Source organism: Pteropus vampyrus, unplaced genomic scaffold, assembly GCF_000151845.1.
Source record: "Pteropus vampyrus isolate Shadow unplaced genomic scaffold, Pvam_2.0 Scaffold1395, whole genome shotgun sequence".
Taxonomy (NCBI): Eukaryota; Metazoa; Chordata; class Mammalia; order Chiroptera; family Pteropodidae; genus Pteropus; species Pteropus vampyrus.
In genome coordinates, this window is record NW_011890176.1 from 7,279 (window position 1) to 78,849 (window position 71,571).

General features: G+C 37.5%; 4 protein-coding genes and 1 non-coding gene across 7 annotated transcripts in view; 4 read left to right on the forward strand and 1 right to left on the reverse strand.

Annotated features, from left to right (window-relative positions):
* The window catches only part of CD3D (CD3d molecule), a 5,021-nt gene extending 4,170 nt beyond the window's left edge, over window positions 1-851 (reverse strand). The window contains exon 1 of the mRNA XM_011386392.1: window positions 657-851. Coding sequence (XP_011384694.1) covers window positions 657-711 — 55 coding nt within the window. The 5' untranslated portion in view covers window positions 712-851. The remainder of the gene's footprint in view (window positions 1-656) is intronic.
* Window positions 852-3,928: 3,077 nt separating this feature from the next.
* Window positions 3,929-10,979, forward strand: CD3G (CD3g molecule). 2 transcript variants are annotated; one of them, XM_011386393.2, is made up of 7 exons: window positions 3,929-4,026; window positions 7,531-7,554; window positions 7,984-8,208; window positions 8,810-8,941; window positions 9,602-9,645; window positions 10,041-10,124; window positions 10,730-10,979. In XM_011386393.2, exons 1-6 carry the CDS (start codon window positions 3,972-3,974, stop codon window positions 10,104-10,106), a joined length of 546 nt encoding a protein of 181 aa, XP_011384695.1. In that variant the 5' UTR covers window positions 3,929-3,971; the 3' UTR covers window positions 10,107-10,124; window positions 10,730-10,979. The 2 variants fall into 2 exon arrangements, with proteins under 2 accessions (XP_011384695.1, XP_011384696.1); XM_011386394.2 differs by having other exon boundaries at window positions 10,041-10,120.
* Window positions 10,980-20,116: 9,137 nt separating this feature from the next.
* Window positions 20,117-51,104, forward strand: UBE4A (ubiquitination factor E4A). 2 transcript variants are annotated; one of them, XM_011386395.2, is made up of 20 exons: window positions 20,117-20,248; window positions 24,721-24,883; window positions 28,672-28,845; window positions 29,621-29,733; window positions 30,507-30,659; window positions 31,448-31,607; window positions 31,842-32,044; window positions 32,247-32,438; window positions 33,348-33,681; window positions 34,827-34,947; window positions 36,518-36,822; window positions 37,856-37,988; window positions 39,025-39,212; window positions 40,657-40,757; window positions 40,872-40,985; window positions 42,366-42,540; window positions 44,553-44,733; window positions 45,168-45,315; window positions 46,871-47,028; window positions 48,244-51,104. In XM_011386395.2, the coding sequence occupies exons 2-20, from the start codon at window positions 24,763-24,765 to the stop codon at window positions 48,368-48,370; spliced, it is 3,201 nt and encodes a 1,066-aa protein (XP_011384697.1). In that variant the 5' UTR covers window positions 20,117-20,248; window positions 24,721-24,762; the 3' UTR covers window positions 48,371-51,104. The 2 variants fall into 2 exon arrangements, with proteins under 2 accessions (XP_011384697.1, XP_023382386.1); XM_023526618.1 differs by lacking the exon at window positions 48,244-51,104 and adding an exon at window positions 47,926-48,137.
* TRNAE-UUC lies at window positions 45,767-45,839 on the forward strand. Its single transcript has one exon. It is a non-coding gene; the product is annotated as a tRNA-Glu (tRNA).
* A 1,674-nt stretch (window positions 51,105-52,778) lies between the features above and the next one.
* On the forward strand, window positions 52,779-59,118 carry ATP5MG (ATP synthase membrane subunit g). Its single transcript, XM_011386396.2, has 3 exons — window positions 52,779-53,050; window positions 56,846-57,006; window positions 58,287-59,118. Exons 1-3 carry the CDS (start codon window positions 52,999-53,001, stop codon window positions 58,383-58,385), a joined length of 312 nt encoding a protein of 103 aa, XP_011384698.1. The 5' UTR covers window positions 52,779-52,998; the 3' UTR covers window positions 58,386-59,118.
* The last annotated feature ends 12,453 nt before the right edge of the window (window positions 59,119-71,571 follow it).

Genomic DNA, 71,571 nt, shown 5'->3' on the forward strand with positions numbered 1-71,571 from the left:
ACAGCACCTTTCTAAATCTACTGAATTGCTTTGACTGAGAACACCACCAAAACCCAGAGGAAAAGTGGAATCTACATTCTCCCTGAGCTTTACACTCTGTTACCAATTTGGATATAAGAACATCCTCTAGAAAATCCCAATGCCTCTGAAGCAGGTCAGGAATATATGTGTGTGTACTCTGGGAGAAACATGTACATCGGATACTTCACATCCTACACTCATATCTTATTTGGAATCTGTTTCCAGTGAAAATGCTGGATGTCCCAAAACAGCTGATTCCTAGGATAACCATTCATCCCAGTCTGCCTGAGATCAAGGAGGTTCCTGGACTATCAGTTTTAAAACCAGGCAAACAGGGATGAGTTGGTCATTCTCCTACCCCAAATCTGCCTTCCCTCATGCTCAACCTAAAGTTAGCCCTTCTCTTAAAGCAGCAAGACACCCAAGGCCAAGATGCACCTCTAACTAGAGCTGGTCAAGCCAAAAGCCTGTTTCTCAGACACTGCCCTACATTCCATCCTGCCCTCCTTGACAACCCTGCCTAGTGAATTAAAGCTAGCACTGAGAAGAACTTTCAAGTTGTCCTCGCTGCAGGTGGTAATGTCCCTCTCAGGTCCCTTCTCCTAGATGCTCCCGCCCACCTGGAGAAGCCTTACCTTGGGAGAGAAGGGCAGCCAATATCAGGCCAGCCAGAAATCTGCTGTGTTCCATCTTCCAACAGAATTCATTCAGTAGATAGACCCAGGTCACAGATCTATCAGCTAGGATGAGAGCTGCCCTCCGCCAGCAGACTCACTGGTACCGGAAAAAGTAGAGGGTGGGGGAGGAACTAGAATAAGCCTATTTCTCTGTTCTCTGCTATTGATGATAGGAGACTGTCAGAGTAAGGGTTAGCTGGGGGTGGGGTAGGAAGGAAGCAGGTGCAAATTTCTCTCTCTGAGCTGAAAGCTTAGGGGTGGAGTGAAAGGGAAAGCAGAGACTATAGAAAAGATTGCCTGGACTCCTAAGAAGTAAAAGGAGATTTAGGATGACCTTTCCTGAGTCACTGATGAAAAATATGAACTTCAGAGTTCCTATGAACAACATAAGTACATTTACTTGCCACCTAAAACTGCCACCTGTCAAAACTTAAGAAAAACTGTGACCCTCATCCCATACCAGCTAAGTTCCTCCCACTCCTGATCTTTCTTGGGATCTTGGCCAAGGTCTTTCTTTGGGGAACCTGGGACAACAAACTAAGGAGTTTCTTACCAGTGGAAAGGTTGCGCTTTGGAACGCACCCCACCCCCCCGGCCCAACACCGCCAGAGATTTGAATTCTGGCTCCAATACTGCTCCTCTGGGCCTGCACACTCATGTAATTTTTTAGAGTCTTATTTCCTCAGTATCAGGATAAGATGTTTTGTTTTGTTTTTTAATTTTTTCCATTACTTTTGACATTCAATGTTATTTTAGTTTCAAGTGTACAAAAAAGCGGTTAGACAGTCATATAACTTACAAAGTTATCCCTCTGATAAGTCCTGCACCCACCTGACACCATATATAGCTATTACAATATTGTCAACCATATTCCCTATGCTGTACTTTACATCCCCATGACTATTTTGTAACTACCAATTTGTACTTCTTAATCCCTTCACCTCTTTCACCCATTCTCTCAATTCTCCTCCCATCTGACAACTATCAAAATGTTCTTTATATCTAGGAGTTTGTTTCTGTTTTGTTGTGTTTATTTATTCTGCTTTTTAGACTCTACATATAAATGAAATCATGTAGCATTTGTCCTTTTCTGTCTGACTCATTTCACCCAGCACAATACCCTCTAGGCTCATCCATGTTGTAAATTTTAAGATTTTATTATTTATGGTATATAGTTAATGCCATTTTATTTAGTTTTTTCTGATTGTTTTTCTTCCATTCCTTTCTTATTCTCTTGCTCTCTTCTCTTGTATATTTATGACTTTCTGTAGTGTTGTGTTTAGATTTCTTTTCTTTATTTCTAGCATATCTTTTACAGATTTTTGGTTTATGGTTTTCATGTGCTTCATATATACCAAACTATGTTTATAGCAGTCTATTTTCAGTTGATGGTTGTTTAAGTTTGAACACATTCTATAATCACTACCGTTTTTACTCACTCCTCCACATTTATGTTTTCATCATTATGTTTTCTTCAGTTATGTGTTTGTGTGTATCCCTTAATTTATTGTTGTAATCACACATGATCTTACTAATTTTGCCTTTTAACATTCTTACTAGCTTTAGAATTGGTCGATCCACTGTTTTTACTATGTGTTTATCTTTGTCAGTGAGATTTTTTTCTCTTGAAATATTTTTTATTCATATTTTTTATTTATTTTTTCTTCTTCTTAAAGAAGTCCCTTTAACATTTCTTATTATACTAGTTTGGTGGTGATGAACCCCTTCAGCTTTTTATTTGGGAAGCTCTCGATCCCTCCTTCAATTCTATATGATAGCCTTGCTGGGGAGAGTAATCTTGGTTGTAGATCCTTGCTTTTCATCACTTTGAGTATCTCATGCCAATCCCTTTGGCCTGAAAAGTTTCTGTTGAGAAATCTGCTGACAATCTTATGGTAGCTCCCTTTTTGGTAAGTAACTGCTTTTCTCTTCCTGCTTTTAAGATTCTCTCTTTGTCTTTAACTTTTGGCATTTTAATTATGATGTGTCTTGGTGTGGGCCTCTTTGGGTTTCTCTTGTTTGGAACTCTCTGAGCTTCCTGGACTTGAATGTCTATTTCCTTCACCAGGTTAGGAACGTTTTCCACCATTATCTCTTCAAACAGGCTTTCAATTCTTTGCTTTTTCTCTCTACTCTCTCTTTTCTTCTGGTACCCCTATGATGTGAATGTTGTTACATTTTATGTTGTCTCAGAGGATCCTTCGACTACCCTCATTTTTTAAAATTCTTTTTTCTTTTTGCTGTTCCACTTGGGTGTTTTTTATTACCTTTTCTTCAAAGTTGCTGATTCTATCCTCTGCTTCATCTAATTTACTGTTGATTCCATGTATTCTTCATTCATGATAAGGATTTGAACAAAATGTTTACATAGTGCCTGAGATATTATATATGCTCAATAAAAAATAGTTATTAATAACAATATGATTGACTCGCAGGCAGAATTGAGCCTTTCAGGAGACAAATGGATTTTTTCCTCTATAGCCTGTGGGGATTGAAACTCTTGATACTGCCATAGCTGAGCTGTAATTTACCTGAGGGCAGAGATCATATATGTCTCACCTACTTCTGTATCTCCAATACCTAGATTGTGTCTGGCACATAACAATAGTTCTGTGCATGTTTGTTGACTCGCTGACTGAGGGAGACAGGGTACCAAGATCCTGGAAACTCAGGTCAGGCCTTGGGCCTTGAAAATGTATGCCCTGTCTTGTTGGAATTGTCCTACCTATCCTCATAGACAGACACCCCTTTGATTATCTCATCTTAAAAGGACGATGAAAAATTCCTAAGTGAGGACCTGGATTGAAATGGCTTTCTTGTCAGAGCTCCAGCCCTGGGAACCTGAGAGTTCCTGCCTGAATTCATTAGTTCTAGTGACAACTAGCAACAAGCAGCAACTGGCTAAAATAACAGCAGCAAGTGGTGGCAGAGATGTTTACCTCCCTCGCTAAGAAAGCGGCCCAGGCTACCTCCTCCTACCCAGCACCCAAGGCAGTTCTCTGTGCAAGCCAGCGTCTTTAAGATGGAAATTCAATACTCTCTCCTCTCCCATCACCTTCTACCCTTCACTTCCTAACGGAAAAGCAAGAGACATCTATCTGCACCTGCAGCCCTGCTGAGACTCCAGCTGCCAACACTGAAGCCAAGGGGGAGGCCTGGGTTCCTGTCTTCTCGCAGGGGCCCCAGCCTGAATAATGGTAGGCGGAGCCAAGCTAGCTGCTGCTGCTGGGGCTACTCAGTGCTTTTGTAAGGAAAGGACAGAGACTGACTGACATGGAGCAGGGGAAGCATCTGGCTGGCCTCATCCTGGCTATCTCTCTTCTTCAAGGTAAGAGCCCACTAACGGGTCTGGCAGTCTGAAGAAATACTCAAGGGAAGAGGCCATCACCAGGGGTACAAAAATATTTGGATCCCTAACCTTAGCCTACCTCAGCTGTTACGTAAGAATTCAGAGAAGGAAGAGCAAAAATGAAGCCTCTTACTGTTTTCTGCTAGAGAGAAGTAGTGTCCCATGACAGAATTAGGGTCATTGCCTCTTGAGGAATCAAAACATAGGAATTAAGTGCCTGGAGAGGGGACCTAGATGTCTCCATCTTAGGTCTGAATGTAGCCCAAAAGGGCACAGGCCAGGAACATGAAAAGAAAAAGTATATGATTTTTTAACTCAGAGCTGGGGTTAGGTGTAGACCTGTGAAGCATTCGCTCACTCAGTTGGTCAGTTCATGAACTGCTCAACAAGTATAAGTGATAGGCTAGGAATATATAATGATAAATAAAAAACCTTCTGTCTTAAAGAACTCATAAAGTAATTGAAGAGATAAGTTTCAGTGTTTCCAGATTGAATGTAAGGTACAGTATAAGATGCCTGTATGAATATTCAGTTGTAAATATCCAACAGGAAGTGGATGAACTGGGCCAGTGCCTACAGTCTGGACTAGAGATCGTTCTCCACAGAATGGAGGAAGCTAACACCATGAAAATTGTTGAAATCACAATAAGTACCACATGAGATGTGAGGAAGGGAGAGCTGAGGAAGAAACTGTGAGGATACCAACTTTTAAGGGGCAATTAGAGAAAAACTATTTGAAGAAAGAGATAAAGGAATGATTAAAAAGCCGGAATAATCAGATAAGTCCAATACCAAGGAAACCAAGGAAGTAGAGAGCTTCCAGAAGGAGAAATTCACTGAGAGTATGAGATATTAAAGAGCAATCCACTTATATAAGAATATATTTAAAAGTTTAAGTTTGTGGAATTTGGTAAAATAAAGGTCATGGATCATTTATAATAACTTCATTGGGGTTGTGTGAGTAGAAGCGAAATGGAAAGGAGTAGAAAGTGAAGGCAGGCAATGAAGAGATGCAAGTGTAGACTATTCTTTTAAAAAGTTTGGATGAGAAAGGAGGAGAGTTTGAACGGTAAGTAGAGAGGGAAATAGAGTCTAAAAAGAAATTGTTTTGAGTGTGAGAGGAAGTTGAGCATATTTCTAGGCTAAAGGAGAAGATAGTGAGTAAATTGAGATCCTGGAGTTGATGTTGAAAGAACTGAGTCAAGAGTGGTGTCAAGAGCACAGAGAAGAAGGCAGCCTTACCCTCTGAGACTAGAAGAAAGTACAGATGACTTCAGCCATAGATAAGCTTGTAGATGGAAAGGAAGACGAAGGGGAAAGGATCATTATAGTATCTATGTTCTCAGTGAACTAAGAGGGAGGCAATGCCACCTGCTGAAACTGAGCTGGATGATGGTTGAGTGGGGAACTTGGAGAGGACAGTGAGAGCTCAAAATTATTTCTGAGGGGACTGGAGGAAGACGACACAGGTTGAGGGGCAGTGCTAAAAGCCTGTGTGGGGCAGAGAGCACAGAGCTGAGCAATGGAAACTTGAGCTCAGCCACCAATGAGCTGTGTGAACTTAGGCAATGTCTGCTTCCTCTGAGCTCAGTTCTCTTAGCAGTCAACCTAGGAAATTATACGAGCTCTCAAGTCCTAAAACAAAATAAGACTCAGATAAGCAAAATTAAAAGATGTCAGCAATCAGTTGGATCCTCTTTCCCATGGAATCTGAGTTAGAATGAGGGTCTTCTTTGTCCTTCTCATGGCAACCAGGTAGTCAAGAGAAGAGCTAGTTTGAAATCTGCTTAACTGCTTTTCTTGCCTTTTTTATTCATTCATTTATTTGTTCATGCATTCATTCAACAAACATAAAACTCCTATCATGTTCCAGGCACTGTGCTAAGTACTATTCATAAATAGTTCAGCCCTGTGTGAAGTTTTAAGACAGTTGATTCCTTCCAACTATTTTCATTATGCTTTGATTTGGATCCATTTTTTCCCTCCAGCCACACTACCTACCTCTGTTGTCCTTTTCCAAGTCTATATCTTCACTCAATAATTCTCTCTCCATCTGGTGAATTCCTAGTCATTCTTCAAAGCCCAGCCGATAGTCACCTTATCTGTTAAAGCTTTCCCTGTCACTCACCCTTGGGCAAAATCAATAGTTTCTATTCCCTTTCACATGTATTCATATAAGTACTAAATAATTATTTATGTTTTATTATGTTAATTACATTATTTTTCCACTTCATTGTAAACTCTTTGGCAGCAACAACTAGTTCTTCATATCACCACCCTTTTCTTTCACACTGCATAATCATATCAAGAACATAATAGTTCTCAGTAAATGTCTGAATTAAACTTAATCAAACTGAATTCCAGTGCTAGTTCTCTGTTGTACATCTACCATGCAATTCTACTACCCTGAGTTTTGAGACAGATTTGAGGTCAATTGAATAGCTGCTTCTCATAAAACATCCAAGGTTTCTATAAGAAATGGATCACCTAGGCTGAAGATTTTAGAAGTAACTCAGCTCTAAAAGGCTTTAGCTAGTGCACATCCTCTCACTGCTAGGCCTTTAGCTGTTAAAGGGGCAGAACATTCCAGACTGTCCAGGCAATACCCATATATGTACTGCAATACAGTTCTGATGCTAACTCTAGTAGCATCAGACCCCAGAGGTTAAGGGCACAGTCACCAACAAAACTGCCCTCACTTTAAATGCCAGGCACAACTTCAGGGTCTCCAGAATATCTACACTTCTGACAAACTGGCTACCAATCTGGAGGGTTCTCACAACCACCTCAGGTCTGATAATTTGCTAGAACAACTCACAGAAGTCAGGAAAGCGCTATGCTTACAATTACAGTTTTGTTATAAAAATAAAATCAGGTCTAGCCAATGAAGAGACAGATGGGGTGGAGTCTGGGAGGTTCCTGAACACAGAACTTCTATGCCTTTCCCTGTCAAATCAGAATACATCATCTTCCTGGCACGTTGATGTGTTCACCAAGCAGGAAGCTCCACTGAGTTTGGATTGGGATTTCGTTACAAGAGCGTGATTGATTGAATCAATGGTCATGTGACTGAACTTGATTTCCAGTGCCCATGCCCTCCCAGAGCTTTAAGTACCAATTTGGTGGTCACATAGTTGGTCTTGACCAGTACTGTCCTGAGTCATGTCATTAGCATAAACTCACATTTGGTCTAAAGGCCAACAAGAATAACAAAGGCAATTCTAGCACTCATGAAATTCCAAAGGTTTAGAAACTCCCTCCCAGGAACCCAGGACAAAGACTAGACAAATTATTTATCATACAACACGCTGAATTCACTTTGGTGATTTAGGCTACAATCCGGGAACATAGATATAGATACAGCTACTCCTGTGGATTAGGATCTCTCTCCATCTTGGCCTCAAATGGCCATATAAATGATATCTCAAGGCATCTGAATGATTCCATTCCAGCTGATCCTCTGTCTCTCTTTTGTCTCTACAGGTATTATCGCCCAATCAGAACAAGGTAGGGAAATGGCTTCTTCCTATGCTCAAACTCTGAGGAAGTTGATGAAAATATGGCTTCCTACAATAGTACTTCTGGAATAATGAGTGATAAATAGTGAATGTCTCTATTTTCAACCAAATCAGTGGCCAGTCATGACCAGCAATTAATTGTCTGGTTCTTGGAGAAGAAACAGGACCCTAGCAGCTAGGCACTACTCAAAATGTTATCCATGAACCAACAGCATTGACATCACCTGGAAGCATGTTAGAAATGCAAAATCTTAGCCCCTCCCCAGAACTATCAAATAGAACCTGAAATTCTAACTAAATTCCCATGCAATTCACGTGCATATTAAAGTTCGAGAAGCACTGTTGTAATGGTCTTCTTCTGATATCCTGATATTTCAGAGGAAAGATCCTTAACGGATCATGGATTTTCCTTTTTCAGGAAAACTTTCAATAACAGTGGATGAGAATCAAGAAGATGGTTCAGTACTTCTGATTTGTAAATTGGAAGATAAAAATATCAAATGGTATAAAGATAGAAAGGAAATAATTTCACTTCAAAATAAAAATACATGGAATCTGGGAAGTCGTTTGAAGAACCCTCGAGGAACATATTGGTGTTCAACAGCAAACAACAGTTCAGAAACACTCCAAGTGTATTATAGAAGTACGTAAGCCCCTTTGGTTTGCTTGTTGTGAAAATTAAGCAGTACTTGGTGCTAGGGATTTCCCGTCCAGAATGAGTGTGAAAATAGAGGCTAAACAGCGATTTAAGAGCCAGTTCTCTTCATCTTAGCTTGCCTCTTTTTGAATATAACAAGACAGTTCCCCCAGCTTCTTGGAAAAGTATAGCCAGTCCTGAAAGTCTGGTTTACTTTTGGGTAGGCCCTATGGGTTGGAGCAGTCAGCAATTTATATAAACTGAGTTAGGGTGGATAGGGGGGACAGGGGAGCTTACAAGGTGAGCAGCAGTGAGATGTAGAAGGTAACTGAACATGGAGAAAGGGATCTGATCTTCCTTCTCGTTCACATAGTTCCTGGTAATAAGACCACATGGGCTTCCTCATGACTCCTGGGAGACAGAGAAACATCGAGAAGTATTGCATTCTTAGTCCAATTCACTGGCAATTCCCTTGCCATACAACCTGCAGAAGGATAGCCTGCTGCCCTAGCTAGACAAGGGTATTACTGCTGGTAGGCAGGAGAAAAAGATCCAGAAGAATAACTTTCACACCCTGAAGAATGCTTGTCCCTTCCTTTTCCCACAGTGTGTCAGAGTTGCATTGAGCTGAGTGCAGCCACTGTGTCTGGCTTTGTCTTCGCTGAAATCATCAGCATTTTTCTTCTTGCTGTTGGGGTCTACCTCATTGCTGGACAGGATGGAGTTCGCCAATCAAGAGGTAAAAGAATGTTCTTAGATGAGATGAGACCCTCAGCTTTCTTCCTACCAAAATAGACCCAAAAGAAGAGACTAAGCTGGCATGTGTTGCTAATGTGCACAGCTGGGTGAGGCTCTCTGTAGTCAGGAGAAAAGGATACTCTGTTTTCACACAATATTTACTTGTCTCAAGACTCAAGTTCCTCTGATTTGCCTTCTGTGTTTTTTAAAACTCTATTGAAGTAAAACCTACATACAGAAAAGTGCATGAATCATAAGCATACAGCTTTAAAAACAAACAAACAAACAAACAAAGCAAACACACCTGTGAATCCAGCGCCCGGTTTAAAAAAGAGAATATTACCAACAACCTAGAAATTCCCCTTGTGGTCACTTCCAGACTCTATCTATCCCAAAAGTGAGCACTATCCTGACTTCTAACAATATCGATTAATTATACCTGGTTTTTTTCCATTTGTAAATGGACTCATACAGTAAGTACTCTTGTGTGTGGCTTCTTTACTCAACAATATGGTTGTAAGATCCACCCATGTTGTTATATGCAGGAGTATTTCACTAATTCTTATTGCTATTTAGTACTCTATTGTGTGATTATAACTCAACTTATTGTCCCTTCTACCTTATGTATGTTATGTATGTGTGTGTTTTATTTTTTGTGCAGCTTCAGACAAGCAGACTCTGTTGTCCAATGACCAGCTCTATCAGGTATGAGGAATAAAAGGGACATTGCTACAATTAGTAGTGATTTAAAATTTTGAAATTGAAGGTGGAGCAGGTTATTTGGAAGATACTACATGGATAAGGAACTGCTTAGGATGTACCAGATGATGGCATAGTTATCCCTTTGGGTAGAATGAATGAAATAAAGAGGGGGATTGAGAGAGAAGAGGTCAGGATCTAGTGAGAAAAACTGAAGAACGCACCAAGAGAGACCCACAAACTATCCACAGAGCCTCCATCTTTTTCTCCTCTTTCTGCCCCCAGGAGCACAAAATACTCACTCTAAGGCCTTCCACATAAAAGGCACTCAGTAAATATGCATCAGATTAATTCATTAAGGATGGGAGAAAATGAGTTTATGACTGTGCTGTCTTTTTTAGCCCCTCAAGGATCGGGAAGATGACCAATACAGCCACCTTCAAGGAAACAAACTGAGGAAGAACTGAGCTCAGGACTCAGAGTAGGTGTGTCCTTCCACACCATATCTAAGACGGAGCTTTTGCATTACCTGCCCTACTAACTGCTGCCAAGTCTATCTCTTTTCTCCAAACAGTTATAAAGATCATGTTGGGGCGGGGTAGGGGTTGACTGTGGAGGCCCATATCAAAAAACACGGCCAGCGATAATTTTCTCGGCCTAAGAAAATATGAAAGCTGTGTGTATCTTTAAATCCTCTCAGAATAGAGTTACTCAGTATTAATCTTAATTCTATATAAGGGCTTCTCATTATACACAGTATTAATATTTTGGACTAGATAATTCTTTGTGGTGAGGGGACTCTCCTGGGCATTGCAAGGTTTTTAGCAGCCTCCCTGGCCTCTAGCCACCAGATGCCAGCAGTACCCCTGTTTTGACAACCAAAAATATCTCCAAATATTGTGTCCCCTCAGGGGTAAAATATCCCCTAGTTAAGAACCACTGACGTATATTAACCTTTCAATCAAGCAATCAATCAATCAATCAGAAGTTCTGATTTAATTAACCTGAAGTTTCAGTCAGGGCCCAAGCCTTATTTGGTTTTCTGAAACAATTGTAACTTTTTTTTTCTTCTTCTTCTTTTTTAATGCAGGTGTTCTTTCTACTTAGTTTTCAGAAACAAAGTGATACATTTTGGAGCACTCCTAGCAGAGAAACTTTCAGGCCTAAATCTAGACTCAAAGTTCCCAGAGGTGACAAATGGAGAAGAAAGTCCACCAGAGCAAATTTGGGGTTTTCTCAAAATAGAATAAAAGTAAAAAATATGTATGGTGTTTCAGGAGTGCCACCTATTGGGAGGTAATATTTCTGTAAAAGAAAAATGAAAAGATCAATAACTCCATTTGAATATTTTTTTTTACATTTTACTTTTTATTTACTTTTTGCATGTCATAATTCACATGGGTCAAATATGCACTAAAAGATCTCCCTCCACCTACATTCCCAGTTGCCCTTTCCAGAGGCAAACAATATGCTGTTTTTTATATATCTTCCTAAGATATATAACCTATTATATATCAGAGGTATTCTAGGCATACATAAGCAAATTCTTAAGTATACATTTTTCTTCCTTCCCCTTTCTCACACAAGTGGTATCATACTATATATCTTGTACTTTTCACCTAATGAAACTTGAATATGTTATTTTATACCAGTATATAAATTGGTTCCAATCTGTTGCTCTTAACAATGCTGCAATGACTAACATTGTATAAATGTCATTTTTTAAAATAATTGTACTGAGGTATAATTTATATGCTATAAAATGCATTCATTTTAAGTGATTTCACCTGTCCTCGGTAATTTTTAGCAAATTTACCCATTTTACAACCATCACCATAACTCACTTTTAGAACATTCCCATAACTCTCTTAAGATCCCTAATGCCGTTAGCTCCCTGTTCCCACCCTCAGCCCCAGGCAACCACTAATCTCTTCTGCCTCTTTAGATTTGCCTTTTCTGAACAGTCATGTAAATGCAATCATACAGTATGCTGCTCTACACATTATCATGCAAGTCTTCCTGTGGACACATTTTGTCATTTCTCTAGGGTTGATACCTAGGAGTATCAACAGTATTGCTGAATTGTATGGTAAATTTATAATTAACTTTTTAAGAAACTGACTGTTTTTCAAAACATCTGTACCATTTTATATTCCTACCAGTAATGGGCGAGACTTCCTGTTTCTCTACATTCTCACTGATATTTGTTACTATTGTTATTTTATTTTAGTATAGCCATTCCAGTAGGTATAAAATGATATCTTATTATGACTTTCATTTGCATTTCCCTACTGACTAATGATATTGAACATCTTTTCACATGCTTGTGAGCCATTTTCATATCTTTAGTGAAATGTCTATACAAATCTTTTTTTTAATTGAGTTGTCTTATTACTTTTTGTTGTTTGTTGAATTGTAGAAGTTCTTACCTATTTTGAATACAAGTCCTCTAGCAAATATATGATTTACAAATATATCTACCGATCTGTGGCTTGTCTCTTCATTTTTTTAGTGGTATCTTTTGAACTGTAAAAGTTTTTTATTTTGATGAAGTTCATTTTATCCATTTTTTCTTTCATGGATTGTGCTTTTGGTGTCATACCTAAAATATCTTTGCCAAACTCAAAGTCACAAAGATGTTGCCTGTGCCTTCTTTTTATACTTTTTAAAGTTTTATAGTTTTAGTTCTAACAATAAATGAGATTGTGAATATGCTTAAGACTATTTGTAACAAATACAAATAAACGAAATTACTGGGCCATAATGTATTTTTAAATTGATTTTTTAAATTTATTTATTTAAATGTTTCAAGTATACAGTACATTGGTTAGATATTTATATAGTTTATTAAATCATTCCTTTAATTGCTCTTCCTCTCCTCTGGCTCTCCACCTAGCCATCATATTAATACTAACTGCATTCCCTCTTCCGTGCTCCCCAACCCCGTGACCAACTATCAATTACTAATTTGTACTTTTTTAACCCTTCACCCCATTCTACCAGCCCCCCTCCCCTCTGTCCATCACCAAATTGTCCACTATATTTATGAGTCTGTTTTTGATTCATTTGTTCTTTTTGTTCCTTAGATTCCACATCTAAGTGAAATCATATGGTATTTATCTTTGACTTATTTCACTTAGCATAATAACTTCTAGGTCCATCTATGTCATTGCAAATGGTAGAATTTCATTTTTTTAATGGCTGAGTAATATTCCATTGTATATATGAATCATAATTTCTTTATCCAATCGTCTGTTGATGGGCATTTAGATTGCTTCCTTATCTTGGCTATTGTAAATTGTGCTGCCATGAATATTGGAGTGCATAGATCTTTACAAATTATTGTTTTGGTTTTCTTTGGATAAATACCAAGAAGTACAATTGCTAGGTCAAAAAGTATATCCATTTTTAATTTTTCGAGAAACCTCCAGACTGTTTTCCATAGCGGCTGTACCAATTTGCAACCCCACCAACAATGTAAGAGGGTTCCCTTTTCTCCACATCCTCACCAACACTTGTTGTTTTTTGATTTATTGATGATAGCTATTCTGACAGGTGTGAAGTGATGTATCACTGTGGCTTTAATTTGCATTTCTCTGATGGTCAGCAGCCTTGAGCATCTTTTCATATATCTGTTAGCCATCTGTATTTCCTCTTTGAAGAAGTATCTGTTCAGGTCTTCCGCCCATTTTTTTAATTGGTTCGTTTGTTTTTTTGTTGTTGAGTTGTATAAGTTCTTTATATTTTTTGGATATTAACCCCTTATCAGATGTATCATTAGTGAATATTTCCTCCCAAACAGTCAGTTGTCTTTTTGTTTTGTTGATGGTTTCCTTTGCTGAACGAAACTTTTTAGTTTGATGTAGTCCTATTTCTTTATTTTTTCTTTTGTTTCCCTTGCCTGAGGAGATATGTCTGAAAAGAGATTCTGTTAGTAATATCAGAGAGTTTACTGCCTATGTTTTCTTCTGAAGTTTTTTATGGTTTTGGGTCTTACATTTAAGTCTTTAATCCATTTTGAGTCTATTCTTGTATATGGTATAAGAAGGTGGTCCAGCTGCTTCTTTTTTGCATGTATCTGTTCAATTTTCCCAACACCATTTATTGAAGAGACTGTCTTTACCCCATTGTATATTCTTACCTCCTTTGTCATATATTAAGTGAGTGTATAGGCGTGGATTTATTTCTGGCCCCTCTATTCTGTTCCATTGATCGATGTATCTGTTTTTATGCAAGTACCATGCTGTTTTGATTACTATAGGTTTGTAGTATAGTTTGATATCAGGTAGTGTGATACCTCCAACTTTGTTCTTTCTCAAGATTGCCATGGCTATTTGGGTTTTTTTATGGCTCCATATAAATTTTAAGATTATTTGTTCTAGCTCTCTGAAAAATGCCATTGGTATTTTGATAGAGATTATATTGAATCTATAGATTGCTTTGGGTAATAATGTATTTGTACTTGCAATTTTATTAAAATTGCCAAATTGTACTTTATAGAGGTAAAACCAATACATATTCCCCAAACAAAAAATAAGAGTGCCCGATACTCCATACATATTCCAACAGTGTATTATTAAACTTTTTGAACTTTGTCAATCTGTAAAAAATGGCAACTTAGCATAGTTTTAATTTGCATTTTTCTTCTTAAAAATAGGATTGAATCATTTGTTTTCCCTTCTCATGAAATATAGGTTCATATTCTTTGATCTTTTTCTTACTGAATTGCAAAATCCTTTACATATTTGGGAAACTGGATTCTTTGTGATATTAGTTGCAAATATTTTTCCTTTTCTTTTTTTTTTTTTTACTTATAGTTGATTTGTTTATGCACATTTTACGAACATTTGAATATAATAGAATTCACTGGTCTTTTATGGCTTCTAGGTTATTCCATATTTAGAAAAGTCTTTTTCTATTTTAAGATTATTCTTTTTAAAACGTTCTCCCAGGAATTCCTCTAGCATTTTTATAGTTTTGTATTACATATTTAAATCTTTGATCCATCTTGAATTAATTTTAGTGTAAAGGCCTAACACATTTACTAACTTTTAAACTGCATAGCTACCCAGTTATTCCAGAACTATTTTTTGAATGATCCATCTTGTGCTCATTGACTTTAAATAATATATTACCACTCAACTGTCACCAGATTATAAACTCCAGGAAAAAAAAGACTTGTGATTTTTTATTACTGTATTTTCAGGAACTAGAAGAATGCTTGAATAAGATAGGCACTCAAAGATTGCAAAGCACTGTGTGTGTGTGTGTGTGTGTGTGTGTGTGTGTGTGTGTGTGTATGTGTGTGTTTTAAAATATAGATAATAAATGGAGCCAAGATGGCGTAGAAGGTAGAGGCTGTGCATGCCTCGTATAGCAACCACACCAAAATTATAACTACAGAGCAACTGGCACACAGAGTCACCTGAGGTCTAGCTGAACAGAAACCCTACAACTGGAAACAAAAAATTGTTAACAGGTCATCTCAAAATGGTAGAGATGCTAAATGGCCTGGTCCCACAACTGTGTGAGGATCAAGAATCGGGAGGGTTATCTTGGCTGCAGAGCCACCTCCCTCACTTGAGGAGCTGCACACTGGGCACCCCAGCCCAGGCTTCCCATGCTGGGAAGAGAAGTCCCCACAACCTCTGGCTATGAACCAGCCAAGGCTGTTACTGAGTGAGATGAAGGGCTGCGATAGTTGGAGATCGTTCCTCTTAAAGGGCCTATGCCTGGCCTTACTCACTGATGGACTTGCTCACTCTGAGCTCCAGTGCTGGGGCAGCTGCTCAAGGGGCACCAGGACATACAGGAAGGTGAGGAGGTGTTGAGTTGTCAGGCTTCAGGGTGAGGGCTGGAGGGGGTGGCTTTCTCCTGGACAAAGGTACAGGCAGAAGCCATTGTTCCTTTGTTGAGCCCTCCCCCATCCCAGCCTGTAAATGCAGACACCACTGTACCAGAGTCACCTTCCACTTGGATAACACAGATCACTCTGCCCAGGGGATTCCCTGAGACTCCAAATCTCCCAACTTGTGGGCCCACCTAAGTTGCTTCCAGTGATTTATTCCATACAAATGGGCTGTCTTGGCTCCTGCCATGAACTTTCATAAAATCTCTCAAGGTTTACAAAACCCAAAGAAGCAGCTTCTGGCCTCAGCATGCCTTGTACTTCTTGCTGAGCAACCCCAAACTCCACACCAATGGCAGACAGCCTTGGTTTCAGACTTGGCCCCTCAAAGCACCTGTAAGCCTAATACAGGTGGCAGCCATATATGGATTGCTTGGTGACTCTTACCAGGAGGTTCAGGAGGTGCACAAACTGTGGCTGAACTTGACCTGCAGCTGAACCTCTCCCAGGACTGTGCCACTGGGCCCCACAACAAGCCCACTACATAAAGCCACTCTATTAAGACTGGGAAACTTAGGACCCCTACCTAATACATAGAAACAGATACAGGGAGACAGGAAAAATGGGAATACAAAGAAGCATGCTCCCACACGAAAGAGCAAAACAAAGCTTCAGAAAAAAAAAAAATTACTAAAATGGAGGCAAGCAATATACCAGATGCAGAGTCCAAAACACTGGTTATAAGGATGCCCAGGAAACATAGAGGAAGAATAGATGAACTCAGTGAGAACTTTAACAAAGAGATGAAACATTAAAAATGGAAATAGAAAACATAATAGGGAGCCAGGCAGAAATGAAGAATGCAATATCTAAGATGAAGAGTACATTAGAAGGAATCAACAGAGTGGATGAGCCAAGGATCGAATCAGCAATCTAGATAATGGGGTAGCAGAAGACATCCAATCAGAACAGCAACAACAACAACAAAAAATCCAAAATAATGAAGGTAGTTTAAGAAGCCTCTGTGACAACATCAAGGGTAACAATATTCACATCATAGGGGTACCGGAAGGAGAAGACAGAATGCAAGGAATTGAAAACCTATTTGAAGAAATAATGATGGAAATCTTCCTTAATCTGGTAAAGGAAGTAACCCCAGGAAGTTCAGAGAGTCCCAATCAGTTGAATCCAAAGAGGCCCACACCAAGACACATCATAATTTAAATGCAAAAGCTTAAATTCAAAGAGAGAATCTTAAAAACAGCAAGAGAAAAGCACTTAGTTACCTACAAGGGAGCTCCCATTAGACTGGCGCAGATTTCTCAGAAGAAACTTTACAGGCCAGTAGGGTTTGGCACAAAATATTCAAAGTGTTGAAAACCCAGGGCCTACAAGCAAGATTACTTTACTAGCAAAGCTATCATTTAGAATTTAAGGACAGATAGACCTTCCCTGACAAGAAAAAGCTAAAAGTGTTCATCACCACCAAGCCAGTATTACAGGAAATGTTGGAGGGACTTCTTTAAGAAGAAAAAATATGTACCAAAAATCTAAAGAATGGTAATAACTATATATCTATCAATAAGTACTTCAAATGAAAAAGAATTAAATGTTCCAATCAAAAGATAGAGTGGCTGAATGAATAAGAAAACGAGACTTCTATATATGCTTACTACAAGAGACTCATTTCGGATTAAAAGACACACAAAGACTAAAAGTAATGAGATGGAAAAAGGTATTTCATGGTAGACCTACAGGATATTGCGCTGAGTGGAGTAAGTCATATAGAGGAAGACAAATGCCATATGATTGCATTAAAAAAAAAAAACAAATATAGAAACAAACTCATATATACAGAGAACATTTTGAGGGTTACCAGATGGGATGGAGTTGGGGAGTTGGTGAAAAAGGGGTAAGGGGGAAGTGATTAAGAAGTACAAATGGATAGTTACAAAATAGTCATGGAGATAGAAGATATAACACAAGGAATATAGCCAATAATATTGTAACAACATGTATGGAGTCAGAGGGGCACTAGATTTATTGGGATGATCACTTCATGAGTTACACAGATGTCTAAATACTATGTTGTACACCTGAAACTAATGTATTGTATGCCAACTATAATCGAAAAATTAAAAAATATTTAAAAATATATAGATAACATGGAATTTACCATTTTAGCCATTTTTAAGTGTACTCTTCAGTGGCGTTAAGTACATTCACAATGTAGTATAACCATCACCACTACCCATTTCCAGAACTTTTTCTTCATCCTAAACAATAACTCCCCATTTCTCCCTTCTCCCAGCCCCTGTTAACCTCTATTCTACTTTTCTGTCACTATGATTTGCTTATGCTAGGTGCCACATGTAAGTGGAATAATACAATATTTGTTCTTTTTGTCTTGGCATCTTTTACTTAGCATGTTTTCAAGGTTCATCTATGTTGTAGCATGTATTAGAATTTCAGCACTTTTATTGCTGAATAATAGTCAATTTTATGTATATACCACATGTTACTTACCCACTCATCTGTCAGACATTTTGGTTTTTTTCCACCTTTCGGCTATTATGAATAATGTTACTATGAAGATTGGTGTACAAATATCTGTTTGAGTCCCTGCTTTAAATTCTTTGGGGTATATATCTAGAAGTAGAATTACTGCATGATGTGTTACTTCTATGTTTGACTTTTTGTGGAATCTCCAAAGTTTTTCCAAAGTTCTACACTATTTTACATATCCATCATCCATGCACAAAGATTCCTATTTCTCCAAATCCTTACAAACACTTATGTTCCAGTTTTCATAATGTTTGGTTTTTTGTTGTTGAGTTGTAGGATTTCTTTGTATAGTCTGGATATTAATCCTTTATCAGATACAGCAGTTCCCCTTTTCTGTGGTTTTCTGCAGTTTCAGTTAACTGCGGTCAACCATGGTTTGAAAATATTAAATGGAAACTTCAAGAAATCAACAATTCATAAGTTTTAAATTGTATCCTGTTCTGAATACTTTATAAAATTTCACATCATCCTTCTGCATCCTGCACCCTCTTGATCCATCCTGCCCAGATGTGAGTCATCTTCATCTCCTTGTCCAGCGAATACATACTATAGAAGCACCCCACCCATTAGTCACTTAGTATCTGTCTGTTATCAAATCAACTGTTGGTATCACCATACTTATGTTCAAGTAAGCCTTATTTTACTTAATTATGTCCTCAAAACACAAGAGTAGTGATGCTGGCAATTTGAATATGCCAAAGAGAAGCCATAAAGCGCTTCTTTTAGTGAAAAGGTGAGTATAGTACAATATATTTTGGGAGAGAGACACCACATTCACATAACTTTAATTACAGTTTATTATAATTATTCCATTTTATTATTAGTTATTATTGTTAATTTCTTACTGTGCCTAATTTATAAATTAAATATTACCATAGGTATGTATTTTAAAAAACGGTATATACAGGGTTCGGTACTAATCATTAGGAGTCTTGGCAGAGATACTTTATATCAGGAGTCCTGAATCTCAAGGCCAAAGACCAGTACCGGTTTATGGCCTGTTAGGAGCCAGGCTACACAGCAAGAAGTAAGCAGTGTGCACGCGAGCAAAGCTTCATTTGTATTTGCAGCCGCTCCCCAGCACTAGGATCACCTCCTCAGCTCTCATAAGAACACCAGTCCTTGGTACCAAAAAGGTTGGGGACCACTGCTGTATATGATTTACAAATATTTTCTCTCATTCTTAGAATTATCTTTTCATTTGCATAGTACTTTTAACTCTTGAAAAAGTATGCCACTGTCGATCCCTTTGTGTGCCTCTATGTAACCTTGTAGGATGTATGTCTCCACTTTACAGATAAGAAAACTAAAATCTAATCAAACATAGCATATTTTATAAATGATCAAACAAAACGGAAGCAAACTCAGATTCAAAGAACAAATTGAAGGTTGCCAAATGGGAGGGGATTTGGGGGATGAGCAACAAAGGTGAAGGGATTAAGAACTACAAATTGATCATTATAAATACAACCATTGAGTTATAAAGTACAACACAAGGAATATAGTCAATAATATTGTAATAATAATGCATGATGTCCTAGAGGTACTAGACTTATCAAAGTGATCACTTCATAAGATACATAAATGTCATCACTGTGTTGTACACCTAAAATTAATGTAACATTGTATGTCAACTATAATTGAAAATTCGAAAAATCATTTTTTAAAATTTTAAATAGCATATTTTAGTGCACTGCCTAGCAACTACTAAGAGCTCAAATTTTTCAATTATTGCTGTTAATGCTAGTGCTGTTCCTTCATGGTTAACCATCTATGAAATCACTTCAAAAGGACATAAGACCAGTAAGGAAAATAGAAAGACGCCCACAGCGGTTGTGGCAGTGCCGGGGTTCACTAAGTCATATTTGCCCGCCATACACCGGTTTCCAAGGCATGCTCATATTTTACTAAGCCCCAAACAGCACATTCCCGCCTCCCCCGTTCTGCCCCACCCTCCCAACTCATCGCAAGGCCACTTCCGCCTCCCGCCAGCCAGGTAGCGCCTGCGCCCTGGGCGTGTTTGCGCGCCAGTTTTCCGCGTCGAGGGATACACCCTGTTTCCGGCGCGCAAATGAGCTTCCACAAGGCCGGCGCGTAATCATGACGTAAACTCCGGTTGCCCTGCTGAGTCGGAAGTGGGAGCCCTTCGGCCACTGAGACTGTCGTGTGTCGTCGCTGCTGGCCCTTCAGGCTCTGGTAAGAGAGGAAATAGCCCGGGGGAAGGAGAGACGATCATTAAGTCTGCAGTGTTTTGTTTTGTTTTATTTTGTTTCTCCTGGTCGAATGCGGGTCCAGGCCTCTGTACTTTAATCCCCTCCAAATTCCTTGTCCTGTACTTTCCTGACTACTGACTCTCTCCTTCGTGAATTTCAACCCTGTCAGATTTGGGAACCCCTTACGTGCCGCATCTTTCCCCTCCTTGCCATTCCCCTCCGGGAAAAGGCCTAAATACTGGCCTTGCATTAGCTCTGACTGCCTTGCTGTGGAACTTGCGTCGAGAGGGTATGTCTCTCTCCTTGCCCGGATGCCCTCATGGGAACCTAGAGGGAGAAATTATAAAGCGTAGACAATAGATAGCCGGATGCCAGAGGAGATTAAGCAGGTGGGCGTGTTTAAACATATGGCAAAGCGTTGACATTTCTTAAGGAAAGTGATCAGTTCACCACTGAAAACTCCTGGCTTTCAGCTTCATGGTCCCTCAGCAATTAGATATGGAACACTTCTAAAACTGATCACGGCGCAGGAGCTTATATTTGATTGGTATTTTCAGTTGTTTACTCTCAGACCAAGAACGTGTTTAGTCTCGCTGCCATGAACTGTTTTGGCTTCACATGGGAGCCCTCTTGAGATAAAATGAGACCCAGGAAGAAATGCCATCTGCTTTTCGACTTAATAGCCCTGTCGCTTGCTGTTGTGTTGGAAGAATCTGTTGCCACATTAGAGGAGCCTGAGAGGATCATTGGGTGGAACATACAGCAATGAAAACATTTTTAAAATTTTTTGCTTGTTTGTTTGTTTGATGTATGTATTACCAGGACAGACCTTATGGAGTATGATTTAATAGAGCCTGATTTTGACGATCTCAGTTTTACAAAGTACACCAGATATTTCTGTTTAAAAGCAATGACAAGTCTGAAGTTAAGTATTTGTGTGCTCACTTCTTTAAGAGCTGACAATGACCCTTAAGGGTTAAGGGATTGGCAGTACAGATTATAAACAAGATTGAATCAGGGGAGAGTGAGAGGATTTTGTAGGACTGGAAGTAGACAGCTATCACAGATGTAGAGTCTTGCAGCAAGTATATCAAAGTGAAACTTATTTTTAAGGAGAACTTTAAAAAATAATCCAATTCAAAAGCTTTAAAGATTGGTAGTTGTACCATCCCAAAGGTTAACAATAGGATAGTGCTGTATCTCCCTATGGCAGTTGAAAATAGCAGACTATAAATTCCCAGTGACAAAATATCAAGGTTCCATTTCATAAGACCTTTCTTTTGGAGTGGGTGTTATCTAGATAATCTTTTTACATTTGTGAGACCATTGAACAAATCTAAACTGACATCTCCACAGAGGTTCTCATCAAATGATATAGTCCTCCCTTTTCCTGTAAAACTTTTCTATAAGTGGTTACATGGTGTTAGCCCTTTTTCTATGAAAAACAGATTTGAAGTACAAATGAAAAATATGGGGTTAGTGAGGTATGCAAAAAGCGTTTTTTTCAAAAAGACAGAAAGCAGAGATGACAACAGATTTATGTCCACTCTCTATTGTACACATACTGAAATACCATCAAGCCACGTGTCTGACACAGCTTGACCTTCCACCTCAATCCAAAACACATAGTAAAGTTCTTACATTAAAGTAGCCTCATGGTGCTGCTATTGATTACAAGGTCAGGAGTAATTATATGTAAGATTGAATCATTCAATAAATATTTATTTGGGATTTTGTGTTTGTGATATATAATGCCGGACACAGAAGAAAAAAATAATCAGATATGAACCTGTACTCCAATTGCTTACAGTCTAGCAAGGTAGAAGATCTGCATTAGGAATACAATGCAGAAAGTTACAAATCTTATTTAAAACATAGATAAAATGTAGTGAGACGTCAGCTTCTTTATAAAATGTGACAGTGAAAAAGGAAATAATGCCATTTATGATGATAAATCCTCTTTATCTCTCTTGATAGTTGTAAGAGCCTATTATATGTTCTATATTCCTTTCAACTTACAGTTAACCCTTGAACAACATGGGTTTGAATTGTGCCAGCCCATTTACAGATGGAATTCTTTCCAATAACTATGTACAGTACTGTAAATGTATTTTCTCTTTCTTATGACTTTCTTAACATTTTATTTTCTCTAGCTTATTTTATCGTGGGAATTCAGTATATAATATAACAAAAATATATATTAAGCAGCTGTTTATATTATTGATAAGGGGCAGTCAACATTAGGCTATTATTAGTTAAGTTTTGGGAGAGTCAAAAGTTATAAGTGGTTTTTCCACTGCATGGGGAGTTGGCTCCCTAACTCCCATGTTCTTCAGAGGTCTACTGTACTTCCTTTCTGCATAGATGGTGCAAGTGATGCATCTCATTGGTTCTAATCTGAACTCTTTTCAGTTGTGTTTTTTTAAACCCATTTAAACTTGCTACACGATATAGGGAAATCTGTTTTGGCTTTTATAACTGAAAATATTCTTTCCAGCCTTTGTTTCTGTTTTCCTATATGTTGACTTAGGCTGGGCCTTTTCTAGATGGTGGAAAGATGGCCACTCCACATTTATATCTTAACCAGCCTAGCAACTTAATCAGGAAAAAAAGAATCCCTTTTCTGTAGATTCAGCAGAAGGCCTTGAAGCTGGTGTTTACTAAATCTGATAGGCCTTGCTAGGGTCTTGTACCCACTCCGGAGTCAGTCACTTTGGCCGTAGAATGTGGTATTTTTTTTAGGCAAGGCCAATTCATATGCCCATTCCTGGAGCTTTTGGGTGAGGTCGTCTCTTTCTAAACATGTGGACTGGGAATGAGATGGATCCCCAAGGAAAAAATGTGGGTGCCATGTTGAAAAAAAGGGTGATATTTTGATGGCAGTGGCAATATAACAAAAGCTACTACACTTTTTTGCATTCCTCTGGACTTCAGAGTACTTTAGGATAGAGGTGGTGGTCAAGTAACAATGAGGTAATTCTTGGTACCTCTATATGAATTAGGGGCAATAATTAAGTTTTAAGCTGTGGTTAAATGGGGAGAAAGTCCTCTTCAGGATTGATGTTAATTTCAACATGAAATATGTTATCTTTTTTGCATTATTAAGCTCAACTAAACTATACATAGCAAAAAATAAAATACGTAGAGCCACATCTAACAGTTCAATTCCTTGAAGCAGTAAATCCCAGTACCATGCTGAGAGATTAGATTGTCTGCCTAAGTCATTACAGCTAATTAGCCAGTAGCTCTTAAGCAGAAAACACAACAGAGGAACATGAAGCAGACTGGTGGAGATGCCTAAGAATTGTCAAAAAGTGTTACAGTCTCTCTTCCTCCCAAAAAATAAGAGTAACTTTTATGACTTGCATTAGCTTTTGTTAATATGATTCAGTAAGGAGTCTTACATCAGTAAATTAAAAGTTGACTGAATGATCTTTTGTCTCCTTCCCTCATATCCCTTCTAAGGCCTCTGTTCTTAGAGCAGTTCAACATCCTTGTAAGCAGAATATTCATACCCTTTGTCTCTTCACATGCTTTTCAGGGTTGTGTTTCTATGCTGTGGCCTTAAAATTTCAGACGGGAGAAAGCCTTTCAGGGAGCTCTGCTCATCTTGTTGTGCCACTGAGTCCCCTTGGCTCTTGAATGAGGAAATATAACCAGAAGAGTGCAAATGCAGGCTCAGTTAGCTCCACTAATACCTTTAAGATATATATTTGTTTCATATTACACATTAGGAATTTGTGTAAAAAATCAGATAAACAGTGAAAGTTAAATACAAAATTGAGCAAAGATCATTTCATTTTTAGTGGAGGAAATATCAGTAATTGTAACAGCCTAGGAGTAGAGGTAGATTGCTTTATATATATATATATAAAACCCACATACCGCTAATCTGGTTCCTATCCTGATTTGTCATTCCATGTGTTAGATAAAGGCTTACATTTAGTTTATATGTAGCTGAGGAATTCCCAGCTTCAATAAATAAAGTAACAGAAGCCTGAGCAAGTGCCACCTATGCTCAGGGTAAATGAGACCTAGCTAGCCAGCATAGAGATTTGTGGGAAATCATAGTTCTTTTGGTATCATTTTAAAGTGTCACATTGTTGTTACTATTAATAGGTTAAGTTCCCCCTTTGACTTCATTGATTCTTTCTGCTTAACCTATTTTTTAACAGTATAGCAAGTAGAAACATGTCAACAGATAAATGCATTCCAGCAGAATGTTTTGCAAGCTTTTTGGTTTTAGCTACCTCCAAATCAGGCCAACTTGTCCATTTGGTAGGTTTGTAATCATTTTTCCACAGTGTCTTGAATCTTGGAACAGGAATTATGAAGTCTTACCCAAAGCCTTTTAAAATGTGTTGTATTTGAGAAATGTGAAAAGAAACGACTATGGGTATATTACAATTATTTTGTTATCTGACCTTCTGTGTCTAATACCTGTCCTTTCTATAGCCCCTCCCCCCTAGGTCTGGATGGAGGACACTTTGAAGTGAAATGACAGACCAGGAGAATAACAACAACATCTCAAGTAACCCCTTTGCTGCTCTTTTTGGTTCCCTGGCTGACGCCAAGCAGTTTGCTGCAATCCAAAAAGAGCAGCTGAAGCAGCAATCTGGTAAGTGAAGGAGCCAGTAGCAGCAGATGAGATGACCTAGAATTGTCTTCCCAAATTAAGTATTCTTTGAGTCCTGCATTGCAATTGGAATTTAAGTTTGGGACAGAAGTTATTTTTTGTTTGTTTATTTAGGGCATAAGTCGGGAGAAGGGCTTTTGTTCATTTTTGTTTGTTTTGTTTTGGGGTCCTCTCCTCCCTGTCCTCTCTCTTGCATAAAAAGAGACCAGATAACAGGTGGTTCCTTAGTAACAGATGCCAGTCGTGATCCCAGACTGTCAAGCTGTTTTGGTTTAAAAATCACCTAATAAAAGATATTTAAATAAATCTTTTTAACATAGGAAACTGAGGTTGTAGGCAGAGGTATGGAAAACAAGTCACATGCAGCTATAGAAAGCATATGTGTGAAAGGAAGAATTATAAAAGCTTTTTGGCCTATAGACAAATGAGACTTGTTCTTAAGCCTAGTGATTCCATCTATCTCAAGTGAAATGCTTCTCCCACCCCATGGAATGGCCACTATCGTAGCTTACTGCTATTAGAACAGACTTCTAAGAAAATCTGATCCTTAGTCTTAATGTGAAAAAAATCTGAATCATATCTCACTGATCAAAAAAATAGTTTTCCTCATCTGGGACCAAAATCGAGATCAAGCTTAGCTTCTGCCTTATAAGGTGACACATAGACTAGAAGAATTAGGATGATGTTTCTCAAATTTGTTAGTCTTCTGAGGGTATTCAGAATCTTTGAAGCCAGAAATTGCTCCCCTTCTCCTACTTCCAAAAAGAATAATAGCATTTTTTTCTTTTTAGGAAAGAAGAAGTGTTTATATTTTCCCTTTATTTTGTTTGTTTTAAAAGTGTTCAGATGTATAGCTGAGTTGTAGCCTTGCTCTCTGATTAGGATTGAATAAAAAGGAGGTAAGGGCAAGACAGATGAATAGTAGACAGAGCAGTGGACAAAGCAAGGGAGTAATAAATATTATGCTGACTTTTTTTTTTTATATATTTATAATCACTTGGCAGAGAGGCCGGGAGACAAACTGGCAGTGTATCTTAATGCTGACTTTTTAACATGATAAAGGAGTCATGTCTGGATCTCAGTCTCTGAAATCTCCCCTGATTTCTAAGATATAGGCACAGAATGAGAAACCTTAGGAGATCGTAGGAGAGAAAGGAGAGTGAGGAATAGCAAAAATAGGAAATGGGGAAAATAAAATTTGTGAGTATGCAATTCAGGGAAATTTTGCTAAATAGGTTCTTAGCTCCCATCACTCGTAGAGTTCAGAGGAAAACTTAATAGTATATGAGTGACAAAATGCTTGTCCTTCTGGCTATAAACAGACATAAGGCTGGCTAGAATTGGAAGCATCGTAGGCACCAGGCTGTGGGAACAAATCAGATACATGCCCTTCTGTTGCTATTTTGGTGCCTTACCATCTTAGTTTGTTTATACTGAATTTATTGTGCCACCAGGTCTAACCTGTTTTCCACTAGCAGTTAATACTCTGCCAAAACCTTTGGCCTCCTATATTGAACTTCACTTTTACTAAACTCACCACACTGAAGCAACTCTTCCAAGAGTTTTCCCTGGACTTTCAGAATAACCATTTTGTCTGTAGCAAAAAAAAAAAACAATACAAACTCAGGTGGGGCTTTTAGTGAACAGCACTACTTTTATACTCATAAAAGTGTGAATGCCATTCTGAGAGGCAGTCTTTCAGGTTGCTTTATAAAAGAGTAAAGGGATTTAACCAATAGGAAAAGAGTAACAAAAGATGTGAACAAGCAATTTGTATACGATAATTAAATGATTAAAGAATCTGGTCTCAATAATAAGAAAAATGCCCGTTAAAACAATTAGATAGTTTTTTACCTATGAAATTTGTGAAGATTTAAACAGGCACTTTCTCATATACTGTTGGTGGGCATTAAATTAGCGCAGTATTTCTGAGGTAATTTGTTAGTATATGTTAACTTTTAAATGTTCAAGCTCCTTAACCCAGCAGTTCTACTTCTGTGAATTTAGCCTATAGAAATACTCATGCAAGTGTACAAAAAGAGTAGGTTACTTTCAGTGCATTATTGTTTGAAATCATGAAAAATTGTTAATCCAAATGTTAGCAGTTGAGAAGTAGCTACATAAATCACAGTGTGTATTATAATGCAATACAATGCAGCTGTTGAAAAGAATGAGGTGGCCTATAAATGACCTAACAGAAAGATATTGGTGCTGATTACGTTTGAAAAGCAAGCTGAAAAGAAGTAGATACAGAATGATCCTATTTTTTTAAAAAAACTAAAAATCATGGTAATAAACATTAGCACCAAGATAGGAAAAAAATCTGAAACACTTTGCTAAGTTAAGGGGTTGTCCATAGGGAACTGATTCAGAGGAGACTTTTTACATGATATTTTCCTGTACAATTTGGAATTATTAAAATAACTATTCTCTTAAAATCAAGAAAAAGACATTTAAAATAATTGAAGTCATATTGATTTATTAGGTAATTCTTTGTTCCTACAATTCTATAGGAGAAATGATGTTGCTTATTTTTGCAATGTGGAGTATAATTAATTATGAATAGAAAGAATAAAACTCTTGATTTGTAAAATGTGGTAGGATATTTAGCCAGAGATTTTAGAATCCTGTACTTAAGATGTTGCCTGATACAGCTCAATATCAATAATAATAATAATCCACTTAAAAAGTGGGCAGATCTGAATAGACAGTTTTCCAGAGAAGACACACAGATGGCCAACAGGTGCATGAAAAGGCAGTCAGTTATCATTAATCATCAGAGAACTGCAAATTAAAACCATGGTGAAATAGTACCTTGCACCTGCTAGAATGGCTATTATCAAAAAAGTAAGAAATAACAAGCGTCGGCAAGGATGTAGGGAAAAGGGAAACCTTGTGCACTGTTGGTGGGAATGTAAATTGGTGCAGCCACTATGGAAAATAGTATATTCTTCAAAAAATTAAAAATAAAACTACCATTTGACCCAGTAATTTCACTTCTGAGTATTCATCCAAAGAAAACAAAAACACTAACTCAGAAAGATACATGCACCCCGCCATGTTCATTGCAGTGTTATTTTCAAATGCAGAGATATGGAAACAACCTAAATGTGCATCAGCAGATGAATGGATAAAGAAAATGTGATATATACATACACTGGAATATTATTCAGTCATAAAAATAAAATCTTGTCATTTGTGACAACATAGATGGACCTAGAAGGAATTATGCTAGATAAAATAAGTCAGAGGAAAATAAATACCATATTATCTCACTTTATATGTGAAATCTAAAAAATTTTTATAGATACAAAGAACAGGCAGGGGTTAGGATGAGTAAAATGGATGAAAGGGCATCAAAAGGTACAAATTTTCAGTTATAAAATAAGTCATGAAGATGTAATGTGTAGCATGGTGACTACATAGTTAATAATACTGTAATGCATATTTTAAAGTTGATAAGAGTAGATCTTAAAAGTTCTCAGCACAAGAAAAAAAGTGTAACTATGTATGATGACAGATGTTAACTAGACATTTTGATGATCACTGCATAATATATACAAACATCAAATCTTATGTTGTACACCTGAAACTAAGTAATGTTATGTACATCAGGTAAAAAAGATGTTACCTGACTTGAGATGTTCACTAATCAGCTGATTAACTGGTTTCACATCCAAAATTATCCTCCTTTTGATTACATTTATCATTGCTTGGTTCTGTCTTAAAAGAGAGGAGTGTAACTGTTAATGGCTTACCTTTTTTGACAGATGAACTCCCAGCTAGCCTGGATGACTCAGATAATAGTGTGTCAGAGAGTCTGGATGAATTTGATTACTCGGTGGCTGAGATTAGCCGCTCATTCCGTTCACAGCAGGAATTATGTGAGCAACTCAACATCAATCACATGATCCAAAGGATCTTCCTCATTACTCTGGACAACAGTGAGTTACAGACTTGCAGCCAGTCTATTCATTACTCTGCCCTTTCTGCTTGGGCTAGGGACTTGCTCTTAGAAACCTGTTGTATCTAATGGTTAAACAAACCCACCGTACTCCCTAGAACACAGCTTATATTTCAGTGAAGCTTTTTTTATTATTTTAAAAATTATTGGGGTGACATTGATTAATAAAATTAAATAGGTTTCAAGTGTACAGTTCAACAGTATGTCGTATATAGATTGCATTGTGTGTTCACCCAAAGTTAGATTTCATTCCATAATCAACTATTTGACCCCTTTTAACCCTGTTTACCTTTTCTCTCAGTAAAGCTTTTGATGTGATCTAAAATCAGTATTTATACACAGATACAACTGTCATTCCCATTTTGATACGGGCTAGACCATATAGCTACTTGCCTTTACTACCCTACAGGGAAAATAGGAATGGTAGCCAAATCCATTCTCTTCTCAAGAGGTGACCTAAACATTTAGGTGAAAGCCTCAAGTGGTATCAGTGTTTTCCCTCTGTGCCTTATCTGTAGTTAAACCCAAAGTTAGTGCTGATGTCTGGGAATTACTCTTAAAATGTCATGATGGTAAGTTTATAACAAGCCCATGCTCTTTAAGATATAAATCTTTACGTACTGCTTTGAATGTCGAGATCATTCTCATATCACCTGAGTCTAACTTGGAGTTGAAGAGAAGTGCTGTCAGGATCATTTGTCTGTTACAAAACAGAAGTGTTATCCTTAACGTACCAGATTAAAACCATTTCCCAGGTGACCCAAGCTTGAAAAGTGGGAATGGCATCCCCAGCCGCTGTGTGTATTTAGAAGAAATGGCTGTAGACCTAGAAGATCAAGACTGGCTTGATATGAACAATGTTGAGCAGGTACCATTCTTATGTTCCTTATATATGCCTTCAGCAAAAATTAGCCATGCAGCTGAACTCTGCTCACCTTTCTCCAGCTGTGACTTTGCTTACGTCCATCTCTTATATTATTCATGGTGTTCCTCTTTTGGAATTTTCCTATCTACAATGGCCACATGTCCAAATCCACTTATCCTTTAAGACCCAGTTAAAATGCCATCTCATTTACAAAGCCTTCTCAGGTAGGAGTTATTATCTGTCCTCTGCGATCCTAGAATAATCTGTCTATGCATCTCCTATGGGAATTGTCACTTTCTGTCTCATGTAGTGGCTTTTTCATGTACATATTAGACTTAAGTTCTCAAGATCAAGGCCTGTCCCTTTCTTCTTTATATCTTTTCCAAAATTAAAACAGGCAATTTACCTTATAAGTGCCTAATTAACATTAAAAGAGTAAGTTTGTTAAGGAAGACACAACTTGTAGTTTAACTTTGTATGTTTAATTTATCTTTATATAAGTCTGAGTGAGCTCAGCAATCCAACAGTAGTAAATTTCACATACAAATTTACTTGCTGATTCTCTACACCAGTCAACAAATATTCTTTTAATGCTTACTTTGTGGAAGGGGCTATACTAAACACTTGAGCTTCATAAGATACTGGGTCATATTTTCCCCTTCATTCTATATTCTGTGATTCTCACGGTAACCTGAGTCAGAATTACCTTTCACATCTTAATGTTCTAAGGTTAACTTAACAATGCTTTAGCATTTTTTAAAATTTGTTTTTAATAGGCCGTCTTCGCTCGCTTATTACTTCAAGATCCAGGCAACCACTTGATTAACATGACTTCTTCTACAACGTTGAATCTCTCTGCTGATCGAGATGCGGGGGAGAGTCACATTTTTTGTTACCTTTATTCCTGCTTCCAAAGAGCCAAGGAAGAGGTAATAATAATAATTCCCATTGAGTACTATATTGTCCTCTTGAGGATGATGTTAACATGTAAGCCAGAGAGTTGGATCAGTGTCTTTTATATCAATTTATATACATTATAGTATATCTGGAACCAGATATCAGAGGCACTATTAGTTTGTCTTCTAAAATGTTAATCTCCTTTCTGTGGCTTAGGGACCACCCCTTTCTCCAATGAACCAGTGCCTCTTATTCTTTCCACAAACCTCTTTAAAAAATCACACCCTTAAAAAAAGATCTGATAGGAACAAAAAAAACTAATCAAAAACAAATTCACAAATATAGAGGACAATCTGGTGACGGCCAGAGCAGAGGTACAGGGGGCTGGGAGAAAGCGGCAAAGGGTTAAAGAAGTACAAATTAGTAGTTGAGCTAATCAGTAGTAAGGGCTCTGTGTAGAGCCAGAGGGAAGACAGAGTAATCAGGGTGATCATTTCATAAAACTATATAAATGTCTAACCAATGTACTGTATACTTGAAACTAATAATACAATTGGAAAAAAAAAAAAGGTCTGATGAATTCATTTCCAGTAATGTGTAAATATTAGAGTAAGCTAAGCTCGGTCACTTCCAGGATTGGAATTCTAACAGGGAGGTGATTATTTAAACGAAAGAATGAACTCTCATGAATTTTCAAGCATCAACAGGAGAGCAATATTGTTTTGGGATACAATGTCTGTTCCATTCTTTTTGCTATTGCCCACCCTCGTTCCAGGTCATAAAACTAGACTCTTTCCTCTTTTCTTTATACTGTTTCCAGATTACCAAAGTTCCAGAGAACCTGCTACCTTTTGCAGTTCAGTGCAGGAATCTCACAGTGTCCAATACACGAACAGTTCTCCTCACTCCAGAAATCTATGTTGACCAAAACATCTATGAGCAACTGGTAGATTTGATGTTGGAAGCTATCCAAGGAGCCCGTGAGTATATAAGCAAGATCTGTGGGCTTCTGCATTTTGATTTCCAAATTTAAAATTCTTGTAATTGCTTCGGAAAGCCTCAGAGCCACTGTGGTTCCAGTATAAATTAGAGAAGACCTTTGGGGTTGAATATCAGTGGAATTATCAAAAGTATCAGAAGAGTAAAGATCCAGTGTGTAAAGGCATATAAAAATTCCTGTGGCCTTTTTTTCTCTCTTATTTGCTTTTTGTTAGATTTTGAAGATGTTACTGAGTTTCTGGAAGAGGTCATTGAAGCCTTGATATTGGACGAAGAAGTGCGAACATTTCCAGAAGTCATGATTCCAGTGTTTGATATTTTATTGAGCCGAATAAAAGATCTAGAACTCTGTCAGATCCTGTTGTATGTATATCTGGATATTCTTCTCTATTTCACTAGGCAAAAGGATATGGCAAAGGTAGGTCTGAAAGGTGGTATATAAACGGTTGAGCTGGATATTTAATACTTTATGCTTCCCTATCCTGAGGGCACTATAATATTACTTATTGAATAAGAGGAAAATGAATTGGTTGTTGTATAAACTGAACTCTTTGAGGCCCTCTCACCCTACCATACTTACCTCGTTCTATAGACGAATAAGTTGAACTTGTCTTCTACAGGTTTTTGTAGAATACATTCAGCCCAAGGACCCTAGCAATGGGCAGATGTACCAGAAGACCTTGCTGGGAATAATCCTGAATATCTCCTGCTTATTAAAGACTCCGGGCATAGTAGAAAATCATGGCTACTTCTTGAATCCATCTCGTTCCAGTCCCCAGGAGATCAAAGTACAAGAGGCCAATATCCATCAGGTGGAACTGTTTACTGTGTTTCCCAGCCCCCTGATCTTAGATTAAGTAGAATTATCTCAGGATACAGATGCACATAAGGCTACGTGAGCCTCTTTGGGAAAGCACGTTGATCTGGTTGGCTTTCTACCATAATTATGTAAAGAAATTACCCTCTTCTTAGCATGCGCTAAGAGCCAAGGGTAAACTTTAGTGTAGTTTAAGAATAAGCTGCTGCCATTCTTTGCCCTATCTTCCTCTTAACTCTTATTTTTCTTACCAAACTATTTCTTATAACTTTAGCTCCTAAAATCTGACTGAATTCCAGTCTATAAACCAAAACTTTTTTTTTCCTATCCCCACTTCCACCTATGTCCTCTTATTTGGGCTTCTTAGCATAAATTATAGAAGTCTGGCCAATATAAGGCAGTAAATTGTTGAATTGGGGGTAGTTTAAATCTCCCATCATCACAACTCTAAAGCTGAAGTTTGCAAATTACAGCAGTGGTCAAATCCTGCCTGCCATCTGTTTTTGTAAATAGTTTTATTGAACACAGGCATGCCCTCTCATATATATGTTGTTTATGACTTGATTTCATGCCACAAAGGTAGAGTTGAATAGTTGGACCAGAGACCAACCATATGGCCTGCAAAGCCGAAAATATTCATCATCTGGCTCTTTGCAGAAAAAGATTACTGATCCCTACTCTAAAGCTATGTAAATGCTGTCTGCAGTTTGGCAGCTCATCAGGAAATCATAAGTGCCCAGAAATTTTTTTTTAAGTCAGAACTGGGGGATAAGGTAAAGGAGAGTGAGGGAAAAGATTAAGATTAGCATATTTTTGGAAATTGTCAGCGGCTATGGTTTGGGAGTAACAAATGTTAGGATTGTGAAACTGGAATGTTCTGTGGTTATGTTTTCTGGTTAAACAGTTCATGGCTCAGTTCCATGAAAAGATCTACCAGATGCTGAAGAACTTACTCCAGCTCTCTCCAGAAACCAAACACTGTATCTTGTCCTGGCTTGGAAACTGTTTGCATGCAAATGCAGGCCGCACCAAGATTTGGGCCAATCAGATGCCAGAAATCTTCTTCCAAATGTATGCCTCGGATGCCTTCTTTCTGAATCTGGGTGCTGCTCTCCTGAAGCTATGCCAGCCATTTTGCAAACCCAGATCCTCTCGGCTCCTCACCTTTAATCCCACTTATTGTGCTCTGAAGGAGTTGAATGATGAAGAACGAAAAATAAAAAATGTACACATGAGAGGTAGGGGAGTACTGGGCTTCCCAGAATTGTGCGTGTGTGTGTGTGTGTGTGTGTGTGTGTGTGTGTGTGAGAGAGAGAGAGAGAGAGAGAGAGAGAGAGAGAGAGAAAGAGAGTGTGACATCTAAGGCATTCATTTTCTTAATCCATTCTCACAAAGGTTCCTCTTTCTCAAAGAAGATGAGGCAGAAAGAAGAGCTTTAATAAATTTTTAAAGGACAGACTTTTAAAAATAAAACTGGTAGCTTTTAGATGTGTGCTTTAGTGAGACCTTCTCTCCGAATTTGCCAGCCTTGGGTATCATTCATTCTTTAAAAAATGAATAAAGTACAGTCCCTTTTTTTTAATTCAAAGACTCTGGAAGAAGGCAGATATATTAACAGATAATCATAATGTGTAGGGCTAAAGTATGGGAGCACAGAGGAAGGAGTGAGTAGTAAATTCTACAGAAGTTGGAGGTTTTCATACGTGAGTCTTGAAAGATGGGTTTATCAGGCAGAAGAGCAAAAGAATCCCCACTTTATACAGAGGAAATAACAATTATAAAGGTACAAAGCTATAGAAAGGCTTGATTCAGGAACAGTGAGAAGCTCAGTGCTAAAGCAAGGGGTAGGTCTGGGGAGGAGTAGAGGAATGAATGGCAGGAAATGAGTCTGGGGAAGAAGAAGATTTGGGACCAGATTAGAAAAAGTTTGAACAATACAGAGAAGTGAAAAGAAAATCATTCATAATTCTACTAACAATGAATCATGCTTAATTTTGGCGTACATATTTCCTCCCAGTTTTATAACTCTTATAAAAATAATACACGTTCAAAAGCAGATCTTAAATACAGAAGCACAAAATAGATACAAATGATCCATTGTAACCTTGTAACCTACAGTGTTATGTATCATTCCTTTTCATTTTTGGTGATTTCATGATCTTGCTAAAGAAATTTAACTGCATTTCTATAGACAGTGGGAAGCCAAAATATATTTTTAGACAAGGAAATAGTAATGTGATAAGATTTGTTTTTAAGAACATTTACTTTAAAAATATATATATCACTGTTGGCAGTATGGAAGTTGAACTACAGTAACGGGACACTGGTAACCAAGATAGATATCTATAGCAAATCACTTATTGTTCCTTTCAACTTCTTTGAGGTTTGGACAAAGAAACCTGTCTGATCCCAGCTGTGCAGGAACCAAAGTTTCCCCAGAACTACAACCTCGTAACAGAGAACCTTGTCCTGACAGAGTATACCTTGTACTTGGGATTTCACAGGTAACTCTTGATGTCTCTAGGAAAGAACTGTTTAGTTGGGTTGATAACTGGGAAGTTGAAAGTCTATATATATACTCTCTTTCTGCTGAAGGCTCACATTAGGATACAACAGGAAAGGGCATTATATACATTTGTGTTTACATGAATTGGCTTTGTCCAGATACCTTGAATTTATTTTTAATTTTTGACCTGTTAAACTTTTTAAAGTTAAAGACACACTAGTACTTTTCTCTACACTTGCAAATTTTTAAATCACTGTCTTTCTCTTGTCATCTATGAAAGTGGAATTGTTTTAACATTTCACTTTCTGCTCTTGAATTTTCATTACTTAAGACTCCTGGTGAAAAAAGACCAAGCTGGAAGTAAAAAAAAAAAAAAAAAAAAAAAAAAGACCAAGCTGTACTCTATGGTGTAGAAACAAAATTGGCAAAATTAAAGAAATATTTATAAGGGATTCCAATAAGATCAGTAAAACTTCAGAGATAAAGAGAATTCTAGAAGTGTGAAAATTTGAGAATTAGAGTGTCTGTCCTCCAAAAATGGTGTGGTTCTAGCTAGTTATATGTCATTCTATGATTTTTTTCCCCCTTCTGATTTAGCCGATTGTGACTATAAGTATAAATAATGGGAGAAAACAGCTATTCCCTCATAGCTATAGTCTATAGGAAGTGGTATGGAGGATAGCAATTTTTAATACTTTCTCAGGATACTTAAATTGACACAGAGCACTTTTTAAAACTTAGCAAGTATCTGAGAAAATGAAATTATTTCTTCATTACATAGTTTTTCTGTCATTGACATTTTAAATAAGATAATAGATAACAATTCAGCATGTGTTTAACCTGTTCAACTGCCTGCATTCAAACACAGGAATAAATGTGATCTAGTTTACCAATATAGGCTGGTTAACCCCAGACATTATCTACAGGGCCAAAGATGATTTTGGACTGTATACATAGAGATAACATTGAATTATGGGTCTTCCTTTCATTAGAGAACATTTGGCTGATCCTTTGTGAAAAGTAATGTAATATTAAACAACAGAGCTGGAAGCTGCTGCTCTCAGGCTGCATTCCAGGCTACTCATTTACATGTGGTCATTACTAATCTAGAGTCCTTTTTCACCAGCTTAGTTCTTTTCTAACCATGGGAAGATTGTCCATATAACCACATCTAAGTGCAGTCATTGCACTTATTTATTGTCAAACTATAAACTGGGCGTCTTGTACTTTACCTACTAGTTATTTATTTGACATAATAATAGCCCATTTGACACCTTGCTCAACCAAGTTACTGTTATTTGGATTGTATATTTCAGCCGAAGGCTGTTATCTATTTGTAATTAGCTTCGATTATGTTGAATATTTGGTAACATTTTCCCAGTGGTAGGCCCCCTACCTCTGTCTTGTCAGTAACTTTGTGAGTGCCTTCTGTGTCATCACAATTGCAGCTCCCTACAGCCTAGAATACTAGAATAAATAAATGAAAATTTGTATTTCTGGAATGGTCTATATTTGACTGCCCCTTTATGAGCCTCCTGACCCAGTCTCTTCTGCTTTGTTGGGGGCAGGTTGCATGATCAGATGGTAAAAATCAACCAAAATCTGCATCGGCTGCAGGTTGCTTGGCGGGATGCTCAGCAGAGTTCTAGTCCTGCTGCTGACAACCTCCGTGAACAGTTTGAACGACTGATGACCATCTATCTTTCTACCAAGACTGCTATGACTGAGCCACAGATGCTACAAAACTGCCTAAATTTGCAGGTGTCCATGGCCGTTCTACTAGTTCAACTGGCCATAGGCAATGAGGGCTCACAGCCGATAGAGCTAACTTTCCCTCTGCCAGATGGCTACAGTTCTTTGGCTTATGTACCAGGTAAGGAGGCTCTCCCTTGGGAACTTCTTATTTATAGCCATCCAAGTTTAACTGGGTCACTTTGGAAGTTTAATCCTCAAAATACCCTTCTTTAGTTATCATTCAACTATTTTTAAAGAAGCTACTCAAACTTTTGGATAATATCTACTGGTGAAAGTATTGGGGAACTGACAGCTTTTTCCTCAGCCTTGTGTCTTCACTGCTATGCATATCAAAAAATAGTCTTCAAAGGACTAAGGGAAGTCAGGCTTTTAACTGGCATTAAGGAAACTATTTTTAACTGGCAAAGTAACTATGGTAACTTTTTTTAACAGATGTTAGTTTCTATCATTAATATTGTTTGTTGTTCAAGTTAGAAATTTATCTAAATCTCCCTGGGCTAGTCGTAATCACCTCCTGTTAACCCAGAAGGGAGATTGTATAGATAGATATATGTTGGTGAGAGGTTGGCAGATATTGTCCATCAAAATCAGATTATATGTTCTTGATCACTGTATTGGTCATCTATTGCAGAGTAATAAATTAACCCAAAACACAGCAACTTTAAAATAACCAACATTATCTCACACAGTTTTTGTGGCTTCAGGAATCCAGAAGTGGCTTAGCTGCATGGTTCTGACTTTGGATCTCTCATGAATTTGCAGCCAAGCTATCAACCAGGGCCATAGGAATCTGAAGACCCGAGAAGGGCTGGAGGATCTGCTTACAGGTGTTGTCATGTGGTTGTTGGCAGACCTCAGTTGCTTGCCAGCCTCTTTTCCAGGCTACATGGTCTCTCCTTAGTACTGCTCAGTATAGCAGCTGGCTTCTCCCAGATCAAGTGACCAAAATGGAAGCCGTTGGCTTTTATAACCTAATCATGGAAATAACATACCATCACTTCTGTATGCCTCAGGGTGGTGTATCTTCTATCCTGGAAGAGGACTTGAGTATTAGGAGGCAAGGACCATTCTGGAGACTAAATACAGTGTAGAATTTGTATGTACAGAGAATCAGATGTTTGGCTAATTCCAATGAATATCTTCTTTTTCAGAATTTTTTGCAGATAACCTAGGCGATTTCCTCATCTTTCTCCGCCGCTTTGCCGATGACATCTTGGAGACATCAGCAGATTCCCTGGAAAATGTTCTTTACTTTATCACCATTTTCACTGGAAGCATAGAAAGGTGAAGTGCTAAAAGTTTGACCCTGTCACTGTTTAGAGCTTCAAAGCGTTTAGAAGACTTCTAAACCAAGAAATAAACAAATCTGAGTCATAGGGGTTGCCTTCATCAGTTGTGTTAACATTAATGAATCACCTGACCACCCTATTAGGTAGCCAGAACTCCCACTGTTGAGAAACATGATAAGCAAAGGACTTTGCCCACAGAGAATTTGAACTTGCATGTAAGGTACCTGATGGGAATTCCACTGCTAGTCCCTGGTTAAAATAATTACCTTAATGCCAGAAACCTTACCAGTGGCAGCCAGGTGCTAATCATCTTCTAATAATTATATGATAAAGTTTGCTCTTGAAATCCTGAGTCGGGTGAGCAAGCAGTAAACTTAGGTAAATGCTTTCTGATCTCAGGTCTTCTCATTCATAACTTCCAGTCCACTTACCCAAAGGAAGATACTCACTGACCTGTAGAGTTGCTTCTCTTGATTTTTTTGGTGCTTAGGCCAAAGGAAACAAACTGTGTACATAAGTGAAGATTTGCTACACAAAGGGAAAAATCCATGATCTCTGGAACCATGTCAGTGAGAAGTAGATAGAAGCCAGTCCTTCACTGAGCTGAGCAGCTCTAAGGAGAATCATAAGTCAACAAATACTTATTAGGCACACACAATATGCATTATAAGAAATGTAGAATAATTATATTCTGGCCTTTGCCTTCAGAAAGCTTGAAAAGGCAAGTTTATCCCAGATGAAACAGAATAGTAAGCAGTAAATAATGCATTATCCTAGAGCAGTAAGCAGAATGGCTAAACACTAAAAAGAAACCTAAGCATTCACCCTAATGCTTGGTAAGCTATGACCTCAAAAGTTAAATAGTAGCCCCTGCATTATCCCTCAGAAATTGAAAGACTTAAAACTGCAGAATCCTGTTCTTTTCTGCAATGGTGGTATAGGATGTTTGGCTCCTCCTGTGGAGAGAATAGCTATACGAATTTGGTAGTTAAATTTCTGCCTGCTCAGCTTGTTTTCTGCACTATTTGCAGGATGAAGAATCCCCACCTCAGAGCCAAACTGGCTGAGGTGTTGGAAGCAGTGATGCCCCACCTGGATCAGACCCCAAATCCCTTGGTATCCAGTGTGTTCCATCGGAAGCGTGTGTTCTGCAACTTTCCCTATGCACCCCACCTTGCAGAAGCACTAATCAAGGTCTTCGTGGACATTGAATTTACAGGTAAAGCAATCTAGAACTGAGAAGCTGATACTTGCGGAGTTTCATAGCTTGATCAGTATTGGAATGTCAGAAAAATGTTATCAGCCATCATTTATTGAATTCCTACTATGTGCCAGCCTTGATGCTAATAAGTGCTTTTTTTACATTGTCTCATTTGTCACCATCCAGAAAGTTTTACCATATTATCTTTATTTTATATATGAGAACATAGATCCTCAAAAAGATGTACTCTCCTCAACTTTATTATATTACTTGATTAAATTGTACTAAACAAATCAGGCTGTCCAATTAAAATCTGGGTCTTTATTTTTCTCTGCCTCAAAATTCAAAATAGTGGATAATGGGACAGGGTGGTGGTTGAGATAGTCTTTTATCCAGACTAACTCTCTTAACAATCTAATTGTTAGATTAAGAATAAAGCAGGCAATATTCCTTTTCTCTCTTGGCCTTTTGAGATCTAACCTTGAGATGCTTTGTTTGAGTAAACCGTACCCCATCTCAACCAATAAACAAGATATATTAAGCAGTTACTTATGACCCCTTTTAAAGGCTACGTCCTACTATCCAGTGATAAATACTAACATTTAAAGAGACATTTAACATTTTATTGACTGCCTTTCCGTATTTGGATTTTGGCTTTGTCAGTTGCTTACCTCTGCGCCTTAGTTTCCTCTTTTGTAAAATGGGTTGAAGTGATGTGTAAGTGAGATAGTACATGCAAATCTTCATAATGTATAAGAAGTTGCACAATAAAATGCTGTAGTTATCTCATTTATGTGACTATTAAATCAGCCAAAGGGTTGTAATAGTAGAGGTTGTATTGTAATTCCTGTCTTATTTCTAAGGAAGTGGAAATTGCAAAAGGTTAATAGACTTGCATTGTGTGGAGCCCGAAGGAAAACCTGGGTCTTCTGACACCATATCCCATGCTCTTCCTATAGTGCTCTAATGGTACCTTTGGTATGTCAAAAGCAGTATAAGCCTTAGAGTTTTAGCTTCTGACCTGATTTTTCAGAGTAATCAAGAACCAGTTGGCAACCTAGTTGGCATATTATCTATGAAGAATGTGGGGATTACTTAGTATCCCATTCTGCACATGGCTGTCACTGCCACAATGGCCAGCTCAAAGGCTTCATTCAGAGTCTGATAAGCACTGTACATTTGATGTGGAAGCATTTGTTTCCCTTGGCTTTTATTGTACAGCTTGGTCCTTGTCTTTTTCTGTGTAAGGTATTCTTTACATCTGTCTCCCTCTTGTTCTGTCAGTAAAGAAATAAGCAAACCCTTGGCTATAACTCTATGCCTTTATAAACACCCAAGGCAGATTTTGTCAATAGCCTTGACACATTCAGAATAAAGAAAAATAGCTACACATAGACATAAGCTCTTACTTGTTCTCTAATAATGTCACTTTTGCTGGTTTTTTGCTCCTACCTTACTCCAGGAGACCCCCATCAATTTGAACAGAAGTTTAATTATCGCCGTCCCATGTATCCCATCCTAAGGTATATGTGGGGAACAGATACCTATCGAGAAAGCATTAAGGTAAGAGAGTTTTTGTAAAACTAAAACCGAGTTGTCTGAGTTTTGCTTCAGATAAGCCCCCGTAAGTTGTGGTTCAGTACTAAAACGGTTTTCCCTTGGGCTGGGACTTAACAGGATTTGGCTGACTATGCCTCTAAGAATTTGGAAGCCATGAATCCCCCACTTTTTCTCCGCTTTCTTAACCTGCTAATGAATGATGCCATCTTCCTTTTGGATGAAGCCATACAGGTAAAAACAAAACAACCAAACAAAAAGATTTAACTGTTCCTATACCATCGAATTATGACCAATGCATACTTTTTACCTCTTAATCATAATAGAGCAATTCTTATGCTTCTAGTACCAGTCTTAGACACCAAAAATTTGCTATAGTGTATTGCCAACCTTCCCATTACAGAGCTTGATAGTTATTGTTCTATTAGAGACCAAGATCAAGGCCCATTGAAGACTCAAGAGCTAGAATGATACTTTGGCAGAGAGTGGAAAAGAAAGCATGATAAGGCCAAACCAAGGTACACTGGCAGAACTAATTAGGCCAGCACTGCAGAAGAAATCAGGATCTTGTGGTTGGTCAGTGACTCTTTCCATCCCAACATATCAGTAACAGTGGCTCACTAAGACAATTTCTTATTCCTCTCTCCTAAGAGATTCTGATTTTTATAAAAAATAATCTCTAGTTTGGATTATTTTTTCAAGTTGTCAATACTCTTTATCTATCCAGTGACTCCCAAATCTCTAGCTATATTTGAAACATGAGTTTCACAAAGTATACAGCTGGGTGCCTCTTAGATCCTTTAGTATATCAGATCCTTAACCATCCCTATGGAGCTGCCTGTTGCTCCTATAAAAAATTCCCTTATCTACGACATATAAAATAGGGCGGTAATCCAAAGGGAGATGAAACAGATAGATCATGAGGGTGGCCTTTTGGACAGCCATGCGCTCCTCATATTGATTAACGATCTCCCAGCAACTTGTAGTTAATTTGCGAGAAAAGTATCCTCTTTTTCATAATCTGTTACTTTAAGATTTTAAATAGATTTTCCTAGAAAACAAGAACAAGTCCTTAATAAATAGACCCTTCGAAGCAAGAGCTATGTAACACAAAGAATGACCCAGATGACATTTTTATGGGACTGTAAGTTTAACACATTTGCTACAACAGCAAGGGAGAGGGTTTTAAATAAGGTTCTTCCGGATATCCTGCATATGTGATGAAGCTTTGTTTTTTGATAAGCAGTTTTGGGGGTTGTTTTGTTTTGTTTCCAAATTTCAGGAAGGATTCAAATTTTTTGTCACTGTAGACTTTTTTGTTTTTGCCTGGATTTCATATATTATACTATTTATCGTCTTTTCTATTTCACAGACTTCAATATTTTTAGGGGAATTACCAATAAAATCTACCCAGGCTGAAGCAAATCTATACGGAGCCACATTTTTTTTCTTTTCTTTTTTCTCCATAATTTTTTTTTAAAGCTTCAGCCCTATGCTCCATAGTCCCTTATTTTCCCAGCTTAGTGGACTAGATTTTAAATAGGACTTCTTAAATATCATCTTCTCTTCAACCACACTTTCTTCTTTGATACATTCTACTTATGGTTTCTGTAGTATTTGAGCAAGATAAAGATTCAACAGATTGAGAAGGACCGAGGTGAATGGGATAGTCTGACTCCAGAAGCCCGCCGAGAGAAGGAAGCGGGCCTACAGATGTTTGGACAGCTAGCACGTTTCCATAACATCATGTCCAATGAAACAATTGGTACCCTTGCCTTTCTGACATCAGGTAAGGAAACAAAGCAGTGCTTTCCCAAAACATGTAGTGGTCAAGTTCTACATCATTTGAGGTATCAGCTCAGCTGAAACTAAGACTTCAGACTCTGGTGACAATATCCTTCACAGTCTGAGTGGGAAATGAATCATTAGAGAAGCTTCAGGAAGAATGATGATGCTCATTGTTGGCATGGAAATGAAGAAATGGCCACCTTACACAGCTACCAGAAAGTATAAGTTGGTATCATTTTTCTTAAGGACAAGTTAGCAGTATAAATATTTCTGGGGAGATTGGGAGAATTATTAAGCAGAAAAATATTTTTAACTCTTGTTAAATGCAGTAGATCAAACAGAGATATTTATTTCCATTCCCTTAGGGCAGCACTGTCCAATTAGCCACTTGCTACATGTGGCTATCAAGCATTTAAAATGTAGCTAGTCTGAATTAAAGTGTGTTATAAGTAAGTACACACTGCAGGACTAGTATTTTAAAAAGAATTATTTCTCATTAATAATTTTTTATGTTGATTACACATGAAATAACCAAGGATCACCACACATTTGAGAAATCCTCTACTGTGAAACACAGATAATAAATGAAAAATTAAAGCTTTATAATCTCGGAGTGTTAAGAAGATACAGCATGTCGGTAGAAGTGTCAGAAGATAAATTCAAGGAACTCTTCAATGCAAGTAGAACAGAAAGAGAAATTAGAAGAAAAAGGATAAGAAAATAACAGATCAATTTGGAAGTCTCAAAAGAGAAAATTAGAAGGGAGGAAATTATCAAGGAAATAACACTAAAAAATCACCAAAGATTAAAACCCTCTAAATTGGAAAGAGCCACCAAGTGTCCAGTGCAGGGAATTTTTTAAACCCCACACTAAGGTATATCATTTTGACATTTCAGAAAATCAGGGTAAAGAGATGATCCTAAAAGGTCTCAGAGGAAAAGTCATGTACAATGATTTAAGTATCAGAATATCTTTGAATTTTACGATGACATTTGAAGTTGGAATACATTCCTGATGGGAAATATTTTTTTCAGCTTAGAATACTATAGCCAACCAAACTATCAATTCTGTTAGAGGGTAGAATATAAGAACATTTTCAGACATGAAAGTATCAAATTTATTTTCAGTTTAATCTCTCTTGAGCAGCTACAAAGAGATACGCTCCATCATAATGAGGGAATAAACCCAAAAGAGGAAGGTGGAATCCCATGAGAGAGATGCAAAGGAAGTTCCCAGAATTCTGGTAGAAGGAGCTTGTGTGTGACCACCATACAGCAGACCTATAAAGCAAGGAGTCCAGATTAGAGTGATAGATGGAAGCTTCCAGAAAGAACATTTCCAAAAGTGCAAAACTGCTAGAAATGATCTTATGAGAATTTTACATTTCTGGTGGAGAGTTTAGAAAGATTTAGTGATAGGTTCTCTGAAAATAAGCAAACAAACTCACAAAATTATGTTAAAATATATACAGTTGACCCTTGAACAACATGGGGGTTAAGGGTACCCCCTCTTGCAGTCAGAAACCCACATATAACTTTTGACTCCCCAAAACTTAACTACTAAATGGCCCCCTGTTGACTGCAAGCCTTACTGATAATGTAAACAGTTGATTAACACGTATTTTGTATGTAATACATGTTATATGTTGTATTCTTATAATAAAGTAAGCTAGAGAAAAGAAAATGTTATTAAGTAAATCGTGAAGAAGAGAACATTTACAGTATTTATTGAAAAAAATCTGCATATAAGTGGATCCACACAGTTCAAACCTGTGTTCAAGGGCCAAGTGTATTAGCAAAATGTTACCAGTGTTTATTTCTTGGTGGTAGTTTTTGTATTTTATTTTGTTTGCTTTTGCTAGTCTATAATTTCTAATATTACTGCAATAAAAATTTATTATTTATATCAGTTTTAAAAAAAGTAGTCCCAAGAGGTCTCCAAGTAAAATTCTAAGACATAAGTAAATGATTGCTTATAAATTGAGTTTTCATTGATTTTGGCTTTTTTTCCAGAGATTAAATCGCTCTTCGTGCATCCTTTTCTGGCTGAGCGCATCATTTCAATGCTGAACTACTTCCTGCAGCACCTGGTTGGCCCCAAAATGGGGGCCTTAAAAGTCAAGGACTTCAGTGAATTTGACTTCAAACCCCAACAGCTCGTATCAGATATATGCACTATCTACTTAAATCTTGGGTATCCGAGATTTAAATTGGGCAAGCCAGAGGGGATGTTAATGTTTTAATTTGGGGTTTTGATAATGGAATGACTGGTTGGTAATTATGTGGAAATAGAAAAGAAATCATTCATGTCTAGTTGATCGATGAAAGAATCCTCTATAGTTTTAAGTAATGAGATTTTGTATGATCTGTGGGGCATTGTTTAGAATTTCCAACATTCTGCCTTGATCTGTGCAAAGGTATTCTGCTGGTTGTTTGGAAAATCAGTATTCTTTTAAGGCCACAGAACTTGATAGATTTCTTTCCTAAAAGTTAGAAGAAATCTTTCTATATCAAGAGAATATTCACGGCATATAAGTGAAGGGGAACCTCATTTCTCAGTCAGCTTGTTATCTCCCTCATTGACCTACCCTCTGATACTCTGTTTATTTCTGATGCTGATTCTTCCAGGGATGAGGAGAATTTCTGTGCCACGGTGCCCAAGGATGGGCGTTCCTATTCCCCAACTCTCTTTGCACAGACAGTCAGAGTCCTAAAGAAAATAAATAAGCCTGGAAATATGATTGTGGCTTTCAGCAACTTAGCAGAGAGAATCAAGGTGAGAAGGAGGATAATTTGTTTACTAACATGTTCAATAAAAATCACATTGTCTATTCAGCTATTCTGCTTTTTACCCTATTTCACGGGCAGTGGAGAAGCATTGCCTTGAGAAAATATAAACATGATTCTTCCTGGTCAGTCAATAACTAGAACTACTGTATTCGTAATACTACTGTTTTCAGCATGAGGGTAGGAACAGAAAATTGATTTAAGAAGCTTCTACTAAGAAGAGAAGAATGTACAGATTTTGTTGTCTATTTTCATGAAAACTTTTCTGCAGTGTTACCATTGGATTTTAAAATCTATGACGTTAATACAGAAGAACTTTTTAGAATAAAATTCAAGATGAGTGGTTTTTAGTCATTGTTTTTTAATGATTTTTCTCTGTTCTCTGTAGTTTAGTAGTTGGTTTATATGGGAATAGCCATATATTTTAAAGATTAGGACGTGGTTCCATAGGGTAGCGGTTAGCACATCTGCTTTTCACGCAGAAGGTCCTGAGTTCATGCCCCAGTGGAGCCACAATCCATGGTTATGGTCATGCAACCCTGAACAAGCCTGATGTCTAATCTCAGAAGCTAAGCAGGGTCGGGCCTGGTTAGTACTTGCATGGGAGACCACCTAGGAAGACCAGATGCTGTAGGCATAAATAATAATAAAATAAAATAAAGGTTAAAATATTATATTTTTAGCTAATTCTTTTGGCTAGAGTGTGACAGAGCTCTATTAGTTATGAAGAAGGGAAAATCATGGCACAGAGTCTAATAGAAAACCTTCCTTGTTAATATCAATCTTCCCTTCATTGAGTTATTTATTGAATTGGGCTTTATCTTTGCATAGAGCTTAGCCATGTGGGGCCCTGAGGAACTAGAGTCATGAAGTAATCAAACGTTAAAGCCACTTTTAAATTCCTATACCTGTTTGTATCTAAAACCGGAAACTGCTTTTCATACACAGACTGCATGAGTGACTCTGTAATTATTCAAATAATAACCCTTTATCCCCTCCCCTTTTGAATTATGACAATTACAACAGGATTGTTGCCAGAAAGATGTATGTGATGTGTTTCTTTTCTTGTTAACACTTGAACCCATTTTTAGTCATAACTGCTAGCCACTGAGCCAAATTGAAGTTTCAGAGTTGGGGGCTGAATGCTAAATTTGCTCCTGTAATATCCATCTTGGCTTGTTTAGAAAATAAAGCTGAGACTTGTCACCATCACTATAAATAGTTATTACTGACCCTTAAAGGCAGGGGACCCCCAGCCCCTGGGCTTCAGACCGGTATCGGTCCGTGGCCTGTTAGGAACCGGGCCACACAGCAGGAGTAAGTAGCGGGTGAGTGAGTGAAGCTTCATCTGTGTTTGCAGCTGCTCCCCAGCGCTGGCATCACCACCTCAGCTCCACCTCAGATCATCAGGCATTAGATTCTCATGGCATACCAGTCCTCGGTGCCAAAAGGGTTGGGGACTGCTGCTTTAAGATATGGTCGTTGAGCAGTTTGAATTCAGCTGCTCTCTGAATTCACCTCAACTACCAGGTGTTTGTGCTCAGTCTCTAGCAGACCTCCAACAACAGGAAGAGGAGACCTATGCAGATGCCTGTGATGAGTTTCTGGATCCCATCATGAGCACACTGATGTCTGATCCTGTGGTGCTGCCATCTTCCAGAGTCACTGTGGATAGATCCACCATTGCCAGACATTTGCTCAGGTATGCCAGCCCAAAAAAGCAGCCTGAAGAGTACAGATGTGTGATCGTTTGCTGTCATTTTCTCTCTCAGATTTCTAATACAGTACAGTACACAGTAGGTACCCCATATTGTTGATTAATGTATTGGGGTGGCATTGGTAGAGTTGTATCACTTGATTGTTAAGGATTTAAAATATCCAAAACAAGACACTCTGTTGAGAAACGCTGATTCTAACCTTATCTCCTTCTTTAAGGAAATAATTTCTGTCAACATATGTTATAAAATATGTCAACCTGGAGTATCAGTTGACTTGAAAATTGTCTTAATTTTATTTTAGTTATAAAAATATAAAAGACAGGTTTTTTAAAATTCAGGTTTCATACTATATTCATCAAATGGGTTAATCCACATTCTACTACTGCTGTTGTACTCAGCCATGGTGTCCAGAATCTTCCCCAGCATGCCTGCTTTAAGTGCAGCATTATGTAGAAATAGGTACAAAGAGACTCTACCTATTTAAAATTAAGTTATGTAAGTTGACCCAAATTCAAAGAAATACTATTTTTAAAATATTAGGGAAAAAAGGATTTTCTACTTCATGATATTTGATATTAAACATTCACTACATGCATGATGCTGTGCTAGGTGGTATGTCTTTTTCAAAGTGTCAGTGAAAAATTATATTTTATTGTGGCCTCAGAATTTAAAAAAAGGAAATATATTAGCCCTTAAAGTATGTTGTAAACCTTGACTGTCAGGAAACCATAATCTTCATTTACTTGTATAGTAATCAGCTTACCGAATAGTGTCAATTTATAAGGCTTTATCCTTTAACAGTTAATTTATTTCTATTTTGAGAGTTTGTCACCGAAACTACAGGCAGCTCTTATTTTTTCTTTTTTTTTTTTTTAATACAGACAGCTCTTCATGCTGGCATGAGTGTACAGGGTCTCTGCCTGAGGAAAATCGAATCACTTATCATCTGAACAACAATGTTGAGATAAAGTTTGTTAAGAAGCAAAAAGACAAAGTAGCTAAATAATCTGCAAAAAAAAAAAAAAAATCTGAATCATTCTCTCTCATCTCATTCTCTCTAACCTCAAGTCAGCACTTGATTCAAAGTTATAATGCACTCTAGTTTCATTCTCAAAGTGAGATTCTCCAAGTGTTCTGTTTTTGCTTAAGATGTTAGAACTTATGGAAATAACCCATTTTTCTTTCTCTTTTTGTCCTAGTGACCAAACAGATCCCTTTAACCGTAGTCCCCTCACCATGGACCAGATCCGGCCAAACACAGAACTAAAAGAAAAAATCCAACGGTGGCTCGCAGAGAGGAAACAACAAAAGGAGCAACTTGAATAAATACTGTGACCTAAGCAAACCAAAAACTAACCCCAGAGTGTAGATAAACAATTGTTTGTGATTTCTCTCTGGTTCTGTTCCTTTTTGTCTTTCTTTACTAAATTAGAAAACTGCTCTTGCTCAAATTATGATAATTAAGTTTCCTAAGAACTTTACAATTATAGTTATAGCATCACCAAGTTTAGAAATCACTAATTTTTATCCTTTGTTTGCTCTTTTCCTATTCTTCTTCCTTTTCCTACCTTACATTATATTAACTTCAAATACTAAAACTTCCTGCCACCTTACTATTTCTCTTCAGTAACTACTCAAACATCTTTGGTGAGCACTGCTTGTAAGTCTATGATGTCACCTATTTCAGTGACAGCTGATAGCATAAAGTCCTGTGTTATCAAGGTATTTATCAGTCTGCATGACCTGGACTTCAGCTCTTTTCCTTGTTACAGTTCTGCAGTGTTACAGAACAACCTTTTACATAAAAGCAGATACCTTGATGTTTGAGTAGACTTTGAATATGATGATAGTTGAAATGAAAAAAAGGAATTTTACACAATTGTGTTGACAGTTCTTAATTTCGTATTATCTCATAACTCAAAAGATACCTTGGAGGACACTCCCATGGGGTTGTCATTACTGCAGAAAACTTAGTTCTGCAATATTTTTAGGGGGATTAACAAGACAAACTTGCAGTTTTGACACTTTATTCAAAAAATTCTGAGGTGAAAGAATAAAGGAGGTTGTTGGACCCTTTTTAGCTTATGGAAATCTGTTGCTTGAGTTGAAAAATTGGGCAACAAATATTGTGAGCAGGAAAAAAATGCTATTTTAAAACATTACTATCAACACTATATATGTGTGTCTGTATACGTATACACACACACACACTATGTGCTTTTTTCATATTGGTCTAGTGTAAACTGCCACTTTATCTCTTTCATGGTAAGATGTATACAGTGTGTGACCACTAACACACTTATTCTAGACAAAATTCTGAGACTATAAAATATATATAGTTAATGTTTGGGCTTTTAACCTTAATTCTAAGAGCTGCTTCTAACTCACTCTTACGTCATCAATTAACAAAGTAGGAATTTGAGCACAACCTTGTCCACAAACCATTTTAAATACCCACTTAGTAGTTAGTAGGTGGCTAGACCCCACTTTTACAAGTTGAGCTTGGGTTCCCTACTCATTTGTTCAGCTTAACATGCTGTTCCACTAAGCCCAAAGATATAAGTGATAAGAAAAGTGGTATGATCTAGAAACAGGGGTCATTGCTTCATTAAGAGGACATTATCATTAACCATGACATCTTTTAAATAAGATGGCAGTTTTGTGATACTCCAAGGTTCTGTAAACATTCCTTGATGTGTTTTTGATGGTATCATCTGGAAAGTCACAAATTAGAGGGCATCCCACACTAGATACAAAGTAGATGTTGCCTATTGCTGTGCATGTAAATGAAAAAAGAAGTCTGTGAATCTTACAGATGCCAGAGAATAAGATATTAAGTCAGTGTGCTCCCTGAGCCTTTAAGGCATAGGTTGGGAGAATTTTTTTATTTTCTTAAAATGAGCTTCATGACATATTTTTTATTCTCCTTTACTTCTCTTAGAATGAACTGTTTATAAACTAAGCTTCTACCTTTTTGGATTTATCTTCCAAACCCAATCTAATAGGATGTTTTCATTTTTAAAAGAAGTGAGGAAAAGACCAGAGTTTTATAGGAGAAAATTAGAGGAGAAATGACCACGAAACCTCAGAAGGCAAGCTGTTCCCAGCAGCTTTCTAGTTAATAACCTCTATGCTGCCTCTTGTATCTGTGTCTGTATTCTACTTCTGTATTTAGTCTTCAGATTGTAAGCCTTTTCTGGTAAGCTTTTTTTCTTTTAAACCCTTTTCCTGGAACTTTTTATGAATGGCTATGGCACCATTATTGCTGCTGAATATATCTTTAAACTCATCACGAAGGCAAGTGTGTGGCTTAAGGCCACTATTGGTAAGAAACCAAGTGTCCTCTGTGCCTTTTTTCTTTGTTTGAAGTAATTTAAAAACATCCCAAAAATGAGACTAAAAATTTATCATCTTCATAAAACACAATGTGTATATGCACTTAGAAGCTTATAAAGAGGTATTTTGTCATCTTGAACTCAGAAGCAGCCCTAAATCTATTAGGGCAGACTTCCTGACATTTAGTTTTATGTGTTGGCTTTGCTGGAATATGATAGGAAAATGAAGACTCTAATCAGCTCTAATATTGCTAAGAGGGTAATACTAAACTTGGAAAATTAGGTTTTATCAAGCAATCTGGGTTTGTTTTTTTAATATGGTTTTTTAATGGATATTCAGTAAAAACTGAAAGAAATTTTAAAGGTTTTTTAATAGTGCAAGTGCAGGTGCCAGTTGCTGTTTGGTATCACACTCTACAAAAGCTTCATTACTTTATGTGATACTGGTTGCTAAGCAGCCACTGCACAGAGCAGAAGTCTACTGGGTACCTTTACCAACTAGAGGCTGATGCTGCCCTGTTGATGGAAATAATGCACATGCTCTAACTGCTAAACAGGAAAACACCCTAGAAACAAAGAAAATGAAGAACAACAAAAAGTTTGAATGAAATAAAACTTGATCAACATAGCTGTATTTTGAAACATTCCAGGAAAGTAATTTCTTGTCAAACTCGCCTGGGGGTATTTGTTAAAAGCCTGTATTTAATAAATGAACACCTGACTTACCTTTGTTATCACTTTATTACAGTATTAAAGGCTACTAGCAATTTTCAGAAATCCCTCTGGAAACTTAGAAGACTCTGACCTTCACTTTTGTTAAAGGTAGTTTCAAATTGTGACCTGGCTGACCTAACCTGCCTTACCACATCAGATAATTTCTGGACCCTGGAGTTACCTTCAGAAGATGAGTCTTGGGCATGTTTTATCAGTTAACTTTTGGCTTCAGTTTCATCTGGCCTAAACCCCAGATCTTTCATTTTAATCATTTACTGTCACATTCCCTTTCTTGCCCCTTGTTGCTGTACCTCTGCCATGTAAGACCTCAGCCTAAATTAACCAAACCATCCCCTCTGCTTTAATATTCAAGCTACAGACTACTACTGGAGAAAAATGACACAATCTTTAGAGTGATGTGGCCACAAACTTGTGGTTTCTAACGTTGCCCAATAACCCTTCTGCGTGTCCCTAACAGCTATTCCAGCTATTTGAAGAAACTCCAATTCTTTCCCACCCTCCCACTTATCCTTTACACTCAGATGATCTTCTCCTGCACTGGAAAGGTAACAGAATTTCCACTTTCAAAATTCTCTCATCATCCCATCTGTGGAAAAGGCCCCACCATTCCAGGGCTGCTCCAATTCCTCCAGCCTTCTTTCCTGCCTCATCAGAGATTTTGTCAATCCCCTTCTCTATCTTCAATCTCCCTTGAGTTCCACATTTCTATTTGGTTTTCTGACTTGTTTTCCTTTATAGCCATATTCATTCATTCCTCAGGCTTCTGTTTTTTGAAACTGGTCTAGCTAATGCTTCCATAGTTCCAAATTGACTTTCTCATCCTTAATTGACTTATCTTGAGAAAAATGCTGCTCTCGGCTACTAGTTTTTCTTTCCCTCTAACCATTACATCAGTCAGTTTTACTTCTGCTCAGGCTTCCCCAGGGTACATTAATTCTGTTTTTCTCATCAAATGCCACTTTCCTAACATCTTTTTTTTACAGTCATGTTAAATTATAAAGTTTCAACTCTGAGGTATATAGCTGTTGTTTTACATCAACTCAGAGATCTCCTTCTCTAGGAAATCTTCCCAGATCACCATGTCTAATCTGAGAATGATGTCCCTTCTGTTCAGATTGCAACCTCTTCAGATCCCCCAACTCTGCCGCTAACTGTGGCTTTTTGTCAAAACCCGTGTTAAATGGGGACACTAATATACAGGTTTTCTTTAAATTCCAAAATGTCTGGCATACTGGAAGCCCTCAATAAATGTGACTTTGTTCTTCATATCTGCAATAGTTCCTTGTGGCTGGTTAGGGAATTAGGGGAATTGGATTCCAATCCTGATAGAGGATGCTGGGAAAACCGGGACTACAAAAAATCAGCCAAAGAAAGGCTGAGTCGGGTTCCCCAACTTTCACATGTTTGTCCTAGGACCCTCTCTGCCTTTGTAAAATGATCGTGTTGGTCCAGTAAAAGCTCAGCGGTGCATTCCAGCCCTAACTCCCCACGTTCTCAGAAAGGGCCAAAGCATCTTCGGCAAAAACTCAGGTCGGCGTCACCGAAAGCAAGGAAGGCTCAGGGCGCATGCGCTTTTCCTCCATTCGCCGGCCTCGGAGGCCTCCATTCGCGGCTGCCCCAAGAAATGCCTGTTTCTCTGTGCAATCCTATTGTTCTCCATGTGTATTCTGCTCCATCTTTTCGTATCCACTTTTTCCTCTGTGACTAAAGAAGCAAAATTAACTAGCTAAATTCCGGAAGAGACAGTAGGACGCCTAAATATCTTGGACCGGCACGGAAAGAGGAGGTCCGACCTTGGAAGTGGAACGAGGTCCTTCGATGGGTCCTTCTGGGGGGTGACATTCAATCGGCCGTTGGAGGCTACGGACTTCCCATCCTAGAACTATGGCCCAGTTTGTCCGTAACCTCGCGGAGAAGGCCCCGGCGCTGGTAAACGGTGAGCTCGCGGCGTCAGACTGCCGAGCAAGGTAGAGGGTAGGACGGGATGCCTAGAGCCTGAGAGGAAGACGCGGGCCGTGGGACCCTGCGGTGTCTGCGAGAGCCGGGGCGGGAACGACTTGAAGGTGGGGAGAGCAGGAGGCAGGTTTTCGGCTTCTCTAGCTTTCTACTTCCCTGGCCTGCAGTAAGAGTTCTCTATAGACCCTAGAAGTTCTGAATTCTAACTACCACAGTGAAGGGAGGTAGTATGCGGTAAGCCTGACATTGCCCAGCGGCTGCCGCCATTACACTCCCCCTTAGATCTCTAAGAACGGGAATGTGGAGCACAAGGCTCTGCTGGAAGGGCTAGGGAAGCGGGTGGGAGGATGCAGCGATATGTGAAAGGACATAAATTAGGCCTCATCGGGTTGTCTGGTTCTCAATGGAGTATTTGAAAGTCTACAGAAAATTTTAAGGTAGGATGAGTTTTTGAATGTTGAGTTTGCTCTCTGTCCTGGCTAGATTCTGAGGGAATTTTTAGGTGAGTTGGGCTTCAGGGAAGAATATCCCTCCCTGTTCCAGTAAATACAGAAAGGGACGTGTGTAAACAGTAATCTGTTATTACGGCTTAGTATTAATGGGGTTTTAACGTTTGAAAAAGCTGAAGCTTTACTGGTAGACTGCTGTATTTCAGGAACAACCCTGAATAGTCAGCCCTGAGTAGTGGTATGCTCTGTGAGTAAATATTTCAGTTGTCTGCTGGGTAGCAAGCTGTTCATTTTATTCCAGAGGTGAGATAAGTTAAATTGATGGAAGCTTCTTCACTAGATGTACGATATTCTAGTAAGTGATTGAAGTGCAAAATTCTTAAGTAGCTTTCGCTCAAATTTGATTATGAAATGCGAATGGAAAGAACTTTTTAAATACCTGTAATATTTTTGAAACTTTTGCAGTATTGGTATTTTCTTATTTATTTTCTCCAGCTGCAGCCAGACAATGTGTTATCGAAGGCCTTACAGTGGTAGATCCTATAAATATTCCATTTTCCCCTCCTACAAAACCCCACAGTCTACTAGTTTAGACATTTTACCAAAGAACTTAAGTTTGCAACTTTACTAAGATCATAAGTGGCTGTATCTGTTACAACAAAAATTTACAATTTTTCAGAAATAAAAAGAGAAGGAATAGTAGCTTCATTCTAAGTTTCAAGTAGGTTTTTTCTTACCACGGCTTTCACATATTTTAGGTGGCATGTGTTGGGGAATTGTAAACTAATTTTAATAATGAAATCCCAAAAATAGAAGTAATACAAAAGTAACTTTATTACAAAGTAGACAAATTTTTCCCTCTATTATAAAGATTAATTGAAAGATAATGGTTTTGTTTTCTTCCAAAAGCACTCAGAAAGGAGAACTCAACTGGGGCCAGAATATTAAAGTGGAATTATATTTTGCTTGATAACATAACTCATGTATTAAATGTGAATGTTAAATATCTAACAAAATTCACTATCTCTTAATTCCCCTGGTGGACAAAGAATCTTACAGATAAGTGTTTTATCATCAAACTTCTTCAGAAAGTTCATAGAGTATGATTTTTTTTTTTTTTTTTTTTTTTTTTTGTATTTACTAAACTTGAGACTTTATTTGGATTTCACCAGTTTTTCTACTTTTTGTTCCAGGAACCAAATCAGGGTGCCACATTGCATTGAGTTGTCAGTCTCCGTAGTCTCTGGTTTGTGACAGTTTCCCAATCTTTCCTTATCTTTCATGACCCTGACAGTCTTAAGGTATCTATGTAGGTACCTGAATGTCCTATAAAGATGTTTCCCAATCTAGCTTTGTGTGGTGTTTTTCTCATGATTAATCTGGCAGTATGAGTTTTGAGAAAGAATACCACAAAGTAAAGTGCTCCAGTCACACACATATCAGATCGTACATGATACCCATATAATGTCGCTGGTGAAATTAGTTTTCATCACTTGGTTAAGATAATGTTTGCTAGGTTTCTCCACTGTAGAGTCACTCACTGTTTTTCCCTTTCCTAACTCTTCTTTAGAAGCAAATAACTAAGTCTAACCCACAATGTATGGAATAGGGAGTGAGGGGAGAAGGGTAGATGCAGCCAGCAGCAGAGGTTCCATCTCCTGTAGGAAGGAGTGTCTACATACATTTAAATGGAATTCTTCTATAAGAAAGATTTACCTCTTCCCCATTTATTTATTCAGTCATTTATTGTATGGACTCATGTACATTTATTTCATACTCCATACCTCCAATAGTATGTTATTTATTTTGTTGCTCAATTTGTTGCATTCTTGGTGAGAACTCTCAAGTTTTGCACCTGTGTCCCTCTCGCATACCCCCTTACTTCCTGGCACTACAAGATGCTTCAGACTCTTATTTTCCCTGCCCTAGCCTTAGAGTCAGCCATTTCTCCAAAATACTAAGAAGCAAATAACTATGATCCATGCTGGATCATATGGTAGAGCAATTCTTAGTATTTTGAGGAACCTCCATACTGTTTTCCATAGTGGCTGCACTAATTTGCATTCCCACCAGCAATGTATGAGGGTTCCTATTTCTCCACGTCCTCTCCAGCATTTGTTATTACTTGTCCTGTTGATTATAGCTATTCTAACAAGTGTGAGATGGTATCTCATTGTGGTTTTGATTGGCATTTCCCTAATAGCTAGCTATGTTGAACATCTTTTCATATATTTGTTGGCCATTTGTATGTCTTAGGGAGATACTTTTTGATAGTCCAGTCTTCAGGCTTTCGCAATTCGATTTAGCACTATTTCTTAGAGCTTTATGTCTGCTTAAAGATTGACCCATGGCCCTAAGCACAGAGGATAATGGAGATCATAATTCTAAGAGTAGTGAAACTAATAATAGGAAAAGTACCAAGAGCCTTGGATCCATCTTTGAACAGTGGACACTGTATGAATGTTCACGCATTTGTGTTTTTATTACTTTTGTAATTTTTTTTTAATAAAATGCCTTTCTCTTGCTGAAATCACTACCATAGTCTCACATCTATAGTAGTTGTTGAAAATCTTTTTTTTCTTTTTTTTCCTGAAATGGTAAATACTTTGAGGAATTTCAGCTTAGTAATAGATTCAAGTTTTGGCTACCCTTAACAATACGTGTAGGTTTTATTTTTATTATTTAAGGTGTTTTGAAGGATGATCAACTGTGCTTTTGTTAAAGAAATATTTAATCCAGTACACATTGATGAGGACACTAAAAGTGGATACTTAGCTGATATAATTCCATCTGGATTTGTGGCCAATATTGTGACAAAATTTAATCTTATTCTTAAGTATACCATTCTACATAGCTCCTTCCCTCCCTTTCTGTACCTCTTCTTTCAAATTTTCTGGTCTCTCTACCAAGAAAATATAGTTACACTGCTACTGTTTTCTTGGTTTTGAATCTTAGGTTTTGAAATATAGTTACACTGCTACTGTTTTCTTGGTTTTGAAAGTCACTTATAGTGACTTTCCAGTTAACTAGATTTGCCAGTCATAAATGAAGTAACAGTTCTAGCTGCTTACTGGTAAAGTTCTGGCATAATTTAATGTGCTTATAGCTTCCTGGGTGATAGAACTGCCCTGTGACACAGGTGTTCTTCATCTTTAAAAGCCTCTTGTTACCAGGGAGCAGCTTTGACTTTTCACACCGGGTGCACATTTAGTACAAGTGGTGAATGAATGTGATGCATGAATAAATATTTGTGTCCAGCCCACACATCTGCTTCTTTCGGTCTCTAGTGAGTTCATCCTGGTGTTTTGTTTTGTTTTGTTTTCCAGCTGCTGTGACTTACTCAAAGCCACGATTGGCCACATTTTGGCACTATGCCAAGGTTGAACTGGTTCCTCCAACCCCTGCTGAGATCCCTACAGCTATTCAGAGCTTGAGAAAAATAGTCAATAGCGCTCAAACTGGTAGCTTCAAACAGCTCACAGTTAAGGTAACTATGGGCTAAATGAAAACGTATGTACATAACAGAAAATGTCTTCCCTTGGGATTTTTCTGATCATTTTGATTAATGTATGTGTTTTCCAGTGAGGCTGAAACCAACATAATGAGAAATAATCTCTTTCTTGACTGCCAAGAAAGATATTTACCTCTCTAATTTTGTTATCTGGGTTGTAATAATTGGGCTATTATATATCCTAGTTTCCTATTAATCTTATAACAAAGAAGTGAGCATTTTTATTGAGCAACTTTTTTTTCCCATCCTATTTTGGTTAGTATATTAAAATAGGATGGCTTACTTGCTGATTCTGTACTTTTTTTTTTCCATCTGTAGTAACTATTCCCAATTTGGTCCAAAGATCTCTTAGAATATATCATAGGCAGCTAACACTCATATGAAAGATAAAAATACCAAAACCTAGCAAGCATATAATATTGAATTGTGTGAAGATAAAATTTAGAGTTTAAGAATTGGAACTTGTATTTTATGTTTGCTTTGTGGTCCAAGCATAGAATAAAAAACCCTAAATAACTAAATTATTGTTTAATTATTTAGTGCCTATATCTTGGACAGTATGGTTATTTTTCAGGAAACTTCCAATATTTCTGGTCTAATTTGAAGGGGAAAATTCACTTCCAGGTACTAAAAGGAAAAGCCTCAATTTTGTTGTAGAAAGGTATATTTTTTTACCATATTTGCGCTTTTGTGTAACTTGTCTGGAACTACGTGTGTACTTTTTCTCTTCAGGGCAATGGAACGTTGATGAAACTGAGTAATAACTGAATACTTGGAAAGGGTTAATTAAGCCAGATAATAAATTAATAAAAATGATGTCTAAAGGAGAAGCCAGAGCCCTTTGTCTTTTGATTATTTTGGCCAGACAGAAATATCTATTCAGAGACTTGCCTTCCCATAGCATAGCCATCCATTCATATGAATGCCCGTCTTAATGTGTTAGCTATTTCCAGGATGTGGGTTGTTGTTAGGGCTCATAAAATGTCTCATAAACTAATAATGAAAGTGTTAAGTCAGTTCAGATCTTTAAAGAATGCTTTGAAAGAATTTATAAGCTCTGGATTACTTACCTTACATAATTGAAAGTTCAAGGGTTCTCAGCAGTTGAACAAAGTTAACATCAGTAATTCTTGACTTTGACTAAAACTGCCCTCTAATTTGAATAGCATCTTCATATTCTGTCACTTAATCCTGGAAAAGAACAGTTTTAAATATGTAAGGAAAAAATGTACATTAAAGTTTATGCTTTTTTTCAGGAAGCTCTGCTGAATGGTTTGGTGGCCACCGAGGTGTGGATGTGGTTTTATGTTGGCGAGATCATAGGGAAGCGTGGCATCATTGGCTATAATGTTTGAAGATCAATCTTTAACATCTGTTTCTTTTTGGTTTGTTATTTGCATGTTCTTGGATCATGTATGAGCAGACTGGTATTTGAATAAAATAAGAAATGTCAAAATCAATGTTTTCTATATAAAACACTGGATGAAATGTTACGGTTTCTCTTGAAATTAAGTTAGATTGTCTTTTGCTTTAATGTTAATATAACTCTAAATGCATGTCTTTGCTTAGCAGAAATTGGAAAGAGAGTATGTGAATATACCAACCTGGTACATATATTTATGAAGATAACATTTTAATTTGAAGGTTGAAAATATATTTTATTTCTGCAAAAGGCCTTGAGAAAACTAGAACTTGCTAGGAGAAATAGTAATACCATGTACCAAAGTCAAATCATGTCAGTAATATAAAGAATAAAATTTGGATGGTTTCTCTTTGCTAAAATTAGAGAAAGACCTTTTTGGTGATAACACCTATGTCTAAATATTGGGATATTTGTTGGTGTTCTAAGTATGTATCTTTGTAACATCTTTAATTCCAGGACAGAGTGAATAAGAGCTGTGACCTACATTTTTAATCTAATTTTTATATTTGTATTATTAGTCTATCTGGTTTTATGATTTTTAGAACCTATCTTTACAAAAATAAAATGCCCTGTGGCTATTTATACAGGGTTATAACTCAGTATCATCCAGGGGTCTAAAAAGTATATTATGTCCTGAAATAAATAGAAGTGTTTGGTTATCAGTAGTTTTCTTGAGCCATTTTATTGAGGAGTAGGAGAGACTTAATTATTCATTGGCTTTTCTGGGCATCTTACCGTCTATGAATGGCTCATCGGTACTTGTTGAATCCTTTGTAACTCTCTCGTAGCCATTGCAAAACATGCAGTACCAGCTGATGATAACCAGAAGATGATTGCATATTGGAAAAGCATCATGGCTCACAATATAGTATTAATAGTATTAATCCTTTAATCATATTGAACTTTTATACAATCAGTCCCAGATTTACTCACTGCATTTAGAGCACTGCTGCTTTAGCTTTAAAAAGGGCACAGCTTTTCTAAGTGAGATACAAGAAAGTCTCTGTAGAGACTGCTACTCTTCTGAAATATGAAGTAATTCCTAATACTGCCTCTGCATAAACAGTTGGTCAAAACTGAAACTACCTCCTTTCAAAAAGCATTCAGTAACTTAAAAAATGCATAGCAGAAGACTGAAAAAGATATTACTACAGTAATGGTGATCTTTATGAGTTTCTCTATTTCATGCAGTGAGTATTAAAATTAACCAAAAACTTTTTATGATCCGTAATGTGATTTTAACCACATGGTCACCCCAGAAAGTTCTCAAAATAAACATTTACTACTCACTTCACTACTACCTCCTCCTCCTCTGCCATACAGTACATCTCTGATATATGTATGGTGGCTAATAGTGCATGTACAAAATATTTGTAAGTTAAAATAGCAGTGGGTTCCTTGAAGTGACCACTTCACCAGGCCTGTTACTTTTTGCCCTCCTAAACCCCAATGTCTTCTAATAGAGAACTGTTTAGGCTATCTTTCACTGAATTTGTGTGTGCCAAGTGTTTGCCATTAACAATTTCATTTACCTTAGATATTTATTGCGTACCTTATAAATCTGGCCCTGTGCTAAATGGTAGAAACATTCATGAACAAGACTGTATACCTGTTTCACAAGAGTTTGGTCAGCTGAGAGGTAATTAAGCATGCAGTTACAAAAATGTGGGAAGTGCGATAATGAGAGGAGTGGAAGGTAATGCTTGAAAGAGTCTAACCCAGACTTGAGAAGAGAGTTCAAGGGAGGCTGTCAGAAGAATTAATATCTAAAGTAAACCAGAACACTTAAGAATTAGCCAAGAAGAAAGGAACAAGGCACATTGGGCAGGTGGAACAGCCTGTGCAAAAGCTATTAAGTCAGCAAAAGTCTGGCACATTGGAGGTTCTGAAAGAATTTAAGTATGGCTGAATCACCAGGTACAGAGGATGGTAAGGTAAAACCAAAAGTAAAGGGGACCAGATCATGAAGTACATTTTATGCCGTATTAAGGATGGGACTATCTTAAAGACTGAATGTAAAACCATCGAAAGATTTGACAGGGCACCATCCCTGCCCTCAGTTTGTAGTGTATCATCAGCCAGCAATATCAATTCCAGGTAAAGCTAGGATAGAAACGTGCACTAGGTACATGTGAGACTGCATGTGGTCCTGCATTTTACTCATTGTAGAAATACAGATAGTAAGCTTCGTGACGGGAGATTATAGTTGTTGAAGTTCAAGCCAGTTAGACAAATATCAGTCACTGTGGTCCAAAGGTATGCTTCCTAAGGACACTGCTATATGAAAATAAGCTTCAACATAGATGTCAAACAGCAAAGCCTCTATGAGGCTTTAAGACCACGTTGAATGTGAAACTCCACATTACATATTTGATCTTTTGTTCTATACACCTCGGCATTGTTTTTGGATGTTTCTTCTCCACTTTTCTCATACCTAAGTATCTCAGTATTTCTAAAGATGGCACAACACTTTTTAAATATATTTGTATTGCACTGTACCTTTTCAAAGCACTTGCACTGACTACCTCATTTAGCCCTCAAATTTCCTTTGAGGTACATGGCATAAATGATAGACCCATTTAACAAGTCAGAAACTAAGCAGAAATGTTGCATGAATTGGCTGGGATCCCATGAATTATAAGCAATGGAACCACGAATTGGGCCCAGGTGATGATCCCATGTTATATAGTCTACCCTGACTTTACTCCTGACCACCTTCTAGACTTCGCTACTTTGTATTGTCACAGTTTTGTTCTGTATTACTTTCTGTATATTCTCAGGCTTGTCAAGCTTGTTCAGCTTCATTGTCTCATCAGATGTTAGGCCACCTAATCTTACATAGCAACATCTAGCTTTGTAGAACTTAATATTTCTTAATTAGTGTGGTTTTATTTCTACCAGAACATCAATTGGTACGATTGTGATCACGTGAGGTGAATACAGTAGTGATTCTACCAGAGATTCCCTTAGCAAGGAATTTACACTAGACCTGCCTACCAAATAAAAGACCCTGATACTAATAAAATACTGACCTGCAAGGCCCTTAACAATCTGCCTTTAATGTTGCCTTAATCTCATTTTGCTACCAACCGTTGTTTCAGCTGCACAATTTCTAACCAGTCCCCATAAAAACTCTGACTTAATTAAATCTCGTCATCAGGTTTTATGCTCACTGCCCCTGATTGTTTTCTACCAATTGCCAGGCTACTCTTGAAAGTTTTTTTCCTCCGGGCTCACTGTCACTCTCCAAAATACTTAATTCTTGGCAATTTCAACACACACATGGATCAGTAGTTTTCAAAGTATGCAGTCCTTGGACTGCAGCAGCAGCAGCACTGGGAATCTTAGAAATATTACCATCTCCCTCACCTCCTCGATCAGTTTTCCTTCCTTACTCAGCTTATTTATGTATCAATCATGATCACTCTCTTTGAATATACCCTCGACTTGCCTCTCACTCCATTGTACTCATTTGCCAAAACCACATCCCTGCTCTGCACTTGGACTCAGCTGAATATAGCTGGAGAAAACAAGGTGGCTCATCTCACTATATTGATGATCAGAACCTTAAGAAAGCACTTAATACTACCTGACACTCATACTGTATTTCTTTGAACCATGATCATTATCTAGCTCATCTTTTGCAAAATCAGCTTTTGCAGCACAACACCTCTAAAGTTATCGATACTCACTGCCTCCGATTCCTGCTCTCGTAAATCCACTCCCATAAGGCGTTCATTCCTGCCACTCCTCTGAAACTGCCTTTTTACACATTGTCAAGTCACTTCTCAGTCCTCATTTAATTTGCCCTTTCAGCAGTATTTGACTCAGCTGCGCATTTCCTCCTGCTTGAAGTACTTTTTGATATATTTAACTTGCACAACTTTCCTTTAGCCTTTCTTCTTCCTTACTTTTTGTTCACATCTCAGTTTTCTTTTTTGATTCCTCCTTTCCCTGGACTTCTGTCTTTGGAATATCCCAAAGATAAGGCTCACTACTTCCTCTGTCTGTACTCATTTCATTGGTGATCTCATCCAGTCTCATGGTTTTAATTAACATCTATACGCTGATGATACTTAATTTTATCTCTAGTCCATACCTCTACTCTGAACTCTAGAAATATATGCCACTGCCTATTTGATACCTCCACTTGGGTTTTTAATAGACATTTCAAAATTAACACACCCAATATTAAACTGATTTTCTTCCCCATCCCCACCTTAAACCTGTTTCACAGTTTTCTCCCTCTCAGCTGACGTCAACTCCATCCTTCAGTTGCTCAGGCTAAAACCTTTGGAGTCATCCTGACTTTTCTATCTCTTATATTCCATATCAATCCATGAAAAAGTCTTCTTTGGTTCTACCTTCAAAATATATTCAGAATCTGACCACTTCTTACCACCTCAGCTAACACCAAGGCACTATCGTCTCTCACTAGGATTGCTGAAATGGCCTCTTAAATAGACTGCTTTCACACATGCCTGTCTACAGTCTATTCTTCACATCGATCTTCTGCTCAGAGCCCTTCAATGGCTCCCACCTCACTCTGACTCAAAGCTAAAATTCTCACAGTGGACTACAAGACCCAGTGAGATCTGGCTTTCTATTACATCTCTGAACTCATCCCCTGCCACTGTTCCCCTTTCTCACGTTGCTTCACTGGCCCTCTTGCTCTTCCTCAAAACACCAGACAACTCCTGGTTGCTCAGCTTCAAATGCTCTTCTCCAAGTTATTCCCAGGACTGGCTCCTTCACTTCACTCAATGTTTTCAGTGTGGGCTTTCCCAATCACCCAAATTACAATGGCAAGAAACCTCTTGCCACATATTCTTTTCCTTACCTTATTTCTTTTCCCCCAAATGTCAATTCGCATTCTATATTATTTATTGCTTTATTATGTTTATTGTTTGTTTTACCTTGCTAAAATAAATGCAAGCCCCACAAAGGCAGACATTTTTTAAAATCTGTTTTGTTCACTGGTAAATCCCAAGCCCCAAGCACATAGAGGTTATTCAATACAGATGTGATGAATAAATTAATTTATCCATTAATGAATCCATACCTTTGTAAATACTGTTCCCTTTGCCTTTATCCCAGCCCTTTCTACCTGGCACATCTCTGTTCCTCTTTCAAAACCTATTAATGATATCTTTGGAAAAGTCTTCTGATTTTCCCAAACTGCTTTTGCCCTCCTGTTGGGCTTGTTACAGCACACATAATTGCACTCTAATAATATATTTACATTTATTTATTTCCCTACTAAACTGTGAGCTTTTTAAGGAAGGTACAGTATCTAAATCACCTTTGTAATTCTAGCCTATCACATTATCTGGCTTGTATATAGTATATTTTCAAACAATGAAACAACAAACTCTTCTTACTGTGCTTGGTACTGGGTTGATAAACAGCAGAGTGTAGAAGGCCCGCAGGCTTCAACTGCTTACAAAGCTGATGCCCGTTGAGTCACTCCTGCATCTCAACCTCTAACTCTAAAATATTTGGATTCCTGATTAGCAGCCCTTCCCTACCTAGCAAGGCTTGTACAGGGCTGCCTTTACATAAGGCCTTAAGAGGGAAAAACAAGAGGGTTGGCAAAAGAAGATCCTTCATAGAAGACTTAGCCTGAAATCTGAAAATCCCAGAAATTCCTTAGGAACTGATCGTTGTAACTCCTTTCTTTGCCAAGCCCAGACTTCAAGATTTATATTCGTAATAGAGCCAAAATAAGCACATCATATATAGGTTTATAGTACCATACTTTTCCTCATAGGATTTACCCCATACAATCTTTGGATGGGTTTTTATAAGAATTACATATTGGACTTCTTGCACAAAGTAAGAAAGGTTGTCTTTAGAGACTCTATGTTTTTAAATACATTCCAGCATTGTCAAATCCAAAAACAATTAAAACACTGTTGTATATTTTTGAATTATAGCCTGCTTGTTAAAATAGCTATTGTTTCCCCTAAGGAGAGCCTGCATTTTTACCTTGATGTCATCTCACTCTGGATCTCAAGAGGGTAGGGAACTTGATAGAACAAATGAATAACTATAATTCTGCAATAACAGTGAATTCAAAGGTAATAGAAAAATGGTTACTGATTTTAATGACCTTCAGAGAAAGTATTGGAAAGAAAGCCATGTATACTCAGGATTAGTTTAAAATTTAAAAAGTATTGCTCACCAAATTAATACAAAGTCAGGAATGATATTTTGAGCATCACTGCTTTACCTCGAACCCTGTTATGGTTTTATCTGCCTTGAATATGCTAGTAGCAGTATGCTTTATTATATGATACCCACATTACTACTACATCAGGGAAACTAATGTCCACTTCACCCAAGTCTCCAAATTTTATCTCCACTGCTCTGAGGGTAAACACTGACACCAAATGGCCCTTGGTTTGGGACCCCGGAGTTAGTTTGTTCTGCTGTCACCATCTGACCCCCATCCACCCATCCCAGAAGAGTGCTGCTTATAAAGACTGAATAGTAAAAACCTTTCAAAGTTAGCAGAAAAGCCTCAAGAACACAGATCAACAACAAAACCCATTATTTTTCTCTCTTAAAATGATATCTATAACTTTATGTTTTTCTTATTTGTCCATCTCAACTATAGCAAAGGCCCCTTGCAGGTTATCAGAAGCCACTCATCTTAGAAGATATGAAACAAAATGTTAGTCTATTCACTTCTTAGTACAATATGAAATGAAGTAGAATTATTTGCCTGAGGTAAGTGAGTCAGGGGTAAAGGATTGGCATGCAGGACTTGATTCCTGGTTTCCTAACTCTAAACACATCTCCTCTACTCTTGGATATTTAAGTCGGTATTGCACTGTGAAGGATAGGAGGAAGGAAGGGAGATGGTTTGCTTTATATGTTTTTATTCGCAAACTTACACCTGAATTCTAACCCATACATAAGACACTCCGTTTCAACTTCAGCAGGACCAAGTGACACCATTATATTGCCTGGGTCTTAAGCAATGGGATTGGTTAGGTGTTAATAGAAAAGGCTCGGAAAAGAGAATAAGGCTAAAGAGGAGAGACTAAAACCTAATCCTAAACATCTTAAAAGTTAAATTAATCGGTGATCATTTAACTATCCAGTCTCTACATATAATGTTTCAAGATAAGACCTCAGTTTTTTAAATTAAATTTACTGGGTTATCATTGATTAATACATTATATAAATGTCATGTATACAACTTTATAATACAACATCTGTGTGCTCACCACTCAAAGTCTAGTCTCCTTCCATCACTGTATGTTTGACCTCTTTTACCCTCTTAGTCCACTCCCATTCCTCAAGTTCTCAGTTTTAAAAATTGATATCACAAATTCATATAACTTCACGTGTGAGAGACATTAATAAATGTAGCTTTTAATTTAGGTTTATATTTTTGTATCAGAGATTATGAGATCTTTGCCTTGTGCAATGATAGCCGTGTTCTCATGTTGTTGTTTTTTTTAATTTAGTTATCTACCAAAAGATATACAGTGAATTTTTTTAAGTCTAGGAATTAATAACTAAACACAATGTAATATAGATTCAAAAACATGTCAAAACAGCATTACCCAACTGGCTTTGAGAAAGGTAACCTTTGGGAAATCTTCCAGGCCAGTCATGATTGCTGGAGAAAAAATAACCAAATGCTTATAACTCAGAGAGCTTCTTCAAATGACAAAACATTCTAGTCTTTCAATACTTAACACATTCATCTGTGTTAAGTATTCATCTTTCAATACTTAACAATTCATCTCAGAATTCATGAATTGGTAGCTTCTAGTTCCTCTGAGAATATTCCTCAATCAACAAGTTGTCCAAGTTGCCTATCTAGGTAAGGGACAGCTTCCTGGAATTAAGACTGCAGAACCTAGGTTATAATTAACTCAGATTTCCTCCTCCTTTTGTACCTTGGCTATGATCTTAATCCTCACCTAGATTTTTCATTCTATCTATAGATAAAAATTAGTTCTAAATTAGATCAACTGAACTCTAGTCCTGTTAGTGTAAGGTAAGTCGGCATCAGTGGCTAAAAGGAATCCTAAACCAATTTTAGACCACTTAATTAGACTTTAAGCATGACTAAAAAAAAAAAAGCTAGACATCTCAGTAGGAGGATAATATTGCTCAGTTTTATCCTTTTTCTCCTTGTAGTAAAAAAAAAAAAAAAATGCTTGCTAATGTTAGATCTAGTGAATTTTTTTCAAAGTAATTTGGAGGCAAAAAAATGGTTTCCAATTCTAAGAACTGCGGCATTGATAATACACGAAAAGAATTAAAAGGAGTTATAAAATAAAAGAGGCTTTGGAGTTTAGCAGCTTTCAACTGATAGGATTTAAAATCATATTTAAGTGACTATCAGTAGGTCCATTGCTACTTATCCTAGGAGCTCAAAACCCTATCCTATAAGATTTTCTTGGTTCTTAGAACTTTGCAAGAGATAAGATTTATGGGACAGAGAATGAAATCAAGTGTGTTGCAGGTGCAAAAGCTGAGATTTAAAGAAAGTGTTATGCACCTTCACTCCCATGCAAATCTTACAGAAAAGAGGAATGCCTTACTTACTATATCAAAGAGAAAATAGAAACTGTCCAGCATAGACTCCTTCAATTTCATTTCCTTTGCCTCAAACTGATCTCTGTCTGATAGTACTCTTCCCTCCTTTCTTCTGTCCTAGAGCAAAACATTTAGGACATTCTTCCTAAAATGACCCTTCTCATTTGGCCTTGATCTCTTTCTAATCTTCAGTGATCTCTCCCTATCCATTCCCTCATTGTCATTTGTTCATTTATTTATTTGTTCAACAAACATTTATTACACTCTTATAATAGGTCACATTAAGTGCTTGGGATACTGAAATAAAAGACACATTTATTACAGTCTAGTGAAAGAAGTAGCAAAATAAACAATTACAAATCACATAATTACAAAACAGTATATAAAGATCAACAGTAGTCTGCCCCTTATGCTACGGTTATACACACAGGAGAGGTTGAAGAAGGCTGAGGTGAGGAGATGACACCCCGAGCTGGGTCTAGAAGTTAGCCAAGGGGACAAGAAGGGCAAGAAAGGCATTTTAGACAGAGGTAAACATGCACCAAAGCATGACCATACAAGAGAATTCAAGTTCCATATGGCAAGAACTAAAGGAATAGATATGTGTTGGAGGCAAGGGTAAAGGAGAGTTTGACAAAATAATAAAGGATCTTGAAGATGATAAGGAATTATTAGTATTTTAAGAATGAAAGTAATATGTTCAATCTTATATGAGAGTATGATTAGACTTGGACCAATTACAGTAATCTTGTAAAGAAACAGACAGTGCATGGTGATATAATTCATAGAGGGGATACAGAAAGAGGCAAACTTCAGTGTATACAGAGTATTGATTATGTGCGTTTGAAATAAAATATAGTGCTGGAGATGTAAATTTGGAAGTCACAAACACATAGAGGATGACTGTGGCCTTGAGTATGAAATGAGATTGCTTAGGAAGAGTGAGTAAGCTCCATGAAGGGAAGGCAGGCATCTTTATAGGTTTTGTTTATTGCTATATCCCCAGCACCTAGAACTGTGTCTGGCATATAGTGAGCATTCAGAAAGTACTTAAATAAATGAATGAAGTAATGAAAAGAAAAAAGAGCTAAGAACATAACTCTGAAAAATATCAACATTGAGGGATGGACACAGGGGAAAAAAAGCCAATGAAGGAGTTTGAAATAGAAGCAAAGAGTTGGGGGTCACAGATATCAAAAAAGGAGAGCCTCCAGAAGTTCATCAGTGCTGCAGAAAGGCTAAGTACAACAAGAACTAAAGAGTCTCCATTAGTTTTAGCAATTAGAAAGTCATTGGTGTTTTTTAAACAGCAGTTTCAATGGGAGTGGCAGGCAGATGACAATGGTTTGAAGTGCATGTGGAAGATAGTACGGAAGTGAAGACTGTGATGTATTTCTTTTCACTTGGCTACATCTTCGCTAAGCAATTTTTTCTTTCCCTTTTTATTTTACTTATTCTCAAGTTATAGATAAGCTCAAATATCCCTATCTTTAAATTAAAAAAAAAAAACACGCTTTACTTCACTCTCAAGCTATTGACCGATCTTTCATTACTCTTCTTTACAACTGAATGGAATTGTATGAGTGTATTTTGAATCTTCTTTCTTTTGCTGGTTCTCCTACAGTTTCCCATTTATTTATTTTCTGACCTAGGGAAGCCTTGTAATGTATCACTCTATGATATATATGAATAAGTAAATAAGTGAAAAATTTTTTTTACTTACCCATTCATCCTTGCCTCTGTTTCTTTCTCGCACACCTTACATTTAATACTTCAGCAAATCATTACTCTGTCTTTAAAATATGTCCTGAGTTGACCATTCTCATCACCTCCACACTACCACCCAAGGCCAGAGACTATCATTTCTCACCTCGACCACTGCAGTAACCTTTCAACAGACCTCCCCTGCTTTTTACTTTGCCTTTCTATTAGCTATTCTTATACCAGCAGCCAGAGTGATCCTCTCAAATATTAAGTCGTATTTTGTCAGTCTTCTATTTAGAACACTCTTCAGGCTGGGTAGCAGTGAAAACCATGAGTTCACTCTAAGAGAATGTGAGAAATGACAAGCACTCGGGAGACACCAGGGTTTAAGGGGTGAAGGTCAGAGAAAGGAAGTTGGGAAGACATAATCAAAGAAGTGAAGAAGAGCTGAAAGAATAAAGTCACGAATGTTAGAGCTACTACAGTGCCTTACAGAATACTACTAATATAGCCATGAACATTCATTACAATTTACTATGTGTCAGTTACTGTTTTAAGCATGTTCCATATGTTCACACATTAAACCTCACAAGGACCCAGGGAGTTAGGCACTAGTGTAACCCTGTTTTACAGAGAGGACATTGATTCACTCACCCAAGTACACACACCTACAAAGAAATAAAGATTAGACCCGAACAGTTTAAGTTTGCATTCTTAATCACTATGTTGTTAGCCATAATACTATACTATGCTAGCTATATATTCCTTTTCCTATTTTACTGAGTACCTGTTAAGGGTCAGGTACTGTTCTAGGCTCTGGATGTGGAGTAGTGAAACAGAAAAAGTCCTTCCCTTCACGGAACTCATATCCTTGTGGGAGAGACTGACACTGTCAGCAGATGGATGATAGTAAGTGCCGTGAAGAATAATAAAGTAGGGTAAGATATCATGAGTGATAGGTGGTAGCCTTTCTGAGGAGGTGGCATTTAAGTAGAGATCTGAAGGAAGTGAGAGAGGAGCCAAGAGGATATCTAGGGGAAGAACATTCTAGGCAGAGGGAATGGCAAGTGCAAAAAAAATTAAGGTGTGAGTGTGCCTGGTGTGTTCCAGGAACTGAAAGGAGGTCAAAGCCGTAAAAATACAATGAACTAGGGAGAGAGGGGCAAGAGATAAAGTCAGAAAGATATGGAAATGTTTCCAGAACATATTATTAAGTGAAAAAGATTAATGGGTCAGGTATAGTAGTTTGTATGGTATAATCACTTGAGTAAAGAAATAGGTGTGTGTGTATGTATATACATACATCTGTATATATGGATATATAATATATCTACATATTTATAGATATATACAACATATATCTATGAAATGTATCTACATAAAATATACATCTATATATATCTATATCTATCTATATGTATGTACTTCTTTCTGAAATATTAGATAACAAACTTTCCAGTGATTACCTTTTAAGGAAGAGATATTTAGACTTATTATTTTATATTCTTTCATATTGAAATTTTTTATCTTGCATATATTACTTTTATAATAACCAAAATGTAGCTTAAAAATAAATAAATAAGCTCTTAACCATTTTTCAGGGCTCCAGCTAAAGTCCTTCTTTTTCCCTTTACAGCAGAGCGTCTCCAAAGAGTTGCTTCCATTGTCTTCCCCCTGCCCTCTCCATTTCCCCCTCAACCAAATACAATCTGACTTGAGACTTCACCTTTTCCCCTGCAACCACTCTTACTGAGAACACCTGTGACTTCCTAGGAGCATGAGGAACACTCTTCAGTCCTTTTGCTTCTTGACGTCTCAGCTCCATTTGATATTATTAACAGCTCCTCGGTCTGAAATTCTTTCTCCTTTGGCTTCCCACTTCCTCGTTTTACCTTACTGAACATTCTTTCTTAGTTTCCTTTCATTGGCTATTTTTTGTTAGCCCACCTGATAGTCCTGCATTTCTTCTGGTTCTATTGTTGACCCTTTTTGACTCTGTGTGCTACACACACTCTGAGAAAAGCTCCTCTTCTTTATTTCTCATACCTAAATGGACACCAAAAGTCATTCTATCTGCTAAATATCTCTGGAAGCTGTCCTCATTCCTACATCTTCACTGACACTGCATGCATCATCTGGACTACTGCATATGGATACATGAGTCTGAAGCCCTGGGAAGAGGTCAGAAATATCCTAAATGCATTTTCTGCCTCTAGTCTCACCATCAGCCTACTTTCTTATGCTCAGTTGCCACAATGATGTGACACAAATTCCATTGTCAGTCCCTGCTTGAAATCTTTCAATTTTTTTCCTAGCTTTTAGGATAAAATCCAAACTCCTAAATGCGATCTGGCCAGTCATCTTTTGACACCTTCTCACGTGTACCTTAAGTGCAAGCAACACTGAATTGCTCTTTGTTTCTCAAAGGTCCCCCCTCCCCTTTTTATGTTTCTATGAACGTTTTGTGATATAGCATCTTCGTATCTCCAGATCTAACGTAATAACTGGTACGAAGCAGATGTTGAATAAATGCTTGTTGAAAAAGGACAGGAAATCAGAAAGCACAGAGGTCGAAGGTAAGGACACCAATCAGAAGACTACTGTTAAGAGTACAATTTAGAGGTAACTAGAAATAGAGGGAAGAGAAATGCTCTAGTGCAACATTTCCATCAAGCTTCTACAAGGTGAAACAGTAATGATCAAATAGTAATTATTCCCACCATTTTTCTTTCTTTGAGAGATAAAGACTTTGCTCATCTGTACAATTTCAGTTGGAGACAATTTAACTGATTTTAAATAAAATGTTAAACAAACAAACAAACAAACCAGGCCAGCACATTTTGCCAAATCCT

Coding starts and splice junctions, on each gene's coding strand:
- UBE4A (XM_011386395.2), top strand. CDS start 24,763: ATGACAGACCAGGAGAATAACAACAACATCTCAAGTAACCCCTTTGCT. Junction 32,045..32,246: donor GGCAAAAGGATATGGCAAAG/GTAGGTCTGAAA, acceptor TGTCTTCTACAG/GTTTTTGTAGAATACATTCA. Junction 39,213..40,656: donor CGTGGACATTGAATTTACAG/GTAAAGCAATCT, acceptor ACCTTACTCCAG/GAGACCCCCATCAATTTGAA.
- ATP5MG (XM_011386396.2), top strand. CDS start 52,999: ATGGCCCAGTTTGTCCGTAACCTCGCGGAGAAGGCCCCGGCGCTGGTA. Junction 53,051..56,845: donor GGCCCCGGCGCTGGTAAACG/GTGAGCTCGCGG, acceptor TTTGTTTTCCAG/CTGCTGTGACTTACTCAAAG. Junction 57,007..58,286: donor TCAAACAGCTCACAGTTAAG/GTAACTATGGGC, acceptor GCTTTTTTTCAG/GAAGCTCTGCTGAATGGTTT.
- CD3G (XM_011386393.2), top strand. CDS start 3,972: ATGGAGCAGGGGAAGCATCTGGCTGGCCTCATCCTGGCTATCTCTCTT. Junction 4,027..7,530: donor GGCTATCTCTCTTCTTCAAG/GTAAGAGCCCAC, acceptor TTGTCTCTACAG/GTATTATCGCCCAATCAGAA. Junction 7,555..7,983: donor TATCGCCCAATCAGAACAAG/GTAGGGAAATGG, acceptor TTCCTTTTTCAG/GAAAACTTTCAATAACAGTG.